Below are 72,089 nucleotides of genomic sequence, written 5' to 3' on the forward strand. Positions count from 1 at the left end.
GTAGCGGTTGATGTTGATGCTTCATTTTCAATTCTGGATTTCATTTCAAACTCATATGCCTTTAGGTCTTCAAATACATCATGTAGTTTTATCTTGTCTAGGCAGTTTGATTCTCTCATCACCATCGTCTTTATATCCCATGCACTAGGAAGAGATCTCAACGCTTTGATGATTGTTTCCTTGTTGTCATATTTCTTTCCGAGAACCGACAGTTCATTTACCACATTTGTGAAACGATCACTAAACTCCTTCATGGTTTCACCTAGCCTCATTTTGATGTTTTCAAATTTCTGAGTAGCCACCATTATCTTGTTTTCGTTGGTTCTTTCATTTCCTTCATGGAGTTGAATCACCGTTTCCCATGCCTCCTTTGCAGTTTTGTATTCTCTGACCTTACTGAAAGTGTTTCTATCCAGAGACTTGAAGATGTGATTCCTGCAGTGATTATCCAGATTGTTTCTCCTTTTATCATCGGTTGTCCATTCCTTTCTGTCTTTCTCAATCTTAATCGGTCCTTCAGACAGAATGAATGTCATCTCATCATTCATGGTGATTAGGTGCAAGTGCATGCATATATTCCAGTTGGGAAAATCGTCTCCTTCTAGCATTGGAGGTTTCTCGCCGAAAGTCATGCTTGCTTACTATGTGTTTCTTGTGTATTGAAACTGACTGCTCTGATACCAATTGTTAGGATCTAGATCGACGATGGCGGACCGGTGTCCGACCGAATAATACTCTCTGACAACACTAAACGGTTGGCGTTAATCCAATTAAGAATTCACACCGGTTTCAATACTACACAAGCTATCACAAACCCTTGAACCGAGTTCAAGTGCGGAAGTGGTTTGTTTCAGATTGAAGCAACACACACATAGGATGAGTAACGTTGGGATTTTGAGAATATCGGTTTGCAGATTAGGAAGGCGGTTAGAATAGTAGGAGTCAGTTAGAAAGATGTGAGTCGGTTAAAAAATGGAACCGACAGAAAGTAAAGCACGAGACAGGTTTTTATGGATGTTCGGAGATAAAGCTCCTACGTCACCCCTTCTTCTCAAATCACGAGAAGAATATTCACTAAGGTATAAACAGCCACAATACACGATAGAGTCTTATTTACTGCTCGATAATCACTCTTACAATTCTCACTATAATATAAATATACTTCACAAGCACACTCAAGCTTTGAATCTTAGAGAGATAATGACTTTGATCACTTAGATAATTTGTCTTTGCTTTGGAGCAGACTGGCTTTGAGTTGTCTTTGCTTGATTATGGAAACTGTCAGTTGGACAGTTGCCTGCACCTGCGAGATTGCTCCTTTGACTTATACCAAAATGTTAACTGTTTCTTCATGCAATCTTCTACAGCCTGTAGCATATCATTAGACTTGTACCAAAATGGAAATATCACAGTTTGATCTTTTGATGTCATCTTCTGCATATACACAAAGTGTCTGTTTGCACCAATTTGTACACTGTTCTCAATTTGATATTACTGACTTCTTTCTTTAAATAGTTTTCTCGTTGGATTTGTTCTTTGGATTTGGATTGAATACTTCATTCCAACTGATCATGTTAGCCGGTTGTTCAGTTGAACCGGACAACTTCCGGTTTTGGATTTGTTACTTGCTTCTCCTAGCCGGCTTGATTTCTTGGCCGGTTGTGATTCTTGACCGGTTGAAATTCTTTACCGTTTATGCACAATAAGTTTATTTTGTTAAGTTCTATTTATCCAGTCGATTTTATCTAACAGAAGTAATTAAGTCCACATCCATAAAAAAATTAAAATAGGGAAAGGATAAAAAAACATTTAAAACTGACAAAAACTACTTACACCAGATTTTGGTTCCTCAAGAACAACATTTTTTCTAGAATAGCCAGTCATCTCCAAAAATACAGGGAACAACTTCTTTGAGAAATGCCAACAAAGCATCAAAAAAATTTAAGAAAAATTTAAGCTCTGAAATTATTTCATTTCCTTTGAGTTGTACACTATCTTGCCCACCAAAATACACTTGCAATATTCAAGTGACCCTGCAAATAATTGAAAAGGTATCGTCAAAGAAAAATAATATTGGCATTTCTCATGCATGATTCAGCCCATCATCAGCAACCTCATTTAGGGCAATGACAGATACAACAATGGATAAAACAAACATAACAAAATATAATTTCTTGTTTGGATCACATAAAAACAACAATTCATTTTTTTAATGCTAAAGTTTGTATTAATGGAGTTTCAGCTTTCTTGTTTGGATCACATAAAAACAACAATTCATTTTTTTAATGCTAAAGTTTGTATTAATGGAGTTTCAGCTGATGTTGGACTGAATGTTGATGACAATATAGTTGTTTCAGAGAGTGAAAAGAAACAATAGATAGACTGAATGCTTGAGGAATATAAGGTCCTTCTTAAGAGAGATATTTTTAAGGAGATCCTTAACTACACATGTAATGAAGATGTAGCTATTAATCGAATCGAGAATGCTCTTGACATTAAATCAAAACAGTAGAGAGAAATTAAAAAACTCGATAGAAGTGTCAAAGACAGATCTTAGCAGCAAGAGGGTTAAGATTAACATCAACCTCAGCTCTTATAACTTGTCTTGACCTCTTCATTGTTCTTGTTTTTTCTTTGTATATTCATCTTGTCATAACTTTTGACTAATTTGGTCACAACTTGGATTGTTTTGGTTCTGGATTTTGTCCAAGGTATTAGTGATCTTTCATGTATCAATGAAAAAGAGTCATTTTTCAAAAAATATTAAATTTTGTATTACAAGATTGAGCTTGACTTCACTAACTTATTTGCTAAGTAAAGCCAACACATATTATTTACTCACTTCAATAGAAACTTTCTTAGACAGAAACTTCAACCGAAATTATGAGTAAAATTGGAGAGCAATAAATAAATTAGGAAAAATGTAAGATGCATGGAATATATTCAAAGACACTTACCTATTTCTTGAGAAGGATATTAATCCCAAATGTCAAATCTCCAATGGGCCATTTTCCTAATGTTTCAGAGTAAGTAAATCTAAGAGTCTCTGACAAAGTTAAGATAGTCTCCATCCATGTATCGGGTGCTTGAATAAGTCTATTTGAAATTCGATCAAATCCTAGATGAGCATTATTCTGTTCTCTACCTCTTCCATCTTTATCTTCAAAATCTCTATTCGTTAGCAATTTTCGGTTTAAACTATAATGCAAAAGAGTAGTTACACCAGCTACAGTGGTCATTGTTGCAGTTGTCATGAGTTTGTTATCCCAAAACCTGTAAATTAACAAGAAGCTATTATAATAGAATAGAATTTCAAACCAACCATACAATGTATAGATGAAAGAATCCAATTTGTTCTTCAAACGCATATAATTGTATAGATCAATGCTTTTAAGAAACAAAAGTAACACGCAATAGCAATCATTCAGCTTTGATTTATGTGGACTGTTAGATAAAATTAGATCAGTTAAATAAAACTTAACAAAAACAAATCCCTTGTGTAGGAACATGGAAAGAATTCAACCGATCAAAGAACTCAACCGGTTAAGAAACTCAACCGGTCAAGCAATCAAACCGACCAAAAACCTGACCGAACAAGAAAGACAAGATCGGTCAAATCAGAAGGCCAGAATCATTGAACAGTCGGTCAATCAGAAGCTATGGAAAAACCGGAAGTCATCCGGTTAACATGAACAACCGACCAGTATAAAAAGACACTTCAGGTATCTGTTGAGGATGATACCGAAGGGACAGACTTTAGTATTGTCACTTTCATACAAGTCTGAGGACAGTCTGCAAACTGCAGAAGATTGTCCGGCAGGATCTTACTACTTCAAGATAAATCAGAAACGCAATCTTCCAGGTACAGGCAATTGTCCAACCGACAGTTGCCATATTCAGTAAAAGACAAACCTAGCCGGTTTGACCTACACACTAGAAGACTAGACCGCCAGGTCTGAAGAGTTGACCGCCAGGTCTGAATCACTGAACCTATGCTCAACCAATCAGATTCAAGGAAATGAAATGTGACCGTTGGCACATTTCACCTATAAAAGAAGGAGCTGAACATGAATAAATGCGGTTACAAGTTCTAAGAGTTTTCTACAGCCTAAGTCAAAAATCATATTTTATCTCTCTAAAGAGCTTAAGCGTTTATTTGAAGAGTAATTACAATTTCGGTTAAAATTGTACGGGTGTTATCGAGCAGAAAATAAGTCTCGATCGGATTGTGTTTGTGTATTCCTTAGTGAATATCCTTCTCGCGGTTTTGAGAGGAAGGGGTGACGTAGGAGTTTCATCTCCGAACATCCATAAAAACCTGTCCAACCGATTCAACATCACCTAAACCGAATTACTAAGCTGCAAAACCGACCCAGCAATCCCCAAACCTATCTTATTTAAATCCGGTTCTGCCTATCTCGTGTTTGCTGCTTCAACTTGAAACAAACTACTTCCGCGCTTGAACTCGGTTCAAGGGTTAGTGATAGTTTGTGTAGTATTGAAACCCCGATGTTAATCTCTAACCAGATTAATCACCACCCTTTGATTGAGACGTGCTAACCGGCCAACCCCGGTCCCCCAGCCGCGACCTAGATCATAACAATTGGTATCAGAGCCAGGTAGTTTCAATACTCAAGCAAGCATGTCGTTCAATAGGCCCCCAATGCTAGAAGGTGACGACTTTGCTAACTGGAAGGCACGCATGCACCTGCATTTAATCACCATGGATGACGAGATGCAGTTCAATCTAGCTGAAGGACCGATAATAATTGATAAAGACAGAAAGGATTGGACAACTGAAGATAGGAGAATAAATAATCTGGATAATCATGCCAAAAACCACATCTCCAACGGTTTGGACAGAAATACGTATTGCAAGGTCAGAGATTACAAAAAAGCAAAGGAAACATGGGAAGCAGTGATTCAAATTCATGAGGGAAATGAAAGAACCAAGGAAAACAAGATAATGGTGGCTACCCAGAAGTTTGAAAACATCAAGATGAGACCGGGAGAAACAATGAGAGAATACAATGACCGGTTCACATGTGTGATAGACGAGCTAGCAACTCTTGGCAAGAAGTATGACAACAAGGAAGTCATCATGAAAGCATTAAGATCTCTTCCAAGTGCATGGGACATAAAGGCAATGGTGATGAGGGAATCAAACTGCCTAAGCAAGATGAAGCTACACGATGTATTCGAAGATCTTAAGGCATATGAGTTTGAAATGAGATCTAGGACTGAAGAAGAAGTCTCAGCCTCAACCTCAACCAGAGCATTGGTCACATCCACAGAACCGGTTGCTCCTGCACCGATCAGAACCGCTGAACAGTTCATCGAGGATGCCATGGCAATGCTTGCACAGAAATTCGGCAGATTCATGAAGAGAAGCCAACCAACAAACAACAACTATAACTACGGTGATAAATCCAATGTTAGATGTTATAACTGCAATTGTTTGGGACATTTCAAGTGGGAATGCAGAAAACCGAAGAGAGATGACCGGAAACCGGACAATCAGAATCACCGAAATAACTATCAACAAACCGGTGAAGAAAGTGAAGTTCAGAAAGCACTGATAGACGATGATGGAAGAAGCTTATGGGCTCACAGTGACAGTGATGATGAACTCACATGCTTTATGGCAAACGAGGAACAGGTATTTGACTCTCCCTGTGACGAATTTACTAAAGATGAGTTATTTAATGCACTAAATGATATGTTAGAAGAGTATAAAAACCTATTAACATTATTACCTACTCAACTCAACTTTAGAGCCGACCCCATAGTACCTACCTTGACCGAACCAAAGACCATACAACCTGATGAAACCATGGAAACCGAGGCAACAATTGAACTATCCTCTAAGACCGAACAACTCAAGGAGTCAGTTCAAGAGTTGACCGAAGAGGAAAATGCCCGAATCCAGTATCGAATGGCCGCATAGAAAAGATCTACTGAAATGGTAAACAGAATGTGTAGTTATAAAAGACACCCTAAGTGCATGTTTGGTCTAGGATACAAAAACAATAGATCCAACAACCGGAAACACTTCGACAAAATGAGGCTTACAAAGGATAATCTTCCCTTTGTAAGCTTTGTTAGAAGTTCCTTAACCGTTGAAGAAGAATTAAGTGCCTCATATCTGAAAGACAAACTAATCTATGTAGGTCTAACTAATTCTAAAAAATGGTTTCACCCTGAGAAAAGAAAAGTCAACCGGCCCAAAAGTAAGAAAGCCGAACCACATAGGTTAAACCCAAGACCATCTCCGAATAAGGCACTCTTAGGAGAGCAGAAAGACTCCAAACCGAGTGCAGGAAAATTAGTTAGAACTATAACCGGGAAAGTCATCCGACTTGTCAAAATCTGGATACCCAATGGACTAATCGCCTATGGACCCAAGTAATGTGAGTACCAAATAGTTGTAAATATGTACATTTTACAGGATATGAAGAAACGACTAGGAAACTCTAAATGGTACCTGGATAGCGGTTGCTCCAGACACATGACCGGAAACAATAATCTTCTAACCGACATTAGAATAGAAACCGGTGCATTGATCACTTTCGGTGACAACTCAAAAGGTAGAACTGTGGGCAATGGTAAGATTGTCCATGGTAACTTAACAATTGATAACGTACTCTTAGTTGAAAACCTACATTTTAACCAGTTAAGCATTAGTCAAATGTGTGATGCTGGATATTCTGTAGAATTTCTTAAACATGCATGCTTAGTTAAAAATTCTCAAGGTATCATACTACTAACCGGAAATAGACTAGGGAATATTTACAAGGTAGATTGAAAAAATAAAGTAGAATACCCTATTTGCATGGTGGCAAAAACCGATCAAACCTGGCTGTGGCATAAAAGACTAAACCACTTAAACATGAAAACCTTAAACTATATCCGTGGTAAAAAGCTAGTTGAAGGAATTCCTGATATAGTATTTAATAAGGATAAGGTCTGTTCAGCATGTCAAATGGGTAAACAAACTAAGTCAACCTTTAAAAGTAAAGGACACATTCAATCTAACCGATGCTTAGATCTTCTTCACATGGACTTATTTGGACCGATTAGGGTCGTCAGCCTAGGAGGTATGCTTTACACTATGGTAGTTGTTGATGATTATTCTAGGTATACATGGGTAATATTCTTACCATCCAAACGTGAAACCACATCAACTTTAATCACACTGCTTAAACGTTTGCAAAATGAAAAATCAACACGCATTAATAGCATTAGGAGTGATAGAGGAACCGAATTTACAAATAGTACTCTAAATGCATTCCTTGATGAATCTGGTATTAGACACGAGTTGTCTAGTGCTAGGACTCATCAACAGAACGGCCTGACCGAGAGAAGAATCCGAACTCTCAAGGAAGCCGCATGGTTCATGATAGCCGATTCGGGTATTGCCCAGAAATTCTGGGCTGAGGCTATCAATACCGCATGTCACACACAAAACCGGTCTCTGATCAACAAGTTTCACAACAAAACACCTTATAAGGTATACTTTGATAGGGTTCCTAACCTTAGGTATCTTAAGATTTTCGGTTGTAAATGCTACATTCACATAAATGGCAAAACCTATCTATCTACTATTGATGCAAAATCCGATATTAGGATCATGTTAGGTTACTCAGCAAGTAGTAAAGCATATAGAGTGTATAACACTAGAACTTTAACCGTGGAGGAATCACTTCATGTTGTTTTCGATGAATCGGTTGAAAGCAACATTGCATCATGCTTTGATCTACACAACAAATTGGAAAATAACAATATTCATTCTGATAGTGAAGATGAGGTTCCGGTTTTTAGACGGTTTGTCCATGACCAAATGGGTAATGATGAAACCCAGCCGGATCAAGCTGTTCCACAACAGGAAGCTGACACTTCGGTTCAAACCGAGGAAATCGGTCGGTCTAACACTCTTGTTCAGCCTACCGACACGTCTAGCCTTGATCAAGTAATCGGTTATTTGGTAGACGCTCCTGAACCGAATCTCAAAAGAAACACAAATCATCCTCCTGAGCTAATTATAGGTGATCCTTCAGAACCCGTTCGAACTAGGCGACAAATCCTGGAGGAATACTTCAACTCCGCTTTCATATCCCAGATTGAGCCGAAACGAGTGGATGAAGCATTGTCAGATCCGGATTGGATCTTGGGAATGCAAGAAGAGCTAAACCAGTTTGAGAGTAATAAGGTTTGGTACCTAGTCCCTAGACCGAAAGATCAACCGGTCATAGGAACAAGATGGGTATTTAGAAATAAACTCAATGAAGACGGTTTGGTCATGAGGAATAAAGCCAGATTAGTGGCACAAGGATACAAACAGGAAGAAGGCATTGATTTTGAAGAATTATTTGCCCCTGTAGCTAGGATTGAAGCCATTAGGATTTTTCTGGCCTTTGCTGCATTCAAAAATTTTATGGTTTTTCAAATGGATGTTAAAAGTGCATTTTTGAATGGTGACCTACGTGAAGAAGTATATGTTGAACAACCACACGGTTTCAAAAATGCTGAACTGTCCAACCATGTATACCGCCTAAACAAAGCATTGTACAGTTTAAAGCAACCTCATAGAGCTTGGTATGATACACTAACCGCATTTTGTTAAAACATGATTTCACCATTGGTTCGGTGGACAAAACACTATTTAAATTTGAGAAACAGGAACACATCCTACTTGTTCAAATATATGTAGATGATATCATTTTCGGTTCAAACGATCCTAAGCTATGTGATAAATTCTCAACCTTGATGACTAACAAATTTGAAATGAGTGTGATGAAAGAACTAAGCTTCTTCCTAGGCCTTCAAGTCAAGCAACTCGAAGAAGAAACCTTCATAAGCCAACCCAAGTACACTAAGGAACTTCTAAAGAAATTTGGGATGGACACGTGCTCCTCAGCTGCTACTCCAATGAGCTCATCGGTCAAACTGGACAAGGATGATGACGGTCAAGTAGTGGACCTGACAGCTTACCGAGGAATCATCGGCTCTCTCCTATACCTGACAGCAAGTAGACCGGATATACTATTTGCAGTCGGTGTGTGTGGAAGATTCCAGGCTAACCCAAAACAGTCTCACTATACTGCCGCAAAATGAATCTTGAAATACCCAAAGGGAACCCCTGAAGTCGGTTTGTGGTATCTAAAGGACTTATCTTTTAACCTCACAAGTTATTCAGATGCAGATTATGCAGGTTGTAAGGTTGACAGAAAAAGCACCAGCGGAACATGTCAATTCCTAGGTGATCGACTTGTTTCATGGCACAGCAAGAAACAGACATCAATTGCCACGTCAACTACAGAAGCTGAATACCTGGCAGCCGGAAGTTGCTGTTCACAACTTCTTTGGATCCAACAACAACTGAAGGATTTCGGTATCACAGCCGAAGAGTCTCCAATTTTCTGTGATAATACAAGTTCCATAACAATCACTTACATTCCGGTTCTACTCTCTAGAACCAAGCACATTGACATAAAGCACCACTTCATTCGGGAACATGTCATGCTGAAGTATATCCGGCTGGAATACGTATCAACAGAATAACAAGTAGCTGATATCTTCACAAAGCCTCTACAGGAAGCTAAGTTTTTTCAATTCAGACTCACACTCGGTTTGACCGATATTAATCAACTTATCTCTAAAAATGTTTAAAAGGGAAATCGGTTCGGACAGACAAAACCGGTAGTTCCTCCTACATTGTCGGATTCCAAATTCACCAAGGTATCTATGGAAGAACCGCTTTGTCTATCAGTTAGAGTAAACCGACCGGTTACTTAGTGCATGCACCAATTAACCGCATCGGAACAAATGACTGAAAATCGACCGGTTTAGAAATAGTTTACTTCGGATTATTTGGCCTCCAAACAAAAGTGGAATAATTATCTGTGTTTAAACTTATCTGTTCTGAAAAACTACCTTTTCAAAGTAAAATGGTCATACCTCAAAAGACGTGAAGATACGATATCTTTCACCGTCCAAGTCTATGACTCACATCCTAGGTTGTAGACACGCTTATTTCATGCAAAATGCCTTACCCTATAGTTAATAGACATCATTACCTGCGACACACTGGATAATACTATCATTCTTCTACTAATATATAAGTTAGGCAAACCATAGACAAAACAATCACAGGCTCTACTTATCCTCTTACTAAGACAAAATGTCTCAGTTTCCAAACATCCTTCAAGTGGATTTTGATTCAGCTCAAGGCACTGAGCATTATGAAGTCTTCAAGATGATTAAGTCACTTGAAGACAACGGTCTCAAACATTTTCTAGATGACAAACACGTAATCTTTCCCGAAACAGTCCTATAATTTTTCTACAATACCAGGGTTTTTCGAGGTACTCCTCACTTCGACACCCACATTCAGTCCAAGGTGGGAGGGACTGTGTTTGATTTCACAGAAAGTGATTTCGATAGATGCTTCGACCTTCCAAAGCAAGGGCTCACCGATCTAAACGTTCCGGCTGAACTAAAGGCCGAAATCTCCTTAAGCTTTGCTCGGTCAAACCGCCCGGTCAATGACCACGGTGCCAAGTCATCGCTGAGAGCTGAGTACCAACTTCTCAACAATGTCATCGGTCGAGGCATCCTAGGAAAGGATGTAACCAATACCTACTGTGCGGCAGTTTTTAACATGATGTCTGCCATAACCACGGGTACGCCATTCAACTGGTCAAGGGTGTTGTTCGATGTCCTGATCTGGATGATCGGCATTCGCCAAACCGGCCTCATCCCCCAAATAAGCTGCCTACTTTTGGAACTTGGGGTTCCACTCTATCCGGGAGAAGGGTTGAACCAGACCTAGGTCATCACCAAAGAGGTCATCGACTCATTCTATGAGCGGTTTGAGAAGGCATGGAAGAGGAGGAACTGCCACCTCAACTCATCCGGCAACTAAGTCACTCCTTCCTACAATCGGTCATTTTGCTGTACGCACCGGTTGTATCAGTGTCCCACTCTATCATGATCATCTCGGTTTAGTCTATGATATTTTCGGTTTTAATTATTTACCTTTCGGTTTCTTGTACTGTCTTTCATTAATGATAAGTAACTTCCAACTTCCAACCACATGAGTAATTACTATCTAACAAACTTAGTTACTTTCTAACTAGATTCCCTACCTCGAGCTCCGCAACCGGTCAAAAGTAACTCCTTTCCAAGGAGTTTTGGAAACATAAATATTCCCTTCATAAATGAGACAAAACTAAATTCCAGCATTAAATGTTTCTATTTTCCCTCCAATTTCATATCTATATAAGGAACCCCACCTTATCAACTCAACACACCCTAAAATCAAAACTTCTTGAACTCTCTCTATCTTGGCAAAATCTCAAAACATGTCAAGCCGAACACTAAGGAACTATTTGAGCATCGATTTCGATTCTTGCATGGAATATGATGATCTGGAAACAAAGGAACTCATGTTTGAATCACTAATCGACACCGGTCTTCGTGATTTTCTCGAAGAATCCAGACCCATACTCATTCCGGACGTAACCGACTTCTTAAACAATGCCTCTATTAGAGGAGAGATTTCATTGTTTCCACAGTGAGAGGCCACTTCGTTTTTCTGAACGAAAACGAACTCGCTCAAATGTTCAATTTACCCACTAAAGGGTTTTCTGATTTCCCAACCAGGGTTGGAAGCGCAGCAACCGAATACTCTGTACTATTCTCCCGAACCGAGGTGCCAGTGGAGAACCACGGTCTAAAAACCCGCCATGCCCACCACATCCAACTCCTTTATGAGATTGTCAACCGATCCATCATCTGCCAATCTCCGAACCAACACTACTCCAAGAGAGTGTTCGACATGATGACCTACATTGTCAGCAATACACCCATAAATTGGTCATCGGTCATCTTCCAAAACCTGAGGACTATGGTGGAGACCAAGAAAGGTCTCGGTTACGCTCCTCACTTAAGTCGGCTCTTTCTTAAGTATCATCCAGAATTTGGACCAGGTACACCGGCATCCCCATCGAATGTTCTCGATATGGATGGGGTGGAGGACAAGTTCTCTAGAATAGTCATTACATAAGTTGTATTTCTATTTCTTATGTATTCTAAACCGATCAATGTATCGGTTTCTATCATGTATCTTTTCTTTCAATGACTATCTAATTTTTAAGCTTGTTAACCGGGTCAAAAATCGCAATATTAGAATATCTCTGACTAACCGGTTAATATCGATAAATCACTTCATTGAAAAAAATCCGGTCAAACTCGAAAACCGCATCTTCATCGCGGTTAATAAACCACTTCATTTAATAAACGGTTACAAGAAGAACCACTTCATCGCCGGTTAAATAACCGCAATGAAAAACACGCTCAAAAATTGCCGCTCAAAACCTTTGGAGGGAAAATTCCCGCCCATTGATTCCCGCTCATTAATTCCCGCCCATGGATTCCCGCTCAAAGTCTTTGGAGGGAAAGTTCCCGCCTAACCATGATGGGACGGTTCGCTACGGTTGGAATTCCAAACCGCGACTATAAATAGGGTCCTTAGTCATTTTCTTTCATTCTCACGCGAATCGACTTTCTCTCTCTAGCTTTCAGCTTTCTCAACTCTCTCAAACCTTTACTATCTTGATCTCTCGGTTCTATTATCTAAAATGGGTCGCGATTCAGTGTTGTTCAAACACATCATCCAAGTCGATTTCGAGGAAATTCGGGCAAACGGTTCGGCTCAGGAAAAGCAGGTGTTAACCCGGATCTTCGAGTCCGGTCTCGAACACTTTCTGGGCGGTCCATTCGTATTATACCAGGATGTGGTCAACGAATTTTTCCTAACCGCATTCATCACCGAAGGATCAATCATCGCAACCATAGGCAGTCAGCGGCTCGAATTGACGGAGAAGTCAGTCGCTGAAATATTGCATCTGCCATCCGAAGGGAGCGACTTCTCGGTGGACTTAAATGAGGAGACCTTCCATGCAGCTTGCCAGGTTCTTTCGGATACAGCGGTTCCTATCGTGGTATCCGGTAAGAAATCATCTCTTCAACCGGAGTATAGACCGCTGTGTGATATCTTCACAAAATCGGTTCAAGCAAGAGGGGGGAACTTTGACAGTCTCACCTGGGCAAAGATTGAGATGTTTGCCGGTTTGGTCAACGGCATCAAAATCAACTGGGCTAAGGTAGTTTTCACAAACCTATGTTAAATGGTGGATCCGACATCCACTCGATCATGGGGATACGCCATCCCACTTGGTAAAATAATGCGTCATTTCAACATTAACACTGACCCTGGTGTTCTCCTTGCCCCCAGCAAAGTTATAAAGTCTCATCAATTCAAGGACAAGAAAGGCAAAAGGAAGGCCTCCGGTTCTACGAGCGGCCGAAAGAAGAAGGCAACTTCGGTCAAAGAAAAATTCGGAAGCAAGAAAGATAGACAACCAACCGGATTGGCTAATCCGATGTCCGACACCCCTAACACTAAAGACTCGGCATCCAGCTCTGGCCGAACCGCTTCACAAAATACCGGAGGAGATCAGTCTGGTAAGGGGAAAGGACCGATAGTCGAGGAACAATCGGTCCGACATGATGATGATGATGCCGGCTCGGACAGACTTTGGGAGGAAGAATCCGCGGATGAAACAACATTGCAAACGACCGAGGAGCTCGTCAGCAGAATTATGGACGAGATACATCAGCAGGCTCACGCGACATCCGACGTGTACTATCAATGGGTCCTACACCGACATCAGATACTCTAAAAAAACATGCTACCGGATCTCACCGTTAGCCAGAAATTCGAAAGGTTGGTTGAGATGGAGGAGAAGGTCATCAGCCTCACAAAGGCTCAAGATGTCACGACCACCCTAGGACGAAGCACGATGGTCGAACCGCATGCTTGGTTACAAAGGCTCACCGAACACATTCAACGCCTCCAAGAAAAACATATTTTGGGGACATCGGACTCTCAACATGAACTCTTGGTGTTAGAATTGCTTGTGGTCAAGGAAAGGGCACTGACCGAGGAAATGGCACGGCTTGAAGCGGAGCCCGACCACCAAGAAACATCAAACTTATCCAGATCCCCTCTTGAGGATGTTGGCGGTCAGAATCCAATCGATAAAGAGCAATCCTCTCCTCCACCAGATCAGAATGTCAACATAACTGAAGTTAGGACAGGTACACCTATCACCGACCAGCGAGCATCTGTTCAAACTGGGGATTCGGAACCGACCATAACAGAAGAAAGGGTAAAGGCCCTCATTGAAGAATTTGTCAATGACGCGGTTCAGCCATGGAAGAAGAAAATCAAAGAAACCGCGGCTAAAGCCATTGAGATGGCCGAGACAACAAAGGATGATCTAAAATCCGCGGTCGACCAGATCACGTCTGTTGAAACAAATTACGGTAATATGGATCAACTGTACGGCGGTCATCTTGACCGAACCAAGGCATTGGAGGAGATAACTCCGAAGCTGGTGACCGACCTCGTTTCGGTCAACTAAAGGGTCGCTATGATGGAACGGTCTCAAGAAATGACCGATCAAAGGTTGACGAAGGTCGATGAGGATCTGGCTTGATCCGGTGCCCAAGCCAGCTCTACACTTGAGAGGGTAACGACCATTGAAGAAAAGAATGCCAAGCTTGAAGCCGATCTCAAAGCGGTCACCGAACAGGTGACAGAGTTAATAGCGGTTAAGCTGGCTGCCTACAAGGCACTTGAGGAAAAGAATGCCAACACGGCCCAAAAGATCCAAGATGCTCTGGACGAACAGACCCGGATTCAGAAGGAAGCGGTAGCGGCAGATACGAACATAGCCGAACATATGAAAAATATAGAGAACAGTGCACCAGCCATAGTAGAGGCCATAGCGGCTCAACAAGCCAAAGATGCTACCCGGCTAAGGGTCTAATAGGAAACGTATAAGGCTCACAAGAAGTCCAAGGCGGTTGCTTCCCCTTCCGTTCCGGTTACACGAAAGAGGAAGGCTGCTGAGAAAAGGGCGGAAATCACGACACTGTTGGACAGAGTCACCAATATAGTTGTTGAACCTCAATTTAACCCGGTTTTGCAAGCCGAGGAAGACCTCGAGGAAGATGTAGAGTCGCAGCTCAGAAGACAGCGATGTTTGAATGCGGTTCCAATTAGATCGTTCGGTCAACCGATCTCTCCTCTCACCGGCACCTCAGGCGTTCGAGGATCCTCATCCAGGCCGGTTCAAGCGGTCAAGGGAAAGGCCACCGATGAACCGCTGAAAAAATTTATGCCGCCTAGATCGAAGAAATAGGGGCTTCATTTACCTTCTTTACTTATGTTTATTTCGGTTTATATATATAGTATTTTTGCCTTAGCATATTTCTTATATATATAAAGTGATTTTTGGAAACCGGCCTACATTTGCATTCTTACATGATTTTGAATATTTTAAATAAAATAATCAAAAAGGGAGAAATTGATAAGATAAAATATATCGATAAAATATAAAAATTTTCCAAAGTTTTCTCAAAATTTTCCAAAATTTTTCGAAAAATTCTCTCAAGTCAGTTTCCAAAAATCCGGCCAAATATACTCTTAAAAACAAAACCGGTCTATATTTGCATTCTTACATGATTTTGAATATTTTAAATAAAATAATCAAAAAGGGAGAAATTGTTAGATAAAATTAGATCTGTTATATAAAACTTAACAAAAACAAATCTCTTGTGCAGGAACAGGTAAAGAATTCAATCGGTCAAAGAACTCAACCGGTTAAGAAACTCAACTGGTCAAGCAATCAAACCGACCAAAAACCTGACCGAACAAGAAAGACAAGATCGGTCAAATCAGAAGGCCAGAATCATTGAACAGTCGGTCAATCAGAAGCTATGAAAAAACTGGAAGTCATCCGGTTAACATAAACAACCGACCAGTATAAAAAGAAACTTCGGGTATCTGTTGAGGATGATACCGAAGGGACAAACTTTAGTATTGTCACTTTCATACAATTCTGAGGACAGTCTACAGACTGCAGAAGATCCACCGACAGGATCTTTCTACTTCAGGATAAATCAGAAACGCAACCTTCCAAGTACAGGCAACTGTCCAACCGATAGTTTCCATATTGAGTAAAAGACAAACCTAGCCGGTTTGACCTACACACTAGAAGACTAGACCACCAGGTCTGAAGACTAGACCGTCAGGTCTGAAGACTAGAACGCCAGGTCTGAAGAGTTGACTGCTAGGTCTGAATTACTGAACCTCTACTCAACCAATCAGATTAAGGGAAATAAAATGTGACCGTTGGCACATTTCACCTATAAAAGAAGGAGCTGAAGAGGAATAAATGCGGTTACAAGTTCTAAGAGTTTTCTACAGCCTAAGTCAAAAAATCGTATTTTATCTCTCTAAAGAGCTTAAGCGTTTATTTGAAGAGTAATTACAATTTCGGTTAAAATTATACGGGTGTTATCGAGCAGAAAATAAGTCTCGATCGGATTGTGTTTGTGTATTCCTTAGTGAATATCCTTCTCACGGTTTCGAGAGAAAGGGGTGACGTAGGAGTTTCATCTCCGAACATCCATAAAAACCTGTCTTGTTATTTACTTTCCGCCGGCTTTACATTCTAACCGATCTGCACTAACCCACTAATACCGCTCCAACCGATTCAACATCACTTCATCCGAATTACTAAGCTGCAAAACCGACCCAGCAATCCCCAAACCTATCTTATTTAAATACGGTTCTGCCTATCTCGTGTGTGTGCTGCTTCAACCTGAAACAAACCACTTCCGCGCTTGAACTCGGTTCAAGGGTTTGTGACAGTTTGTGTAGTATTGAAACCCCGGTGTTAATCTCTAACCGGATTAATCACCACCCTTTGAGTGAGACGCGCTAACCGGCCAACCCCGGTCCCCCAGCCGCGACCTAGATCCTAACATGGACAAACTAAAATGGGGAGAAAACTAAAAATCGAACCTATCTTAGTTCAAATTCAGGATATTCAAATAATCATCACGAGAAAAAAAAAAGAAATAACACAAATCATCATCAACATTATCGTTTCTCGACAAAATGGTCGAATCCAATCATAAGATAGAGCATGAATGAAATTAGTATAACGAAGAAGAAGAGATATTAGAAGAATCCTAGAGAGGAGTGTAATTGAAAGAAGTGAAAACTCTATCCTCTTCTACCCAATCCTCTCTGAAGTGACCCGCGTTAGCTTACCTTCCCAAGCTTATGACCCGAAAAAAAATATAAAAGTGGTTATAAATATTAAAGGTGGATAAAACCTTTCTTTTTTAAGATTTTTACCAACACTTCATATACAGGTCATTAAATGTATGTTTTGTTATAGTGTAAGCATGTCCATAACTTTGTCAAAATCACTATTCATGTTCAGATATATTTATGTGCTTCAGAGTTTATTCTTCTTCTTTTTAGTGGGACTAATAGCTCTTCCTCTATTGGATGTGCCAAATTGTTTTTACCTACACAGATATTTCATTTTCACAAAATAGTTAACTTCTCCATTTATAGATTAATCTCGCACAGAATTCTTGACCGTTTAAATATGGAGGAGTTAAACCTATAACTAGCTCTACTAGTGACAAAATCGATAGTGTGGAGGATAATTCAGATATTCGAAATCTTGAATTGGAATCATTAAACCTAATATTAGGCCGATACAAGCATATAATCCATTTAATGGTTGCGTTAGATATTTTGAGTGAAACTGTTCGAATTCTCCGGTTCAATTCGATTGGTTCATGAGTATCATGGCATTATTCATATGCCCTGTATTATATTATCATAATTGTTAGTCGATCGGTTTAAAGTAAAGAACTTACATATAAAATTCTTCATGCTTGCTAAAACTAGTGGACTTCCCACTCTTTTCATTTAATAAGATTATTTATCTAAATATGTTAAGTCATGCCATCACACATCCAATTATATGGTAGTTATAAATTAAAAGGTTGGATTCAATAAAGGAAGTATACATATTATTGAAGATTTAGTTTTAAGTATCAAGTTTAATTGCAGGTCAAATTTATTTTTGAATAAATAAGATATTGAGGGAGGTGTAGTAACTGAATAAGGAAGAGGTGAGATTCTTTTATTTATTATTTCTAGTAATTCTTAGTTCACTTTCTATTTTTTAGTATCCTTATTTTGGATGTATAGATCCAATTTTAATAAACATAGTATGAGATGGAATATTTAGTAATATTTTGTGAGCTATCAGTTTTACATTGTGTGAAATTGTAAGTGTTGAAACATAAATATTTTAAACAAAAAAATATATTTTTATCATTAGTCTAATGGTGTATGTTTAGGTAGATTGCTATAAAAAATGAAGAAAAAATATTACTCTCAGGAAGAATGTCTTAATTTGAGGGAAGTTAAGGTATGTAATTCATTGATTTTTCTTATATTTGATTTATATTGATATTTGAATATAATGTTATCTTAATATTTGTAGTCACTACCAAAATTGAACCATCCGAATATCGTAAAACTTACCGAAGTCATTATAGAGAAAGACATATTGGTAAAATTTTTGAAAAAACACTGGTTTCTTAAATACAAGACAAAAAAAAAGTCAACTCATAAGTGTTTGTTGAATTATTAGTGTATTAAATTATTTTTATTTCCTTTTTTTAGTTTCATTCTTAAACGTCAAAGAAAATGAATAGATTATTCAAATCGTCAAAGATCTTGAAAGTGTGACAGAAAGTAGTAAAGTTTTTTTTCCATCTTAAGAGATTAATTATTTTAAATTTAATGTATTTTATTTAAATAAATAGAATATTAGTAGTAAGTTAATTAATTATATTATTATATTTAAATTTTTAAGTTTTTTTTATTATCTTTGAAATGTTGGTGTTTTTATTTAATTATTTAATTTATAAAAACAAAATTATAATAACATCTAAAAAAAATATAGAAATAAAGATAAAGAAATAAAATTTTTAAAAAAATGTTAAAAAATAGTTTAAAAATAAAATAGGCTTTTGCTGACGTTTTAATTAATGTTATCTTTTAAATAAGCTTAAACGTCTCTGACTTTCCTTAAATTAGTTGTACCGATGTTGCACACCCTTACTAAGTGTTGGCAAAAGTCCAGAAAATAAATTTTTTTTTTTGCCAAACTTTTACTATCTATGACCACCTTTATAATTTTTATTTATTAATATTTTAAAATTTCTTATAAACAAATGATTATTAAACATTTTATTTTAATATTTTGTATGTTTTATTTTTAATTTTTAATTTTTAAATATTTTTTACAATATAGTCGGTTAATCATTAAATTAAATTATATACTAATTTTAATCTTAAAGCTCAAATTTATTTATATTTAGATTGAATTAAATATAAATTTATTACTAATATTAAAATAGTGAAATAAAATTAAAACTAGATGAAATAAAATAAATAAAAATTATAGATAAATAATATAATAAATTATTAAGAAATTTATTTGTAATTTGCAGGTTCAGAATCAAACCATTATTTTAATTATTTTTTTTTTAAAAAATGGTTAAAACCATTTAATTAAAATCTCAAAAATGGGAGGGTCGAAAATTAAAGTTAGATAAACTCTATATATGATTAAGGATGACAATCAAAAGAGCCTAAAAAAACTAATTAGTAGCATTCATACATTCTAAAAAATATAGAGATTACAAACAGAAAAACAACATTCAAACATAATCATCCCAGCCTAGGATTTTTGCATGCCATCTATCTTCATTGAGAGGCCTTCTTCCCCTTCCTCTTCCTTTTCCTCTTCCTCTAACGATAAAAAGAGATTGATTGTATTGAAAAGGATGATGAGTATTGTTGTTTCTCATTTTGAATTCTCTCTTTGTACGAGCCTATTCTGATTTGATATAGAGAATTGTTTCTAAGAATTTCAATGTTTTTACCTTTGTTATCTTCAACTTGAATTTTTGTATTCTTGTCTTCCTTATCTTCAACTTTAGTTTCCGACTCCACATCGGTTTTGGAATCTTCTTTATCGTCTTTAGAATTCTCTATTTCAGATTTAAAATTCTAGGTGTTTTCATCTTGAGTTTCCTCAACAACAACTTGATGTTCATCTTTCATTTCAGGTCTAATCCTTTGCATTACAGAAATTTTATTTTCCTCTTCACCTTAATTCTTACTTTCTTTCTTTCGCTGCTTTACTTTTTCTCACAATCCTTCTTGCTTTCCTATACAAATGTTTGATCTTTGAGTTTAGTCTCCCCTGTTTCCTTCTTTTTCTTTATTATTTCTTGACATCTCTGCCCTTCTTCTTTAGCTTATCACATTTATTGTGCAGAAAAGTGTTATAGAAAGCACACCTTTTTGTTTTCCATTCATAAGAGATCTCCATGATATTGCACTTTCTTTTTCTGTCAACAACTGTCATTTTCATTGCAGGACACTCCTAGGATACACTTCAATGTTAATTCTAGCAAAGGATAAGTGCTCTCCTCCTTCAGTTATTGGGTCCATATATAATAGTTTCCCAATTATACATGCGAAGTGACTAATCACTTCAGCATTGTTCATGTGGGATGGAATCTTCTAGAGCTTGAACCAAATCTGGGCAGTTTCCTTTGGTCTGCTCTGTAGATTCATCTCTTCTTACCACTTTTCCAGCTTCATGCAATTTGATCCTATATAAATATGCACATTCTCCAAGATATCTTTTAAATTTGAGCCCTTTTTGAACAGTAGGAAGTAGAGGTCATGTATATTTGCAAAACATATTTAAGCCCCTTTTCTCCCCATAATTTAATTAGAGCCTCTTTGGTAGTTGGGAATGATACTTTGTTTTCCCAATGAAGTTTCCAACCACCACAAACTCCCAATCTTCAATACATTTCTTATCTAATTTAGAAGGTAGTTTAAATTCAAAAGGAGAGTTGAGTACCTCTACCTTTGTTTGGATATCCCCCAAGTAGATTTTTCCTTTGTAGGCATGATCTTCATGATTTCCTTTTTTCTTTATTCTTCCATACCTAGTTAACTGTCTAAGTTGAATTACTCCTGATAGTGTAGGACTTGGTTTTGGGAGCCTTCATCAACTCCTTCATTGCTTCAACTGACCATTTAACTATCTCCTCATATTCTATTTTCTTTAGTAAATTTTAGCCCTAGAGATAATGAATATTGAGTTGGACTATTATTAGTTGAGCTTTTTCTTTACTGATTGTGATTTCTTCCTTCTTAGAATGCATTAGGAGTTTGGTAATCTGGTTTTTAAGACCAAATAGGTTGACTTTTTCATTATAACCAAGCTTCCAAATTCTTTCTTTCTTCCCTTGTTTTCCTGCAGCATTTTCTTCAGAATTTTTAACAGAAATTGGTTCCTTACCTTTGCTACATTCCTGTTTTTCATGGATTATTTCTTCAGCAATCCTATCAATTTTTTTTCAGCTACCTCCCTTAAACCTTCCATCACAAATTCTTTGACTTCCTTATACTTTTTGCTTTTCTTTCTTCCCATTTGAATGAAAAACAGAACAAAGCAATAAAACAACAAAGAAGAGAAATTACAGAATATGGTACACCAGAAACCCTAGCCATACAAAACAGGATAAACTAGAAACCCTAACCTTCCAACCAAGCTTTGTAGATGAATGACCGACCTAGCAATTAGAGTTGATACTGTGTCTTTCATGCCGATTGTATCGATTGTGCCGATTGTGTCGATTGTGCGCACGTACAAACGACACTAAGCAACTAACAACGTGAACACAATAAGAGAATAACGTGCAAATCATGCCGATCATGTCATTTGTGCTGATCATACCGATCGTGTTATTCATGCTAATCGTGTTATTTGTGTATTCGTGATGAGAGAATTTTCTACTGAAATTTTCGCCGAAAACCTAAAATCTCTCGAGCTTTTCTCTCTCGTATTTTAATTATGGTTGTTTATCTCATTATTGGATTTTTTGTTTTTTTTTGCCTTTGTTTAATTTTTATTTTATTAAAGGTTCACTACCATTTAGACTTATGAAGTACACTAACATTTTCTTTACTTTCTCATATAGAGAAACACTTAATTTAATTTTTCTTTGTAAATCTAACCCAACCCAATAATAATAATAACGTCCATGTTTACGTACAGAGAAAAATGTAGAAAAAAAACTAGAGATAGAGAGAAAATGAAACTAGATGTCCAACAATAATGACTATGTAATGTTTGATTAATAAGGTATATCATATATTTCATTAGGTTAACTTTTAACATTTAATAAATAAATAAATAAAAATATGAATACATAACAATTACAATATTTTAATAATAAAAAAAATTCAAACCTATTTCATTTTTACTCTCATCTTTAACTAATAAGTTGTAAAAAAATGTAAGATTGTATTAGGGTTTCCAAATTAATGCATCGGTTCTAGAATAATTCCAGTACCCTTTCTTGGTCCTATTGTGCACATGGGCCAGTTCTGTTTTTTGTTTAATAATTCTCTTTTCCTTTCCCTTTATGTTTTTCAAACCGAATTTTGCTATTTCTAAAAGTTGTTGTAACAAGATTATAAACGACTACTCTTGGGTAATTCAGCCGCTATAAATGATAATGTCCACCCCACTTTTTGACCATGAATGAAAGCTTTGTGAAAGTTCTTACTCTTAATTATCTTTTCGGTCTTGAACCTCTATCTTGGACTACTAGGTGTATTCTAGTAGTATTCTCTTCTCACCTTTGCCTCTTCTCTCTTTAACCTCGAATTCTCTTCTCATATTACTTCTGTTGCGCTTGATTATAGAATTCCATACTCGGTCCCATCAATCAAGAACTCGTTTCTTGAAGTAAAGAACTCATAAAGCTAAGTTATAGTTTCAAGCTTAACATATTGGTATCAGAGCTGGGCGATTCTCGGAATGGTAGAAACCCGCCAGCAGACAGAAATGGAGCCGCTAAAGTTCTTAATCTAGGGTTTGTCCCAACAATCAGCGGCCACACAGGCCATTTTGCACCAACACGTGACTAAATCGGCTACTACGCATGCTGCCCTTGAATAGAAGTTGACCGAACTAAGAAATAACATGGATGGAAGATTTAATATCGCTGAAGAAAGACTTGCAGTGATTGAAAGTGGTGCGTCGGGTAAGGGCCAAGATCCCCGCACCAGCCCTTGTGATGATGATGAGCCTTCTTGCCACAGTCCTCCATATCGTCCCCATCACCCTGGCCAGAACTGTGACCAACACTATGTTCCTCCCACTCATCTAACCAAGGTCGACTTTCCTTGGTTTGATGGACCCAATGTTAAGGGATGGCTGATATCCGTCGAGCAATTCTTCAGGGTGTACAAGACGAAGGATGCCACTAAACTAGAAATCGCCCCAATTCACTTTTTTGGCGAAGCAAGAATGTGGTATGGATCTTATCTCCAGAACCGCAATCATTTGGAAGCCTTATCTTGGGACGTGTTCAAGAGAGACCTTATGACGCAATTAGGGCCCTCTATACACGACACTCCAATGAGAAAGATGATGAATTTGAAACATGTTGGTTTGGTTTAAGAATATAATATGCTGTACATGTCGATCTCTCAAAAATTATATCATATGCCAAGGGACTACGTTATAGATTGCTATTTGTCTGGTTTGAGGGAGGAAATTGCGAACTGCATCCGGCTGCGATTTCCTGGGTCCCTAAACGAAGCCATGGCCATGGCTAAGGTCCAAGAAGCAACGTACATGTCCATAATGAGGAGAGGGCATTTCTACAGCGCTGAAGCATCGTTGCTGCCCAAGCCATCCAATATAAACACAGCCTGGCCGAGCACCGACCGAAATACTGACATCAAAAATTCATCATATGGGTCCTCTTCAAGTGCAAATTAGGGCCACATTAAGCAATTAGACCCAGTCTCAATGGATGAAAAGAGAAAGAAGGGCCTATGCTACACTTGCAATGAAAAATGACAACCAAACCATAGGTGCAAATCCAAATTGTTCATGGTCTCGGCTAAACATCAAGAAGACCAAGAACCCATTTAAGAATATGTCTTTGATGATCCACTTTTGTTGTTTGGGGCAGGAGAAGAACCAACCATATCCTTACATGCATTGACCGATTCTAAAACTTTTCAAACGCTCCAGATTCTTGGCAAAGTCGGGATCCTGCCGGTGGTGATTCTAATTGATACAGGCAGCACCCACAATTTTATCAATAGTAGAATTTTTGAGAAAATAGGCCACAAAAGCATGGCAACCCAGGCGCAATCGGTTAGAGTGGTTGATGGATCCAATATTTTATGCTTTAGCATTTGCAAAGACTTGAAATGGTCGATGGAAGGCAATGACTATCAAACAGAAATGAAGGTAATTTCTATGGACGGATATGATATTGTGCTAGGCATTGAATGGCTAATTACTTTAGGTCCTTTATCCTGGAACTTCGAAAACTTGACTCTTTCTTATGAGAAGCAAGGCAGAACCACTGTCCTAAAGGGTATTCCTTGGTCGCAGATCACTCTGATGCATGACAACCATCTGGAAAAGACATTGGAAGAATGTAGTGTTGCTGTCAAAGTGCAAATAAAAAGTCAGTATGAAGGCCAAATTGTTTCTCTCGCGACAATGACCTTGGAAGATATTCCTGAAGATCTCCAACAACTATTTTAAGTGTTCAATGCTCTATTCCAGCAACCCGAAAACCGAACACAAGTTAGGAGAATAATTAGAAGCTATGGCTCTTTTGCTTCCCCTGTGATGCTGGTTCGGAAAAAAGACTTGACCTGAGTTTTTGAAGACACTATAGAGTATAGTCGGAGCTGGAAGAAGTTTTTTTATATATCTGCTCCAAGTCTTGGCGACATTGCAGCAATAATGGTCAGCTCTAAACAACGTAAAACTCGACCTTGAGTGCACATAAATTTCTTACATGGGCGGAGTGGCGAGTGACCCGACAGCGCAAAAGACTACAAGGACCCGACCAGCTCCACTATTGAAACGATGCTGCCGAAAGTTTTTTAAGAATTGCGTTCCTGTGCTGCGACCCATGCTGAACTTGCTGAAGTCCGACCGAAGCAATAGTCTTCTTTGAAGGTTTTGAGGATGTGCATTAGAGGCTGACCAGACCACGGTCTTTTCGTCGAGGGCGACGAATTTTGAAGGGGTAGATAATGTTAGGGTTTCCAAATTAATGCATCGGTCTTAGAATAATTCCAACACCCTTTCTCCGTCCTATTGTGCACATGGTCCAGTTCTATTTTTTGTTTAATAATTATGTTTTCCTTTCCCTTTATATTTTTCAAACCGAATTCTGTTATTTTAAAAGTTGTTGTAACAAGATTGTAACCGATTACTTTTGGGTAATTCAGCCGCTATAAATGTTCATGCCCACCCCCACTTTTTGGACATGAATGAAAGATTTGTGAAAGTTCTTACTCTTAATTATCTTCTCAGTCTTGAACCTTTATCTTGGACTACTAGGTGTATTCTAGTAGTATTCTCTTTTCACCTTTGTTTCTTCTCTCTTTAACCTCGAATTCTCTTCTCATATTATTTCCGTTGCGCTTGATTATAGAATTCGATACTCGGTCTCATCAATCAAGAACTCGTTTCTTGGAGTAAAGAACTCAGAAGGCTAATTTATTGTTTCAAGCTTAACAGATTGTTAAATATTTGATCAGTTATAATATTTTTACAAACTAGTAAAATTATTTAATATCTAAATTCTCAATTTTAATTATATATATTATTTATAAATTAATTTTTTTACATATAAATTTTTATTTTAATTAATAAGAATTAATTCTTATAAAAATATAATTTGTGTAAATTTTATTAAAATTAAATATTAGAAAAACATACTAACTATAAAAATAAAATAATATATACACGCGCAAAATTCGAAAAAATATCACATGTAAAAGGTGAGAATTTATGTTTATTTAAAAGATGCGAATAAATTAAATAAAATAAATATTTTTTTCATAATCAATTTTTTTTAGTGCACATAAGTTCTTATCTACATCGGAACAATAATCATTACTAATCTAGTTGAGGAGAGATGAAATAGAACCAGGTATATTAATGAAAACTGAAAATGGGACATTCACACGATGAGAGAACTATATAGAGGATGAAGTTAAGTAGAGAGATGGTGATAAAGTGCAAATCCAATTGGCAACTCTCTTCATCTCCACATAAACTCAACTTCTCGCCTTCTAGGTTTATCTTCGCTGTCCGATCTTCCGCCGATGCCGAAACTGAATCCTTCACAGATCCTGACAGTTTCGACAACAAACTCTCTCAAATCAGGTTGTATTACCGCAGAGGATCTGGAAAGAATGATATTCGCAAGAGCCGAAAATGTTATAAATCTTCTTCTACAATGTCATTACAATCAATGGATGTTGTTCGAAAGGAGATTATCTCGTTAGCTCATATATAGTTACCGAGTTTTTCTGAAGATACCATTTTCCATTAACTGGAATTTAATTTTTGTGTATGGAGTTGTGTTAAAGAAACAAATTAATTATTCTATTTTTGTTTTTGTTAATAACTTGTGACAGGTACTCATCCATTGTGAAAAGGGACAAGAATTTCATCTTTTCACCTAAAAACTAAAAAATGTATTCATTGTCAGGATCTATGTAGTACATATAGATAGAACTTTCATATTAGGATTTATATGACAAACTTTATGATAGATTGTGATCAATCATAAATAGTTACTAAGTCTTTTTTGATTATACAATTTTTCTTTAACTGAATTTTAATTTCAGTTTATGGAAATGAGTTAGAGAAATAGCAGCATGATTAATTGATATTCTATTTTTGTTGTATTAATAATTTGTTACAAGTACTCATCATTTGTGAACAAAAACAAGAACTTCAATTTGATTTTCAACTTTATGGGTAAGAAGTTACTGTGGTGGTCTATCCTTTTAGCCATTCAAGTTCATCCCACTTATTTGGTTTGATAGAATATTTGTGAATGTCTCTAGATCCCAATAAACGTAGTTCATCCTTTTTTGACCTAATAATGTATCCATTCTCAGGATCTATATAGTATTACAGTAATTACTTATAGATATAACATTCATATTAGGACTTATAAGACAACCTTTTTTGAAAGATTGTGATCAATCATATATAGTTATCTAGTTTTTTCTAATGATACCATTTAACTTTAACATAATTTTTTAATTTCTGTTTATGGAATTTTAAGGTACTTCTTTTAAGAAGAATAAAAAGTTGTTTTATTTATTGCCAGGAAAATACATGATCAATATATAGTAAGTGATTTGGTAGGAAAGTAACTCACTTCCATTGCCAAATATAGAAGAAGATGTGCGTCAACAAGCACGTGCTCTTGCAACAATTTATTCACATATAGTTGTATGCTCATAACAATCACTACACTCATTTATAATATTGTGAATATAGCTGTATGCTCATAACAATCACTACACTCATATATAATATTATTCTTTCAAATAAATTTTTTCCTCTTGTTTATATTTGTGTTTTTTGTTATAGATGGTTAGGCGATGGATACAATATCTTAGACACGATAAAACAGTGAAGTTAATGGTGTAGAACAATAATAACCCAGCTTCAGCTTGAGGTTAATACGTGAACAATTATTACTTTACTACAAAAATACATTTAGTTCTTTTTTTTTGAAATCTCTATCTCGGGACAAACAAGACAAAGGATTTCACAAGAGTTGATCTAGTGAAGTGTCTTGAAATGATAAAGGTATTTTTGTTTATTCATTTGTTAACTACAAATGTATATCAATTTTGTTTGGTTGTTACATTTAATTTCACTTAAATATTTCCCTTACATTTCTTTTTCCTATTATTACTATTTAGGTTGAACATGAACTTTCTCCTGAATAAAAAATGGAATGTGGGTAAAAAGAAAACAAAAATAGAGTTGTTTCTTGTTTTATTTACCTTTCTTTAACGAAAAAAATCATAATTATTAAGATCTATCCATCTAAGTATGTGTGTGATTTTTAAATTTGGAGCTTTTTAAAATTGCATTACAGTAGTTTTTATTGTGGATCCACAATCTGGTGATATCATAGACTATTATGGATGGATTCACAACTTGGTGATTGTTGTGTTGGAAATAATCTATTATTATGAAATATGTAATATGTTAGTTAATATTTTGTTTATTTGACTATAATATGATTTTGTGAAATAATATTATTGAATTTTTTTATTTCTTTTATTATTATTTAAAATGTAAATAATGAGTAGAAATGATCTTCTAAATGTCATTTTAAATTATTATTTATTTATTTTTAAATATAAAATTAAAAAATTAAAAAAATCAAAAAACCAAAAAATCAAAATAAAACTAAATTGTTAAAAATTAAATATTTTTTTTTACGATTAAATTAATGTTACCGACACTTAAATAAGCTTTGTTATAACTTGCGCCGACCCTACTTATGGCGACGCAAGAATAAGGGTCGGTAATATTTTTGGCGACGCTTTTAAGGGTTGGCAGAAGTCTTTTTATGAGTCGTCTAGTGAATGAGGCAAGACGATGTGAGCTCTTAATGGTGCAACTTGGATATTGATTATGGAATGAAATACTCCTCTCTTTACCACTTATCATTTTATTACTTTCCCTATAAATAGTCTTTAGGCTAGTATATATGTAAATAGAAGCATCATCTTTACCACTTATATATATTAGTGCAGCAAATTAAAAGTAATTCTTTGGTCTAAAATTATATTAATTACGTCACAAAAAGACACCTCTTTTAGTTTGGACATCTCAATGCAATTTTTTTGTTATAAAAAAGTTTTTGTATCATTTCTATTTCAGATCAGTTTAAATTGTGATATGATAATCCTTCTCCTTGGTTTTTCTGTATATATATTTAGTAGAAACAATTTACATTATTTACTTTTATTGTTCTTTTAACTTCTTAAATTGGACTTGAATTTGAAGAACTAGATGTTAGTAAACAACAAACAAACCAATTGTATATTCCTATTTTTTGAAGGTTTTCTTTTCTAGTATATATAAAATTATTATTTTTTAATTGTATATTTACTTTTAGATATCTTTTAGTTTAGTTATCCTTTTACAAAAAAAGTTTAAATATTTATTTTCCTGACTTGTACATGTCTATGACGGGAATTACTTACAGAGATTTTTGACATGTTTAACGCGTTTTCACGTTTTTGACACATTTAACACGTTTTTTTACGTTTTGACACGTTTACCACATTTTTGACACGTTTTACACGTTTTTCACGTTTTGGCACGCTTAACAAGTTTTTCACATATTTAACACGTTTTTGACACGTTTTCACGTTTTTGACACATTTAACACATTTTTTTACATTTTTGACACGTTTACCACATTTTTGACACGTTTAACACGTTTTGACACGTTTAACAAGTTTTTCACATTTTAACATGTTTTTGACACATTTAACACATTTTTTTACGTTTTTGACACGTTTAACATGTTTTCATGTTTTTTAACACATTTAACATTTTTTTACGTTTTTGACACGTTTACCACATTTTTGACACGTTTTTCACGTTTTGGCATGTTTAACCAGTTTTTCACATGTTTGGAACGTTTAACACGTTTTTGACACGTTTTCATATTTTTAACACGTTTAACACAATATTGACACGTTTCACATGTTTTTTATGTTTTTGACACGTTTGACACATTTTTAATCAATTTAACACGTTTAACACGTTTTAACACGTTTAACACGTTTTCACGTTTTGGCACGTTTAACAAGTTTTTCACTTATTTGACACATTTAACACATTTTTGATACGTTTAACACGTTTTTACGTTTTTGATAGGTTTAACACGTTTTAAACCTATCAAAACGTGTGAAAAACATGTTAAACATATTAAAAATGTCAAAAACATGTTAAATGTGCCAAAATCTGAAAAACGTGTGAAAAAACGTGAAAACATGTGAAAACGCAAAAAATGTGTTAAAACGTGTAAAAACGTGTTAAAACGTGTGAAAAACGTGAAAAAACGTGTGATAACATGTGAAAAACGTGTAAAAAAACATGAAAGATGTGTGAAAAACGTGAAAAACTTGTTAAAACGTGTGAAAAACGTGAAAAACGTGTTAAAACGTGTAAAAAAACGTGAAAACGTGTTAAAACGTGTAAAACGTGAAAACGTGTTAAAATGTGAAAAACGTGAAAAACGTGAAAAACGTGTGAAAACATGAAAAGCGTGTTAAAATGTGTGAAAAATGTGAAAACGTGTAAAAAAACGTGTTAAAACGTGTGAAAAACGTGAAAACGTGTTAAAACGTGTGAAAAACGTGTGAAAATGTGAAAAACATGTGAAAACGTGAAAAACGTAAAAAACGTGAAAAACGTGTGAAAACGTGAAAAACGTGTTAAAACGTGTGAAAAACGTGTGAAAATGTGAAAAAATGTCAAAAACGTATTAAACGTTCCAAAACGTGAAAACATATTTTAAAAGTTAACATTTTAAACCGATATTTTATTTTACAAACATTGGAATTAGAATTGAATTACAATTCTATCATTTTCAAAAACATAGTAATTGGAATTGAATTACAATTCTATCATTTTTCCAAACATAGGAATTGAATTGTAATTCAATGCCAATTTTCATGGAATTGGAATTAGAATTCCAATGTCAATTCCAATTCCAATTCCCCTTCATCAAACACACCCTTAGTTTAGTTATCCTTTTAGAAAAGGTTTAAATATTTATTTTCCTGACTTTTACATGTCTATGACGGGAATTACTTACAGACATTTCCCAATTAACCTTTGTTTATATAACTACATCAAATAATTACACTTCTGTCAACACATAAACTTTGTTTTCAAAGCATGAATATTTGTAAGTACTGCAATAGTAAGTTTACTTGGAATATACTTATGTTTGAAATTTGATACTGATTTTATTTTATTTACTTGTTTCTTAAAACTCTAATCTTTCAAGCTGTAATCATTTTTTTATTATCTATAATTCTTTTCTTAATGGTCTAGTTTGGTGGTTATAAATATCAAGTGTGGAAAATTATATGAACGTAAGATGTGCGAAAAACTGACTATGGGAAATGATTTATCATGGACCGCAATAATTTTTGGGTACACTAATCTCTTTCTACACTCTACTAAGTGTTTAATTTGAGAAGGTTTATATTTCTTTTTCAATCGTACTAAGCATAAGCATAGTTCATTTTCATGTTTATTAAAAATGAAATTATAAATTATGCAGAGTATTCTTATATATATTCTAATAAATTAGAATTAATTATTTGAATGTCACCTCCAGACATAATAAGTTGTATTTTATTTTAAACAGTAAATATTGTTAGTAATTAATTTTTTGAGCTATTATAGTGACATGTTGAATCTTGGAACACATCTAATTCTATGTTTAAATTTATCAGTTCATCATTAATTTATTGAATAGTGATAAGTATAGGATGTGATAATTTAGACTAAATGTCAATAGGATAGGTTTAATTCTATGTTTAAATTTATCAGTTCATCATTTTTTTGTTTGATTTGTTTTTAATTTTATTTTACAAGTTATAATTCTATATTTGTGTTAGAGTGAAGATAAGTTAGCAAAATTATGGTGTATTTTTATACTTAAAAACAAATTTTCAAAATCGCGGTTTAATTAATTAGTTATACTATTATTTTCTAGTTATTTAACATATTCATTCTTAATTAAAATAATTCCATATATAGGTTCATAGTGTACGTAGATTAGACCTCCATGTTGGGAATAAAGCGGAATAATCACCAAACTTGTGATAATAAACTATTCCCCACTTGATTGGATCTTGAAGAGCGAGAAATAACAAACATAAAAGAAAATATAAATGAAACAAGAACACCAAGAATTTAACGTGGAAAACTGCTAGGGTCTAAAATCAAGGCCTCGGTCCTAGAATAAATTCCAGCAACCTTTCTCGACACCCGGTCTCGGTCCTATGGTGCACATGGGCCAGATTTCTGTTTTGTTGTTTTATTATTTTGTTTTGCTTTCCTTTTCTACTTTACAAACCGAATTCTGTTATTTTCTAGTTATTGTTGTAACCGAATATTTTGGGGCAAGACATCACCTATATAAGGCTGATCTTTCTTCCCCAAGGACGCATGAATGGAATAATGAAGATATGAACTTCGGCCCTATTCATCTATTATTATTTACTATGGACTGTTTGGTATAGACCAACAGTAATTCTCTTCGCACTTTTGATTCTTCTATCCCCTCCCCTCCAAATTCTCTATCGAAAACCTTCCGCTTCCCTTTGATTGTAGAATTTCCACCGGTCTTATAGATCAAAAACTTGATTCTTGAATCCAAAACACACTTTACGAAACAAGTCGTAACATTCTTGGTATCAGAGCAAGACGATTCTCAAATGAAAGAAACCAGATAGCAGCAAAGATGGATGATCTTAGAACCCTACTCGAAGGGCTGACCCAACAATATGCATCCATGAATACTGGCCTGCAGCAACAACATATGACCGAACAGGCTGCCTTGCACAATGCCTTTCAGCAAAATATGGACAGAAGGTATGCTGCTGGAAAAAGCTTGACAGCCATTGAAAAAGGTGCGTTTAATAATGGCCAAAATCCCTGCACCCGACCCTATAATATTACTTCTTGCTACCTTCCTCCAACCCGGCTCACAAATATTGATATTCCTGAATTTGATGGGACTGATTTGGAGGGCTGGCTCTTATTTGCCGAGCAAATATTTAGGGAGAGCAAGACGAATGATGCCACAAAGCTGGACATTGTCCACACTCACTTCTCAAAAGAGGCAAGAACGTGGCATGAATCATATTTGCGGAATCGCAACCATATGGAAGCATTGACGTGGCATAAATTCAAGAAAGATCTCTTGTTGCGATTCGGTCGCAGGCCCTTGTACAGCGTCAAACCGCCGCTGCTGCCCAAGCCTTACATTGTTAACACGGTCTGGCCGAGCACAAACCGGACGACCGATCCCAAGGAAGACCGGCGCTACACTTGCAATGATAATTGGGAGTCCAATTATAGGTGCAAATTCAGATTGTTCATGGCCCCGTTTAATCATCAAGAAGTCCAAGAACGCGTTCAAGAACACATCCAAGAATCAGATTTTTATGACCCACCTTTTGTGTTTGAGACAAGGGACGAACGTGTCATTATCTTGCACACTTTCTCGGTCCAGCAAGGTGTCCCTCGGTCGCGGGTCAACATAATACAAGGCAGCCAGCTATAAAAGGCCTTGGAAAATCATAATGTTGCTGTCACATTACAAATAAAGAGCAAAAATGAATGCCAAACTGTTTCACTTGTTTTGTAAGACGCTCCTGAAAATTTCCAAAAAATAATCAAAGGGCTCACCCAGCATCCCAACAACCGAACACCAGCCAGGAAGGTAGTCGAAAGACATGGTTATGTTGTTGCGCATGTGTTGCTGGTCTGGATAAAGGACTGGACTTGGATGTTTGAAGACATTCTAGAGTATGCCCGGAAGAAAGATGACCCTTTTGCTGCACTTGGCGTGCTGGGCCGAAGGAAGGACTGGCCGTGGAGCAGGAAGACCGAAGGCTTCTAAGAAATGTGGTCCTAGACTACCGAATTCTTTGAAATATTGAGCATGCGCATTAGAGGCTCGGCAGACTCGACAGACCACGGTCTTTTTCGTCTAGGGCGACGAATTTTGAAGGGGGAGATAATGATAGGGTCTAAAATCAAGGCCTCGGTCCTATAATAAATTCCAGCAACCTTTCTCGACACCCGGTCTCGGTCCTATGATGTACATGGGTCAGATTTATGTTTTGTTGTTTTATTATTTTGTTTTGCTTTCCTTTTCTACTTTACAAACTGAATTCTGTTATTTTCTAGTTATTATTTTAACCAAATATTTTGGGGCAAGACATCACCTATATAAGGCTGATCTTTCTTCCCCAAGGACGCATGAATGGAATAATGAAGATATGAACTTCGGCCCTATTCATCTATTATTATTTACTATGGACTGTTTGTATAGACCAACAGTAATTCTCTTCGCACCTTTGATTCTTCTATCCCCTCCCCCCCAAATTCTCTATCAAAAACCTTCTGCTGCCCTTTGATTGTAGAATTTCCACCGGTCTTATAGATCAAGAACATGATTCTTGAATCCAAAACACACTTTACGAAACAAGTCGTAACAAAAACCTCCTCAAATCAAGGAGTAAAACCACGGGACTTTCATCCAAAAGAAGCTTAACTATAATCAAATGTTAAACACGAAACAAATGAAGATAAGAGCTAAACAAAGAATAGATCTCACTATCTCTCTACAAGTGTATGCTAGATGACTTTCAGATATGTTTTGATAAGCCACTTCCTCAATCTTTTATAATAGAACATGGACAGCTCAAAAGTCTTTTTCCAATAAGACAACCCTGCCCCTATTTAATACAAAAGGACTCTTGAGCTTCTAGACTTCTGGGCTTCTGGGTTTCTGAACTTCCGGGCTTCTAGCTTCTGGACCTCTTAAACGTACTGGGCTTTTTATTTCATCGTTGGGAGCCCAATCAAAATAACCCAACAAACTCCCCCATCAAAACTATGGAAGGGTTGTTGTCAAACCCGTAGTTAAACAACAAAACTCGAACTTGCCTTTCGGTTGTGCTTTGGTCGGCATATTAGCGCCATTATCATCTGTATGCACTTTCTCTAAAACCAACAACTTTTCATCTAGAACATCACGTATCCAATGATACCTCACATCAATGTGCTTCGATCTAGAGTGAAATGTTGAGTTTTAGCAAGGTAAATTACACTTTGACTATCACAATAAAGCACGTATTTATCCTGCATAAAACCAAGTTCAGATAATAATTTCTTAACCCAAATTAATTCTTTACAAGCTTCAGTTGCTGCAATAAGTTCAGGTTCAGCGGTTGACAACGCAACACATTTTTAAAGTCTGGATTTCCAGGCAACAACTCCCCCTGTAAAATTAAACAAATAACCAGAAGTAGATTTTCCCGAATCAACATCAACTTCCATATTAGAGTCGTTATAACCAACTAAATCCGGACTCTCATTCCCAAGGCAAAGTCTCAAACTTGATGTACCTCGAAGATATCTCAATATCCATTTGACAGCTTCCCAATGTTCTTTTCCTGGATTGGAAAGGAACCTACTCACAGTGCCAACGGCATGAGCAATATCTGGTCTTGTGCTAACCATGGCATACATAAGACTTCCAATAGCAGAACCATAAGGGATATTCTTCATATCTTTTTTCCCATCATCGTTAGAAGGACAAAGTTCCAAACTCAATTTAAAATGTGCTGCAAGAGGTGTGGAAACACTATTGGCCTTCTCCATATTGAATCTCTGCAGCACTTTTTCAATATATCGTTTTTGAGACAACCATAATTTCTTTGTCTTTCTATCACGACTGATTCTAATTCCAAGAATCTGGTTTACTAGTCCAAGATCCTTCATCGCAAAGGACTCCCGTAAGTCTTGTTTTAACCTATTAATTCTCACAGGACTTTGACCAACAATAAGCATGTCATCAACATAAAGTAAGAGAATAATAAATTCATTAGGAGAGAATTTTTGCACAAACACACAATGGTCAGAAGTAGTCTTCTTATAGCCGTGTTCCTTCATGAACAACTCAAACTTCTTGTACCATTGTCGAGGAGCTTGTTTCAAGCCATACAAGCTTTTCTTCAATCTGCAAACATAATTTTCTTTACCTTTGACCTTAAACCCATCAGGTTGATTCATGTAAATCTCTTCTTCCAATTCATTGTGAAGAAAAGCCGTCTTCACATCCATTTGTTCAACTTTTAAATCAAGACTAGCTGTCAAAGTCATTTTAATAATAGGAGAAAAATTTTCATCAAAATCAATACCCTTTTTTGACTAAACCCTTTGACAACCAAACGAGCTTTGTGTCGTGGAGCTGAGGTATGCTCATCTTGCTTCGGTCTATACACCCACCTATTTTTCAAAGCTTTAGTTCCTTTTGGTAATTCTACCAACTCAAATGTATGATTGTCATGTAAAGATTTCATCTCATCTTTCATAGCATCAACCCATTCTTTGTTATCTTTAGACTCTTCATATGACTCTAGCTCCCCCCATCCGTCACCAACGTATATTCATCAGGAGAATATCGCGTTGAAGGTTGTCAATCTCTCATAGATCGTCTAAGTGGAATTGTAGGTAATTCACCTTGCTCGATACTATCAATCTCCATGTGAACGTCATGTTCACCCTCAACATCATCCTCTTGCACTCGATTTTCTGTTGAAATATGTGAATCAGATAAATGAACTTTATCTAAATTTATCGACTCACCTTTTCCCTTCAACTCATCGTCTTTAGCCTGATCACTTTTCTTAGTAGTCTCATCTTCAAAGAAGATAACGTCACGACTTCTGACAAGCTTCTTTGCAACTGGATCATACATTCTGTAGCCGAACTCATCTTGCCATAACCCAAGAAAACGCACTCACGGATTTTCGCATCCAACTTAGATCTTTCATCCTTTGGAATGTGAACAAAGCACCTACATCCAAATACTCGTAGGTGATCATAAGAAACATGTTTATTTGTCCATACCTTATTTAGAACTTCACCGTCCAAAGCGACTGTAGGACTCAAATTAATAACATGTACCACCGTGTGCAATGCTTCACCCCAAAACGTTGGGAGCAACTTTGTTTCTGAAAGCAAGCACCTAATCCTCTCAACAATTGTCATGTTCATCCTTTCTGCAAGGCCATTCAATTCAGGAGTCTTTGGAGGTGTCTTCTGGTGTCTGATCCTATATTGTTTACAGTATGCATCAAATGGACCACAATACTCACCACCATTATCACTACGAATGCACTTGATCTTCTTTCTAGTCTACCTTTCAATAAGAGCATGAAATTCCTTAAACTTGTTTAAAACTTTATCTTTAGTTTTCAAAACATAGATCCAAAACTTCCTGGAATGATCATCTTACAAAGTAAAGAGCACCACTATTAGTTCGTACCTTTAAAGGTCCACACACATCTGAATGCACAAACTCTAAGAGATGTGACTTTCTTGAGGGAGGATTATGCTTGAACGATACTCGAGTTTTCTTTCCCACAAGACAATGATAACAATTCTCCAAATCTGTCTCACTCAAACCTGGAATAGTATTTTTCTTAACTAGCAAATTCAACCCCTTTTCACTAATGTGACCAAGTCTCTGGTGCCATAATTTTGAAGCTTCTTTACTTCGTACAACATTCACATTATCTTTATTTATTAAAGTTTGCATTAAATATAAATTTGAAAACTTATCTCCTCGAGCTACAACGAGGTTACCTTTCGAAAGTTTCCATTTTCCAGAACCAAAAGAGCTTGAGAAACCATCATCATCAAGCTTTCTGGTTGAAATCAAATTCAACCTCATGTCCTGAGCATGTTGAACATATTTAAGCAGCAACTTCGACCCATTGCTAGATTCTAGGCAAACATCTCCAATACCAATAACTTTACTTACGACGTTATTACCCATCTTCAATACTCCAAAATTATTAAAAGTATAAGATTTAAAATAATCTTTTGTTAGATAAATTTGACTAATAAATAAGAACTTAACAAAACAAACTTATTGTGCAGGAACGGTCAAGGAATCTAACCGATCAAGTAATCCAACCGGCTAGAAGAAGCAAAGGACGTATCTAAAACTTAAAGCTATCCAGTTGAACTGAACAACCGGTAGACGTAATCAGATGAAATGAAGAATACAATCCAAATCCAACGAGAAGACTACTTAGAGAAAGAAGTCAAGGACATCAGATTGAGAACAGTTTACAAATTGGTGCAAACAAATACTTTGAGTATATGCAGAAGATTACATCAAAGGATCAGAGTGTGACAATTGCCTATTCATACAAGTCTGATGATACGCTGCAGGCTACAGAAGATTGCCTAAAGAAAAGTTACCATTTTGGTATAAGTCAAAGGAGCAAATTTCTAAGTGCAGGCAACTGTCCAACCGACAGTTGCTATAATCAAGCAAAGACAAATGTAGCGGTCTGCTCCATGCCTTGGAAGCCTAAACCGCATTTAATGCTATGCTGATCCTCTACTCAACCAATCAGATTCAAGGATTACCCTGAAGGTATCCGTTGAAGAAATGTGACCATTGGCACATTTCATCTATAAAAAGAGAAGCTGAAGAGGTGTGACAAAAAGTTGTGAGCAAACAAATTACAAAGTTACAAAGTGATCAAAAGTCCTTATCTCTCTAAGATTAAAAAGCTTAAGTGTGTATTTGTGAAGTGTATTACAATTACTGTGAGAGTTGTAAGAGTGATTATCGAGCAGTAAATAAGACTCGATCGTGTATTGTGTGTGAGTATTTCTTAGTGAATATCCTTCTCGTTGCTTGAGAAGAAGGGGTGACGTAGGAGTTTTATCTCCGAACATCCATAAAAACTTGTCTTGTGTTTTAATTCTTGTCGGTTCCATATCTTAACCGACTCATACTATTCTAACCGCCCTACTAATCATCAAACCGATATTATCCAAATCTCATTCTCTGTGTGTGTTGCTTTAATCTGAAACAAACCACTTCTGCACTTGAACTCGGTTCAAGGGTTTGTGGCAGCTTGTGTAGTATTGAAACAGGTGTTAATTCTTAACCGGATTAGCGACAACCGTTGAGTGTTGTCAGAGATTATCCTTTAGCCGGACCCTGGTCCACTATCGGCGATCTAGATCCTAACATCTTTCTTTGGCGTAACATGTATGGTAGCTCCTGTGTCAAACACCCAAATTGACTCATCGCATACAAGGTTAATTTTATTCTCGTCGTGAAACTCCGTCAAGCCTGTACGAGTAGTAAAGAACTATAGAGAGCTGTGGTATCATAAGTAGTTGCTGAGACGCGATCTTCATAATCATCTTTCTTTTGCTTAGATCCGTCGCTTCATATTTGAGCTTATAACAGTTCTTCTTCATGTGTCCACTTTTGCCACAATGGTAACATTCAGTTGACTTGTATTTTGAGTTAGAAATGTTCCGACCCTTATGTCTCGACTTATCTTTCTCGACTCTACTATCCTGTCTTCCTCGGTTTTCAACAACAAACACATTTGACTGTGATGAAGAGCCTTGAGATTTTCGTCTCAATTCTTCATTTAAGACACCACTTTTGGCCATCTCCAATGTCACTACACCATTAGAAACAGAGTTACAAAGAGAAACTTTAAAAGTCTCCCATAAATCAGGTAGATTAGTCAATAACCAAAGCCCTTGAACATCATCTTCAAAATTTATACCCATTCCTGACATCTGATCAAGAACGCCTTGAAATTCAAGTGATCATCCATAGAAGCACTATCACTATATCTCAAATGAATAATCTTTTGGAGCAAAAATAATTTGTTACTTCCTATCTTTGAAGCATACAAATTCTCAAGCTTATCCCACAAAGTAGGTGCATTTGTCTCATGTTGTATGTGGTTATAAACATTCTCTTCAACAAATTGTCGAATGAAACCACATACCTGTTCATGCTCAAAAATCCATTCCTCATCAGATTTGAAGATAGGTTTTCATTACCAAAAATAGGTAAATGCAAAGACTTCACAAATAGAAGATCTTTCATTTTACCCTTCCAGATATGATAGTTTGAACCATTCAACAAAATCATTTTGTTTGTGTTAATCTCCATAAACCAATCAAAAATAAACACGCTTATAACCAAGGTCTAACACCACTATGTTGGGAATAAAGCGGAATAATCACCAAACTTGTGATAATAAACTATTCCCCACTTGATTGGATCTTTAGGAGCGAGAAACAACAAACATAAAAGGAAATATAAATGAAACAAGAACACCAAGAATTTAACGTGGAAAACCTCCTCAAATCAAGGAGTAAAAACCACGGGACTTTTGTCCAAAAGAAGCTTCACTATAATCAAATGTTAAATACGAAACAAATGAAGATAAGAGCTAAACAAAGAATAGATCTCACTATCTCTCTACAAGTGTATGCTAGATGAATTTTAGATATGTTTTGATAAACCACTTTCTCACCCTATTATGATAGAACATGGACAACTCAAAAGTCTTTTTCCAATAAGACAACCCTGTCCCTATTTAATACAAAAGGACTCTTGAGCTTCTGGACTTCTGGGTTTCTGAACTTTTGGGCTTCTAGGTTCTAGACTTCTAGCTTCTAAATTTTTAAACGTATTGAACTTTTTATTTAATAGTTAGGAGCCCAATCAAAATAATCCAACACTCCACTCCCTCAAATCCAAGTTCGCGGGTTATGACACCAGAGGTAAAAGAGCCCAATTATGTTTACATCATTTATGTTATCTTAATTTCCTTTCATAGTCATTGTTATTTTGTCAAAAAAAAAAACTATCTCCTTTAAAGTATATAATCAATAGGATCAGATCATATATAATTTGATACTCTAATTTAGGTGTAATTCGGTATTAGACCGTGCTTATCGAAAAGAATATATATTTGCTTCAAAAAATAAATCAATTTAGTATACATATTACATAAACTTTAGACAAAAATTAAAGTTAAAGACTAGGTAATATAATTATTATTTTTTTTAGCTTAGCTTAGTAAAACTCTATTTAGATCTGTGTTTTATGTAAATTAAAATTTCTTGTTAAGTTTAAAAAGAGATAGTTAAGTAATAATAATAATAATAATAATAAAATATAATTAATTAAATAAAGAAGGATTGTTCGAATCTCACTTAAACACTTAAATTGTAGTTATTATTACGGACTTTAATTAGGCTAATTAACTTTCAACATTATAAAAAGAAAATATCTTAAAAAGAATGAGAGCTTAAAAAGAATATGTGAAGATTATTTGTATGGGTTGGTGATGCATAAGAAAGATAATCATATTTTTAAGTGCATGTTGTGTGTTATTGAATTTTTTTTCTTATAATAAATATATATTATTAGCTTGGCATTAAACCTTCCTAACGCACTAATTGGATGCTTTTTTTTTTATTTGGGTTAAACAACTTTGGTAATGGTTCAGCATTTTATTTATTTATTTATGTATATATATTTTTTATTTACCTACACAATAATTTAATTAATAAACATAAATTTTATGTTTTATCTATTTATTTTATTTATTTTTTTATTTTTTTATTTTAGGGCTATCATTTAAATTTATTTTGAAATTCAAATGACTACGTTATTTTTTCAAAATAATTGTTTATTGAATATTTTGATTTTTTTTTAAATAATTATTTGTGATTAATGAATAAAATATTTATCCCAAATAATTATTTAATTTAATTTTGATCTTTGTTCTAATTAATTTACGAATAATGAGTACAATATTTATTATAAATAATTATTTAATTTATTTCAGGCTTTTATTTTTATTATTTTAAATTTATGAATATAACAATTATTCAAAATAATCAATTTAAATTTTCATAAATTAGTATATGAATAAAAATTTTAATTCTTGGGCTTAAAATTATAGTTAAGTAATAATAATAATAATAATTAAATAAAATAGGATTGATTTGAATCTCACTTGAAATACCTTAAATCGAAGAAGTATAGTGGGAATATTATATGTTTTCCACGTAAAAAATAATCTTAGAAACAATATTTGTAAGAATCATTTTTGTAAGTACATGTTATGTTGAACAATTTTTTTTAATATTATATATATATATATATATATATATATATATATATATATATATATATATATATATATATATATTCTAAGATATTGAAGAAGGACCACAATTGAAATTTAGTGAAATTGATGTTTATATATAATAATTATAAACATTATTTTTTGTTCTGGTTCATATTTGTTTGTTAGTGTATATTAATTAAAACTAAGGTTAATTAAGTTTAATTAAAGAAGGTTTGTTTATTAATTTTTAGTTAGTTATTTTATTTGTAGGAAAATGCTAGAACTCAACTATAAACAACATTTACTATAAACAACATTTACGTATTATATGTAATATAAAAACATTGAATGTATCAAATATGAAACAAAGAAGTCTCAATAAATAAATTTTATAAAAATTGATATAAAATTAGGTTTTAAAAAAATACACTAGTAAAAAACTTTTATTAATGGCGAAATAATACGGAGATATTTAAAACCGTAGTTAATACCTTATTTTTAACTTTAGTATATAAAACCGCATTTTAAATATCTTATTTTTAACTATAGTATATAAAATTGTTTACAAAAGTCTTATATTTAACTGTGGTATATAAAAATTGTTGTTAAAAGTCTTATTTTTAACTACGATTTTTTATACCCTAGTTAAAGTCTTATCTTTAACTGCATTTTTTTATACCATAGTTAAAAGTCTTATGTTTAACTGCTGTATATATATCTACGTTTTAACAGTATAAACGTTTATTATTTTAAAAATTGATTGAGATAAATTTTACAAGAGTTGTGTATACAAAATTATAAAAGTTGAATTATACGGAATTAATAAATGTATTTGTGTAATATAATAAATATATATATAAATTATATAGATTTAGTAGAGTAATATATAATATAATATAATATAATATAATATAATATAATATAATATAATATAATATTATAAATATAATTAAATTATTTATAATTATAAATATGAAATTATAAATTAGATTTTTTTTATTAATTAAAATTTTATTTTATAAATAAATTAGTAATGAATTAATCTATTTTTTAATAGTCTATTTGGTGAGTTTATTTAATATAAAATATTTTTCTTAATAAATATTTTTTTAGAATTAATTATAAATTAAATCTACGTAAAACTATGAAACATTAATATTTTATACATTCAACCAATATAGAGAGTCAAATCTAAATTTAACCGATATATATTCATACTTAAATTTAAGATATATATATATATATATATATCATTTTATAAAAGTAGGTTAGTTATTTATTTAGAATTTTTGTTATATTATTTCTTAAATTTATATTCTCATTAAATTCATGAAATAATGTAATAAATATATATATATATATATATATATATATATATATATATATATATATATATATATATATATATATATATTAATAAAAAGTGATTATAACATGTAGTGACAAATATATATATAAATATATATATATATATATATATATATTATTTAATAGATAGACTAATTCATCACTAATTATTTTATAAAATAAAATTTAAATTAATAACAAAAGTCTAATTTATAAGTTTATATTTATAACAAATGTCATATACAAATTAATTTATCATTTGCATCACAATTATATAAAGATTTTTAATATTTTTTTATTTAAAATTAGTTAATATAATTATCACAATCATATACAATTTTTTTAATTTTTTTATTTAAGATTTAGTTCATGTGTTTATAAATAATTTAATCACATTTACAAATATTATATCTAAATTTCAAATAATATATATATATATATATATATATATATATAATATTTATTTTAATTGAAGATAAAATTTTAATAAAATTTATATTTAAACTATGTGTTTTATAAAATAATATATATATATATATATATTAAGATAAACAATTTATCATTTTTGTATAAATTTTTCTATAATTTGGTATTCACTATTATCTTTTTAAGTGAAATTAATTCTAAAAATATGAATAACAAATTATTTTTTATCTCATTTAGATTCTTAAAATATGTTTAATGAAGATTTATATATATATATATATATATATATATATATATATATATATATATATATATATATATTCAGACTTTAACTGTAATTAAATTAGTTATAACCACTCTTATATTCAGGTCTGCCCCTCACGAGCGTAATCGGGCTCTAGCCGTAGGGCCCGGCTCCTTAATAGATACATAGTATATAATATATAATTATATAACTTACTAATGTATTAATTGTATATAATTAGCCAGGATGCATCATGTTGTACTATAATATATATATATAATATATATATATATATATATATATTTATGTTTAACTTATAACATATCTAATTTATTAATTTTTATTATTTTCAACATAAATATTAATATACTATATAATATATTTATTCATAATTAAAAAACAATCTTTACCATCCTAATTTATTAATTTCTAAGAAATAAACAGACTCAATAATATATAATTTATCAATCCTAAATAAAAAACCTATAACTTATTCATTCCTAATAAATTTATTTACCTAACATTAAACTATATATAATTTATACAACTTAATTAAAAAATTATGTCCTAAATAATAATAATTATCGTCATAATTTGAAAATTTAATTTGAAAATTTAATTTTTTTTCTTACTAGACGTTAAATCTCCATATATGTTGTCATATAGTATAAGTTGAATCATATCAAACGTACCTAAGAAAAAAAAAATGAATTGTTTAAGCACAACGAAACAAAGCATGAAATCGTTTTTTAAATAGTCCATGATTTATAGGATGTCCCACAAAGAAAACGGAGGACCACATCATGTCGACGTATTTTTACGTGGCGACATCCTATAAATCGATGTCATGATTTGTTTCATTGTGCTTAAACAATTCATAATTTCTTAATATATCATAGACTATTTTAAAAAATGTGTTATATATTAGTTTTTATAAAAATGTTTTTAGCCCGGGTAGATTTAAAATCATGGCTTTGCCCCTGCATATATTTATTATTATAAAATATATATATATACTCATTATATATTATTTTAAATTTAAATATTAACCTATTATATCATTATATCGATTAAATTTTTAAGTTTCATAATTTTATATAAATTTAGTTTATAAATAATACTAAAAATAATATTAAATCTTATTAATATCTCTCATAATTAATCACTAATTAAATATTAAATTAAATAATATACTAATTCATCACAAATTAATTCACAAAATAAAATTTTATTTAATAACAAAAGTCTAATTTATAAATTTATAATTATATAGATAACAAATGTCATAATAATTTGTTGTACATCACAATTATATAAATATTTTTAATTTCGTATTATTTAAGATTAGTTAATATAATTGTAAACATTTACAAATAGTATATCTAAATTTTAAATAATATAACATTAATATATATATATATATATATATATAATATTTATACATTTTAATTGAAGATAAACTCTCTATCATTTTAATCAAAATTTATATCTAAATTACTCTTATAAAATTATATATATATAAACTTACTATTATTTTTGTGTAAATTTTTATAATTTGGTATGTACTATTATTTATTAAGTCAAATTAAATTCTAAAATTATGGAGGATTAGTATTTTTATCTCATTTACATTCCTAAAATATGTTTAATGAAGATTTGAATTTGATCATTTCAATGAATTTTTGTTATTGATTAATGTAGATAAATTGACTATTTTCTTATTGATTAATGGAGATAAATTGTTATCAATTATTTATTTATCATCTTTATTATATTTGTTTTTGAATTTAGTTTGAACTTAAAGTATTTAAAATTGTAATTTGTTTAATTACTAATAATATTTATGTATTTTAATTTATAAATGATAATATACAATAAAAATAATTTTGGGTTTTAATTAATGAAAATTTTAAAAAATCAATCAAAAATTAATTAAGAAAGTGTGTGAAAGTAATTTTTTTATTTTATTTTTAATTAATGTTTAGGTAAATATATAGATAACTTGTACTGTTAATAATTTGTATTTTTTATAATATTTGTACTTATAAGTAGATAAATAAAATAATATTTATAATTTTAAAATATGAATAAAAAATATAAGAATTTAATTAAAAAATAAAATGCATTTAATATCTTTGAATTATATAATATGTAAATTTATAAATATAATTGAGTTTAATATTATGTAATTTTTAATTATATAAAATAATAAAAATATTAAGGAATTAAGGGTTATTCTATTTCACTAGTTACTCCATTTTCTTCTCCACCCTTCCTCTTTATGTTTTATGTGGAGCTTCAACTTACTCTTGTCAAGTAACACTATCTACCTTCCCTATTCTCTTTTGCCATTATCTATATTCTCTATTATCTTTCTCACGCTTCACCTTGCTCCCGATATATTTGAATAAGATTTCTGCATATATTTACCTTGCTCCCTGGTACATTTGATGAAGATTTCTGCATATAGGTTTGTAAAGATGCATTTATTAAGTTGTGTTATTGTGTATTAATAGAAGCATGACAAGAAATTGGGTTATTGAATATAATTAATTTTATTTATAAATTTTAGGTTCGATTATAATGTGGTTGTCATTGATATAAATTTGAAAGAACTGATGAATGTTCAATAGCTAAATTTATTTCTTCATTTTTTTACATGATTTTATTTCAGTGATCTCTTTTGGCGTCCAATTTAAGACAGGAACAAATAGATGGAACAATAATTTTAATTGTCAAAATCTCTTTAACGACGGAACTATTAAAGACGGTTGACTACGGTAATTTTACCTCCGTAATTGTCTTTTAACAGCGGTATATTATGTAATAATGGCGGTAAAAACCGTCCTTAAATATTACTTTTTTTTACTAGTGATTAGTAAAGAAAATTACAAACAATACCTAATAATTACAGAAAAAAAAGTAAACTTATTAAAAAAAAAAGGTTATTAGACATGTTTGAAATATATATTAGATTAAAAATTAAATTAATTTTTTTAGTTGGTAGTGTCAATAAGATGATTAATGAAAGAATGGTTAATAATATGGTATAAAAAATCTATCTTAAAGTGAATTTATAGCATGAATTATGTAAATAATTAAAAGTTTTCTTTTTATCAGATTATATATGATCTAATAAAATATGCTTAGAAGTATATAATCTTTCTTTATAAACAAAATAATAATAATAAATAATGAAGCAAAATAATATTAAAAAAAATAAGTCAAAATCTCATTGTATTTAAAAAAATGAAATACTTAACTATGACTTTTGTAATTTGTACTATTATAATTTGTTATAGTTATTTATGTATTACTTAGCTTTCAATATTATCTCAATACTTTAATTTAAGTAAACTTAATGAAATAGTAGTAATATGATATATTCAAATTAGAATTTAAAATAAATTATAATTTAACTTAATACTAAAAATGATAAAATTTATTTAGGTATACTATGTAATATAATAACTTCTAACTTTAGTAATATTTAAAATTATTAATGTGATATTTTTCATAAAATTGTGATTTAATTTTATTTGGATTTAAGATAATAAAAATAAAATGTGAATTTATTTTTCCTGAATCTAGCTAGTACATTTGTTAATTACCTATATAAACAATACACTATGCTCCTTACAAATAAACATCCTATAGATTTATCTTTGTAAAAATGTTCACATCAATATCTTCTCTGATCTCTATGTTGTTTTTTGTTATCACGTTGATACAACTTGGTGATACAAGACAAATTCCAAGCCAATCAAAGCCTGAACTATTTGGCATAAAATCCGAGACATCCTCATCGTCTAATCCAACCTTTTTTGGACATGCCCCCAGCCCCAAATCTCCACATGCTCCAAAAACACACTTTTGGAATAAAAAACACTCACCACCTCCCCCATCTGATCTAGATCCAACATTCCCAGGACAATCCGATGATCCCTCCCTAACAGACCCATCTTTTCCGGGAACGACAAACCCCGATCCCTCCCTAACAGACCCATCTTTTCCGGGAACGACAAACCCCGATCCCTCCCTAACAGACCCATCTTTTCCGGGAATGACAAACCCCGATCCCTCCCTACCACCACCAACTTTTTCGGGAATGACAAATCCCGATCCCTCGCTACCACCACCAACCTTTTCGGGAATGACAAACCCCGATCCCTCCCTACCAGCCCCAACTTCTCCGGGAATGACAAATCCCGATGTCCCAATCGATGGAGACTTGCCACAACCCGAGTCTCCTTCTCTACCAAATCCAACCTTTTCAGGACTACAAACACCTAATTCTCCCTTATTTCCATCCCCAATTGGCTCGGGACTACCGAATCCCGGGTCACCCTCACTACCAGTCCCATCGTTCGAAACTAATTAGTATCATTTGTTGAATTTTATATTCCGATTCCTCCAAAAGATAATAATAATTTGAAGGGTCGATGGATTAAATATCATGATCATTTTAATAAAATGAATAATAACATATTTCCTTATTATTGTGTTATAAAAATAATATCTATATTATTATTAGCTACCATGTATGAAGCATCTTTTGTTTGTGTACTTAATATCAAATTAGGCAGAAATTATCCAAATAAGATAAAAAAAAACTATGAAAAAAATTGGTCGTTTTATTAACAAATAAAAGAACATCATATTTATGTGTAAGGAAGATATATACTGCATATTTTGTCTTAAAGTTGGAATATTAATGATTTATAATTATTTGGATTTACATAAAATTTAGTTATAATTACTGATAATTTGAAAGTAGATTTATGCTAATTATTTATTTTTTAAAATTAAAGGAGAACTATCATGATACCCCACAGGGATTATGAATGTGGTCACAAGGGATTAAACACATAATCTGCTAACACTCTTAACCATTTAACCAAATGCAAAATTTATCGTCTGACAGCTCGAACCCAAGACCTCTAAAAGAGACTGGAGATATCCACCTCTTATTACCGATAAGTTAGAAGAGAGGATGATACAGGCTCATTACATAGTATAATTTCATTTAATTAATTAGTGATTAACTAAGTGTGACAAAAACAAAATAAAATATTAGATATAACAATACAAACTTACTTATTTGGACTCTTAGACTATTAGATTTTGAGATCGCATCGTGAAGCACACAATCATGCATATGATGTTGACCCTCGCACCTAGGTAATATATATATATATATATATTAGATTTTGGCTTGTTAACTAAAATTGGATGTAATTTCAAAATTGTATGCAGAACCGCATTAAATTGACAACTCACGGTTTATGTACTACGGTAAAAAGTAAAGAATTTGTCGTATTTTTTGTGATGGGCCAAGATTTATATAAACATTGCTACAACCTTCTTTATTGATGTGTTTTAGTCGGCATCCAACCTCCAATATCTCCTACCATACCACACAATACTCTAAAGGTTTTCATATACATTCGAAATTCACTAATGCATATTACTTCACACTCTATTGTCAATCTAGTCATCCCTATAGTTCGAGATAATTTTTTTTTATACCACAAATCATTTCTCCATTGTAGGAACAAATGAATACATAATATTGAGAAATTAAAAAGACCAACATGTTAAACTCTTATTTATTGAAGCAATAATATTGTTTTTTTAATTTTGGTGTTGTTCAGTGATAGGAGGGACAATACATTTTAAGACAAAATCATCATCCTTTAGTTATTTTTAAATAACATCATATTTAGTAAGAATAATGGTAAGATACTCAAATAGATATTAAACTCGAACTAGCAAACACAATTTATAGATATACATTCAAATAAACATCAATTCATATTGCTAGTGTTAATGAAGAATTCTATGATGTTTTTGAAGATAACATACTATATGATATTTCTAAATACTACTCTATGGAAATTATAAAAAGACAAGGTTTGATCATATTTTCCATTCTTTGTAAAATTGTAAGTTTAAATTCTTATAAGAGAGAAGGGAGAGAATGATTTCGGTATTATCTTAATAAAGTTAGATAAATAATTCTTTTATTTGTGTTGTTTTTGTTGTTCATCCCATTATAAGTCTGAAAATCTTACAATTATTTTGGCATTGTTTGACACCTAGAACCCAACACGAGGAAGACTAATAATTGTGTATGTTTGTTTGGGTAGTTGAAATGTTAGTGAAATAAGAGAAGGCAATGCATGTTACTTCACACTCTATTGTCAATGTAGTCATCCATATTATTCGAGATAAAAAAATTTTATACCACGAATAATTTCTCCATTGTAGGAACAAATGACTACATAATATTGAAAAATTAAAAAGACCAACATGTTAACCTCTTATTTGTTGAAGCAATAATATTTTTTTTAATTTCCGTGTTGTTGTTCAGTGATAGGAGGGAGAGCCAAATGAGGATGAACTGATGATGCATAAGAAAATTAATAATCTTCATTGATGAGAAAAATGTTCATTATAATAATAATCTAAAAAATGCTGGTCTTGTGTTCAAACAAAATCAACTATAAATTAAGGTAAATTATTTTAACTTCTAAATAAGAACAATACATTTTAAGACAAAATCATCACCCTTTAATAATTTTTAAATAACATCATATTTAGTGAGAATAATGGTAAGATATTCAAATAGATATTAAACTCCAACTAGCAAACGCAGTTATATATATATATATTCAAATAAATGAAAATCAAGTTATAGTAATTTGATTTATTTATTTGTGTTCTTTTAGTTGTTCATCCCATTATAAGTCTGAAAATCTTACAATTATTTGGCATTGTTTGACACCTAGAACCCAAGACGAGGAAGACTAACAATTGTGTATGTTTATTTGTAACGGCTATGTATGTTTGGGTAGTTGAGATGTTAGTGAAATAAGAGAAGGCAATGGTGGTCGATCGTTTATGTGTTGATATTTTTTTTTATTGATGGTGACCATTAAAGGTAGCTAATTTTATTAATTTTTGAAGATCAATTAGTAATCTTAAACCAATAATTCTTGTAAATATTGTTTACATCCTTGTAATACTGATCAGATTGATGTTATTTTTATTGACCCAACAAGAGATTATTTGTTTCTTACAATGACATTTTAGTTTATAACTTATATATGAAATTGATTTTAGTCTTTCCAAACTGTCCTTCAAATTGAATCCATTAAGTTGAGATTAATTTGTTGAGTCAATATTATTGATATGATGTTACAATTAAATTCACATAACATTGCAGCCTATTAGTAGGAAGTATTTCCAAAATGTGTAATGTATGTAGGGGCTGGACAAGGCAACATATACATTTACATGGAGCTTCATCTTCACAGTCCCAATTTTTTAATATATAATAGTATTATTATTAATTTTATATTATATTATTATTACTTTTTTTCTCTTTTCATATTAAATATATATTATAATATATATATATATATATAACTTTTTATCTTTATTTTTCCATATTATAATATATTAACCATTTATATCTCATTTTATATTATATATAAATATTAATTATATTTCACTGCCCTTTCTATGTTTGTAACATACTAATTTTATAACCATAAATCTGTGCGGCTGTTATTTTCTATCCATATTTTTTTTCTTAACTTATTTCTTCTATCCATTTTTAAGTTTATATTTTTTTACTTAAAATTATTATATTCATATTATTTATATATATTATGAATGTTTTATATATGAGATATTGTTGTTATAATATATTTAAATCAAATATATATTTTGTTAATTATAAAATTTATAATTATTAATTCTAAAATATTAAAAATTAAAAACAAATTATTTACAATTTTAGACTATAGAGTTTTAGTATCTATTCCATTCCAAAAATAGAAATTTCAAAACAATTGGGATTTTTTTGTAATCCGAACCCTTTTTTAATAATATTAAGGAGAATTATATCTAGAAAAATTCAAAGTAAAATAAGAAATTGAAAGATTTCGTTGAAATTATTCGTTTGGAAATTTCCCGAAAAGTTAATCATATGTTCTTCTCTACATCGAAATAAAACATCCTCGATTTTTTTCTTTTTGTCAAATAACTGAAATGAGCGGAGCAGTGAAATACTTAGATATCGAAAAGAACACCATCGAAGGTACCAAATTAAAAAAAAAAATTCGGGCTGGCCAGAATATATGGCCTTTGATCATCAAAACGAGGAATGGATAACGGTACATAAAGGGGCTGCCACGTTTATACACATGTAATCAATTGTTTGTATATTTAAAATTAACTTTTTATTAATAAATACTTATTTAATTGATTTTTAAAATTACATGTAATGAATAATATAATATTTAATAATTGAAGTTTACAAATTTAATTTAAAATATTATATTTCTCTATTTATAATATATTTTAAAAAATAGTAAATATTAAAATACTAAAAACATTTGTAATTGATTGCCGACATATTTTGCCGACACGTATTTTTCAATTACCTGCACAAATATGTGTCGGTAAATCACTAGTAAAAAAAGGGTAAATAGCTAGCAAACATGGCGATTGTTGTTTAGAAAAATCGCTACTACTGTTCATAATAGCGATTGGAATCAAATCCAATCGCAACTACTTATGTAATGGCGATTGGTCCTTTAACCAATCGCTACTAGCTTGAATGAAAAACAATTGGTTATAAAACCAACCGCTACTAGAGTTTTTGAAGATTAACCGCGATTGGAAAAGAAACCAATCGCTATGATTTTATAAGTGGCGATTGGATAACTAACCAATCGTCATTTTTTAAGTATATAAAACGATTGAATCAAGACCAATCGCTATAACATGGAATTCCCTTAAATAGTTTAAATTGAATGTATACCTATCAATACCAATAGTACTAAATGATTTTAAGATTGTCTTGAAAAAATTATGATTTTAATAGGTGTATAACAATCTGATTTTTTTTTTTGTCGAATGATTAAAACACAATATATAAAAACATTAAAAATTTTAGAACAGATAATGATTTAGAATTTTGTAAAATTTCTCAAACTAGCATATGAGAACATATTAGATATCCTTTCATAATAATAGCATTTAGACCATTAGTTTGTATGTGTTAATAATATATATCATTTAAATCAATCAATTTGGGTTAATTATTATATTTTGGTTTTATAGTTGTGATCTTGTTTGTATTGTATTTTTATCATTTTTTACTAATCTATATTTAAAAAATAAATTATTTTAAATTTGTTATTTAAGTTACACAAATTATTACTTATTATTGTAATGAGAATTTTTTCAACATTATTTATTTTGTCAATACTTAAAAGTCTATTCCATATAAAACTATTACATTAAATTTATTTTTTTTCAACATTATCATAAAAATTATTTTTATAAATTTTTATTGATAATATTAAAAAAAATATTTAAATTAATGACCATGGGACTCGAACCCATTAAATTAATCTAATATATCAGCTATTGAACAAAAATCTAATCTCAATATTACATTTCAGCGATCGAATAAAAACCAATCGCCATTTTTAAGTCATATCAGCGATTTAATAAAAACCAATCGCGGTTTCCTTTTTAAACCCTATCCCTCGTTAGCTGAAGGAAGAATGAAGATCGAAAAGGAATCTTCTCAAATCGATTCTACCTCTTCCTTCTCCTTTTCGAAAATTTGAATCCAGTCGGAGTTGTGTTTGCTGAGTTTAGACGGCGTTGAATCCAAGGCGACCGAAGAAATCTCGCTCCTATTTGAATCACTGAACTCAATTTCTTGAAGAATTCTCCCGATTCTCTTCTTCTTCCTTCTTATGTTAGGTACGGATTTCCTCTCTGTTATTGCTAAATTGATTAAAATCTGTCCAAATTCTAACTATATGTAATGGATCTGATGCTGCGATGTATTTAGATGAAACTCGTATCTTACTTCTCTATGAGACTATGAACGCCTTCTTGATGATTATATAACTGAAATATGTTTATAATTACTATTTCTCTACTTTATTCCTCAGTTTTATATATAGATGCGTATTCCTTTCTCATAAGTTTATTGCCATATCACATGTTATATGTGATATGTATGTATCTATGGTGTGGCGTTTTATGACATTATAATACATGCCAGAAGCCATAATGACAACATATCAATAGATTTTCATTCTTCAATGTTCTTACAACTACTGTTATGCTCATCTGAAAATATGTGTCAATGAAGTCAATTGTTACAGATTCAAGTAAAAGATGAAAGGTTTTACATTTTCAATAATTGTGAACAATTAATTTCTTCATGTTTGGATTTGTGAAATATTTGATAATTTGTAGATCTAGCGTCTCTATGGTTTATTTTATGAATGTTTTGATGATTGTGAGACCTTTCATCAAGTACTTATTCAGATAGGGGATTATTAACCTTTTGAAGAGGTTTGGTGGGTTTTACCATATACTTTTATTGGTTACCTTACTTTTCTTGAAAACCACTACTTTACCGACAAATTTCAGGTTCTTCTTTCATATTTTGTACTAAATATAATATTTTGAATCTAACATTACATTTTAATTGCAGAAACGAAGTGCTACCAGCAGATAAAACAAAAAGAAATCAAAATATGGACATCGTTCTGGAATCAAATCATTTACACAGATACGACGAGAAATGGTAAGACTTATTTTTCAACTTTGTTTTCAAATTAATTGAAATTTAACTTACATTCTCAGGAAGTTCAAGAAGGATCGGTTCCATCCTATGAAGATTTGTTTTTAGCGACTAGGACCAAAAAAGATAAAACTGTTGATCCATAGATTCTAGAGAAAGTGGTAAGTATATATATAAAATATGTTTACTTTACATTTTATCTATTATTGGTATTAACATATTTTGTTATAGGATGGATTAAGAAAGTTGCGAGCTAAACGTCCCGACATTTCTGATGTCGATTTGGCTGAAGAAGTTTTTGGTCCTCAAGAGAAGGGAAAAATTATAGGAATGGGATCGGTTTTAGCTTCCAGAGTTAGAGGGCCTGCAATGTCAAAAAAAGACCTATGTCGAGAGAATGTAACAATTCAAAGAAAATTCGATGATATAGAAAGATGAATGGAAGAGAGGATGAGGATGGAAAGGGCTCAAATGAATGCTGAAATGGAAGAGAGATTGAGGATAGAGAAAGCTGAAATGGAAGAGAGGTTGAGGATAGAGAAAGCTGAAACTGAAGAGAGGTTGAGGATAGGGAGAGCCGAGATGATGAGTTTTATGTCGCAGTTTATACCCGACGGTACATCGATAGATCCTACATTATTTGCCCAATTTACTAATTTTGGCGGTCAATCATCGGGTCAAGGATCATCAACCGCAATTCCACCGGTTCAACAAGACGACGATAATTCTGGGGAAGACGCGAATTAAGTAAGAATTTGTGTTAGTTAATGTTGGTGTAATACTACTTTGATTTTAAATATTGGTGTTAAGAAACTTCTTTTGTTATGATTTTGGTTAATATTGGTTATGATGATTTTGGTTAATATTGTTTATGATAATTTTGGTTAATATTGGTTCAATTGTGTATTTGTTGTGTTACAGTAGTAGTTATATTTTCGGTTTTACAGGTATTTGTAATATAATTATTAAATGTAATATTATTATTTATATAGTAGGTTGCGATTGGTTTTATCCAATCGCCATAAGAGTATAGGTAAGTTGCGATTGGTCTTCTACCAATTGTCAGAAACTGTAAGGAAGTTGCGATTGGTCTTCTACCAATCGCTAGAGACTGTATGGAAGTTGCGATTGGTCTTCTACCAATCGCCAGAGACTCTATGGAAGTTGCGATTGGTCTTCTACCAATCGCCAGAGACTGTATGGAAGTTGCGATTGGTGTTCAACCAATCGCCATTGAGTATAGGTAAATTTCGATTGGTTTTAATCCAATCGCCATAAGATTATAGCGATTGGTATTATACTAATTGCCGCTTCCAATTAAGACAACGACGAGGAAACCTCTACCGATTGATGGCGATTGTGTTATAACCAATCGCTATATATCTACAGCGACTGGTTTAGAGGCTAATAGCGATTGGGATACCAATCGCTATAAACTCTTTTTTTACTAGTGAATCTTTAACGGCGCATATTTATACCGGCACAAGTCTATGTGTCGGAATAGTCGACCTTTGTCGACTCCACTTTTACTGACAGTATTTATGTGACGGTAAAATAATTAGTGGCAAATATATACGCCGAAACTTGTTTTATGTGTTGGTAAAAGTTTTTTTTGTAGTATGGAAAGATAATAATTTTTTAAATGCATCGTTCTAAGGAACTATTTTTTTTCTTTCATTAAATACATATATACTTTCAAATATTTGCTAAGAAATCGAAGACGAACAATTGAAACTTAGTGAAATTGATGTTTATATTTAATAATTATAAAATTTATTTTGTTCATATTTATCTCTTAGTGTATATTAACTAAAACTATGACTAATTAATAATTATGTATTTTTTTTGTACGATAATGCCAACAATTAACCGAAAACAATGCTTACGTATAAGATGTAATAAAGAAAAAACAATTGAATGAGCGAAATATAAAACAAACAAGTCCAAATAATTAAATTTTACAAAAATTGATATAAAAGGTTTTAAAAAAGAATAAATGTAGTAAAGAAAATAACAAACAATTCTAATGACAGGACTAGTAAGATTTAGGGTAGGTGGGATTCTAATATTGCCTGATTCTAATTAACAGAACACTGTTTCAGTTCCTCATCCCTCTTTAAAGATGAGAAAAAAGAGAGTGGTCTTCTTGTCTACTTTTTACGAGATTCAAGAAGAGGGTAAGCTTTGTAGTTCTCTAACAAAGCATAACCAATACAAAGAAAACTTTTTTTTCTTAAAACACTACTCGAGGTCGAGTCTACCATATAAATTCCTTGTCACACAATACTCTAAAAGTTTTCATATACATTCGAAATTCACTAATGCATGTTTTTTTTGTATGTGAAAGATGACGTGGCGTCAATATAATAAAATACATAAAAAGACAAAGAACTTATTTGATTATAATTAAGTTCTTAAAGATTTGATTTGTCTTTTAAGAGATTTGATATTCGTCAATATATAGATCGAAAATTGAAGTTGAAAAAGAAGGTGGAGTGTTTATTTAATGTTGCGTATTGTGGAAGATAGTTGATGCAACATATAAAGGGTTTTATAATTAAAGTGGGTAACTTTAAAGTTTATTTGCAAGAGTATGGTTTTTATTAAGGGCCGGATTTGAATTTGCATGAAACCTTGTGAGTAGGTTTTATTTTGGAAATCTCTAGTAAAGTGCTAGTGTGAAGTTCTCACATGGGTGTTGATTTGTTAAATTATTTCTATAGAGGATTTTGATAAATTAATGTGGAGAACAAATGATAAATCTTCATTCTTGAAGAAAATTAGTTAGAGGTTTCATATAACCGATTGTTGAATGAGATTCTTTATCATGAAAAATGGGTAACATGAGAGGCTCGATTAATTAATAGGTGTAGGATATTCACATTCTCTTTAAGATAAACTATAGATGATCATTTAATGTTTGGTGATAATAATTGAAGATAGTTAGTGAATCTTGAAAATATATTATTGAATTGCTAGTCGATTTGAATTCAAAAACTAGTAGATTGCTAGTTGATTTGTTCAAGAAGAAGTATGAGGTTCATGTTGCTTGAGTGTGCAGCGTTCAAGACAAGATGGGTGACAAATAGCTATTCATATTTTGAGCTTGAGAAAAGAGATGTCGAGATAACCTAATTTATTTTTTATGAAGTAGACAATAACAGTTTATCTTGTGTCTTTTCGTTTTCGATTGATATTTTATTTTGAGAAAGTAGACAATAAATGTTCGTCTTAGGTGTCGTCAGTTTTTGATAGATAACTGATTTTGAAATAGTAGATGGTGAAAGTTCGTATTGGGTCTAATCGGTATTTTGTTTTTAGTCGATTGTTGGACATAAAAAATAAGACATTCAGTTTGTGGCAAACAAGGGTAAAATTTATTTTGACATAATAAAGAATTGTTAATTCTAGTTTCCGCATATGTCAACGAGTATGAACAAAGATTGATAAAAATTGTTGAATGTCTCTCGTCGTTGAAATAACATGGTTATCAAAATTTACTCTATGTTATAAACTCTATGAGTTTATATTCTAAGGGCTTTTGATTGGATGTGCAGGTATAATGATTTATCTCGTGAATGGCTCGAGTAATGAAATTGATGTGTGACTCATAAACTTTTGATAGCGCGATATAAGTGAGGGTGGAGATTGTTATTCTTCTAAGGGCTCTTGAGTAGAAGTGGAGGTATAAAAAGTTAGATTATGAATGGCTCGAACAAAGGTGAATATTGAAGTGTTGAACCCATTTATTTCTTGATGACTTGACTTTTGTCAAAGTGAAGATTAATGGATAAGACTAGTGTATTATATTAGATTTTATATATTGTAATGTGATTTAAACCTTTATTAGCTTAAGAGTAGTAGTTTAATCTTTTTGGTTTTTGATGTACTCCTATAAATAAAGACATTGTAACATAAGGTTACTTGAACCATTATTCCATGGATAATATATAGAATGGACGACTCCCCAACGATGTAGCATTTGTTGACCAAACCTCATTATATCTTGTGTTCTTTATTATTTTTTATTCATTTATTTTTTTATCATGAATTTAGAATATATATTTTTTCTCAACATAAAGTTGTAGCAGAGAGGATGGGGCTACATAGAGAAGAGATGGATGAGTGGATGAGTGGATGAGTGGATGAGGGGATGAGGAGATGTGGGAGTAGAGAGTGAAATGTGAAAACGAGAATGATTTATTTGATTCCTCTTTATGTGATTTGGATGAATGATTTGTATAAAGGATTATTTGAGTGTTTATTAATTAAATCCTCCAACCAAACACCCATATTTAATCAAGTTTCTATTTCTGAAGAAAAATCAACTAACTAACACTACAACAAAAAGAAATTTTACGGCGACGCTTAAAAAGATTTATGCCAACTCTTAAAATTGTCGCCAAAAATGTTACTGAAGTTTATTTTTTAAGGGTCGGTACAAGCATTGCCGAAAGACAGAAGTTTTAACAACGTTTTTTAAGCGTTGGTAACATTAATTTCAAACGTCGCCACAAGTGTATTATATTTTTAAATTATTTTTTTAACAATTGTTTTAAAATTTTATTTCTTTATTTTTATTTCTAATTTTCTTTTAGATCTTATTTTAATTTTTTTATAATCTAAATATAAACACAAACATTTCAAATATAATAAAAAAAGACTTAAATAATTAAATAAATTTAAGAACATTAGTTAATTAATTCACTAATATTCTATTTATTTAAATAAAATACATTAAATTTCAATTAATTATCTCCCACAAAATATCAGTCTCTTAAAACTTTACTATTTTATCCCTTGATGATTTGAATAAATTATTTCTATAACATATCAACTTGGGCAATCTTTACACTTGAGCACACATACTCGAAAATCTCTCTACTAGAATAATTTCACATAATAATGGTGTAGAGTTATGTTCTAGGACTTTAATTTACCAATTCTGGCAGAATATTCACTGGCTCTTGTTCACCTTTAAGCCTTTTCTTTTTCCAGAGTATGCAACAAAATCTAACACCAATTGCCAAAAAGATCAATACTTCTGACTCTAATAAAAGAATTTCCTGCTCAAATCCTGCATTTTTTAGCATCATACAAAGATAGTTTTTGGAAATAATCTATTTTTTCTTATAAAATATTGACAATCCTGGAAATTACCCGTGTAGATGTCATCATGTTTGAGTTCTGGTAAAGAACATCTTGATGCAAGTTTTTGACCCAGTAACCAACCAACATAGGAAGAAGCTATTAGAAAACTAACTCAATTCAATGAATTAATATATTTATATCAAGTTTTGAGAATTCATTACTTTTGTTATGGCACAAGTGAACTATCCATCTGTGCAATTAAATAAAAAATCTTTCAAGAACTCTGAGTTAAATAACTAAAAAGTTTTTAGTAAAAACACATCTAAGAGAGGTAAGTAATCTCACTTGAGGAACTAATGAAAGCTGAGGAACTAATGAAAGCTAGAAGATCCTGTAAACCACAAGAAAATGCATAAAAATGCAGCAAGTCACTTTTAGAGATTAAGGATGAGAGCTGACTTGATTTTGTCATTTTGAAAGAAAAAAAAATTGCTTGAGATATTTCAAAATGTTCCCAATTGGAACTACCAATTATTTTGTATCTTAAATCAAAATGTTTTTTTTCCAAAATTTTACCAAGATAACTTTTAGACAAATAAATGAAATCAAAAGATTCAAGAAACAAAGTGAACACAACAATTGTAGGTTTCATGCTGATATGTAATTATATTCTCCAATTCATTGGCTAATCTTATCTTGCATCACCGTCTAAGATAAATAAACACTAAATAAACATCATAACCCGAGTAATCAAGTTACAGACTTACCTGGATTACATAATCATGTTTGTCTGATTTAGGGAACCTTTTGAGAATCCTCTCAAAAGGAAAAAATGAACAAAATAACCCATTTAGTGAACCAAAAGAGATCCAACTTGTATATGATAAATTAAATATTATATCTCTAATAAAAACACCAATAATTCAATATAATTAAAAAACATTAATTAACTTACAACTAATGATCTGTTTGTTAACAAATAATAGTCATCATCTTAAAATATTGTCTCAATCTATTTGCAAGAATATTTAATTCTCAAAAATATAACATAATGAAACAGGAAAGTAAAAAAGTACAACATTGCAACATTTAATACTATTCAAACCATTTAAAGTATGTTGCTCAATTGTTCCATTGTATCTGAATAAACCATACAAACTCTGAATAAACCATACAAAATAGAAAAAAATAAGGTGATGCCACTGAAATAAAATTTTAAAGATTGAGCTGCTTGGAGTAACAAACCATTTTAAGTTGCAGAAACATATCATTCATCGTCTTCATTCAACACAACTTTAACTTTTGGTTGTACCATCGAAAACTTGTCTAGTTGATGATCATATACATTAGGTACCAATACCAATCGAAAACTTGTCTAGTTCATGACCATATACATTTTGTGGTACCTGATCAGAGGAAATAGTAGTGAGACAACAATAAGCAATCTAAAGCAAGAGACAATAGTATGCAATCTACATAAAAAAATTATTTACTAAAAACTTGTGCAAACAAAATAATACGGGTAGGTAGAAACATATGTAGGGATTGGGACAAGAGATATACACTAACATGATTTTATAAACGAAAAGAGAGATATTGAGAACTATAAAAGGGGAATATTTATTTTTTTTCCCAATTTATGATCGATGTGAAATGTGTAGTGAGATAACATGTCCATGATCATTAATCAACATTATAGTTGGTATAAAAAAAAGTAAAAAAAAATGAAAGTTAAGCATAACTGTAACCACCACTTGTTGGTATTTATTTATATTAGTAAGTTGAAGACACCTTTATTTTAAAAAATGCTACAAATGCTCTATTGTCAACATGAATTATTTTTGAGGCATGGCACTCGAAAAATTTAAATAATAATAAAGTTAACAAACTAATTATTCAACAAACACTTATCATTCAGTACTTTTTTTATTCAAGAGATCGAGATTTTTTTAAGAATGTTACCAATACGTCGTTCACTCTAATGACTTCAGTAAGTTTTACGATATTCAGATGTTTTATTTTATTAATGACTACAAATATTAAGAGAACATTATATTCAAACATCAATATAAATCAGAAGTAAGAACAAATCGGTGAATTACATACACTAACTTCCCTCAAATTAAGTCATTCTTCTTAGGAGTAGTATTTTTTTATAGCAACTTACATAAACATAAACAATGTGAATAATAATAAAAATAAATTTATGTGTTTAAAGATATTAATGTTTCAACACTAGAATTTCACACCAAATTAACTTATAACTCGTTAGACATTACAAAATGTTCCATCACCAATTACTTTTATTAAATTGTATATGTAAACCCACCCAAAATAAGCGTACTAAAAAATTGAAAGTGAACTAAGACCTGGAGAAAATAGATAAAACAATCTCACCTGTCCATTATTCAGCTCACGTAGAATATATGTTAAAAGAGTAGATGTACCTTCACCAAGAGAATGTTCTACAATATGTGAGAAACCATGAGAAGAAAAAGAAGCTTTAATATCCATAAAAAACTAGCCTAATACTTTAGCATAACAAAATTTTAAAGATGACTAAAAGAAAGTCATCACCTGATTCTGCGTAATATGCAACATTAGGCCCCATTTGGAAACACTTTATGTAATATGTTCTGTATTTGGATTAGATACGGAAATGTTTGGAAACATAATTTATTTTTGTTTCCGTGTCAGATTCAGTTCCCAAATGAAGGCGACAAAAAGATCATTATTCATTGAAGGGTAAGGCAAAATAAATAAATAAAAATTAATTTACTACCTTAAACTTATAGTTTCTTTTTTGGGAAAAACCTTAAACTTATAGTTGGGATATTTGTAAAGTTCTTTGATAAGAAGAGGAGTTGCAAGCTTTGCAATCTACCGTGCAGCTGCAACCATTCCATAGTGTGCACACTGTGATGGAATGGCAAAACTTCCCCAGTTGCAGTAGTTAAAGTGTCCTTGATACTGTGAGTTTCACGGATAAGCAAAATGATTGATTTTGGTTTATGGTCAACAAGTATTGTAAAAGCAGGTTTCAGAATTTGCAACATATAGAACCTATGTAATAAGTCCAAAATAACATAAATTTGTAAGTATGTCCAAATCCATAAAAAATTTAAAATAGGGAAAGGATAAAAAAACATTTAAAACTGACAAAAACTACTTACACCAGATTTTGGTTCCTCAAGAACAACATTTTCTCTAGAATAGCCAGTCATCTCCAAAAATACAGGGAACGACTTCTTTGAGAAATGCCAACAAAGCATCAAAAAATTCAAGAAACGTTTAAGCTCTGAAATTATTTCTTTCCTTTGAGCTGTACACTATCTTGCCCACCAAAATACACTTGAAATATTCAAGTGACCCTGCAAACAATTGAAAAAGTATCGTCAAAGAAAAATAATATTGGCATTTCTCATGCATGAGTCAACCCATCATCAGCAACCTCATTTAGGGAAATGACAGATACAACAATGGATAATACAAACATAACAAAATATAATTTCTTGTTTGGATCACATAAAAACAACAATTCATTTTCTTAATGCTAAAGTTTGTATTGATGGAGTTTCAGCTGATGTTGGACTGAATGTTAATGACAATTTAGTTGTTTCAGATAGTGAAAAGAAACAATAGATAGACTGAATGCTTGAGGAATATAAGATCCTTCTTAGGAGAGATATTTTTAAGGAGATCCTTAACTACACATGTAACATGAAGATGTAGCTATTAATCGAATCAAGAATGCTCTTGACATTAAATCAAAACAGTAGAGATAAACTAAAAAACTCGATAGAAGTGTATCTTAGAAGCAAGAGGGTTAAGATTAACATCAACCTCAGCTCTTATAACTTGTCTTGACCTCTTCATTGTTCTTGTTTTTTCTTTGTATATTCATCTTGTCATAACTTTTGACTAATTTGGTCACAACTTGGATTGTTTTGGTTCTGGATTTTGCCCAAGGTATTAGTGATCTTTCATGTATCAATGAAAAAGAGTCATTTTTCAAAAAATGTTAAATTTTGTATTACAAGATTGAGCTTGATTTCACTAACTTATTTGTTGAGTAAAGCCAAAACATTTTATTTACTCACTTCAATAGAAACTTTCTTAGACAGAAACTTCAACCTAAATTATGAGTAAAATTGGAGAGCAATAAGTAAATTAGGAAAAATGTAAGCTGCATGGAATATATTCAAAGACACTTACCTACTTCTTGAGAAGGAAATTAATCATAAATGCCAAATCTCCAATGGGCCACTTTCCTTATGTTTCAGAGTAAGTAAATCTAAGAGTCTTTGACAAAGTTAAGATAGTCTCCATCCATGTATCGGGTGCTTGAATAAGTCTATTTGAAATTCGATCAAATCCTAGATGAGTATTATTCAGTTCTCTGCCTCTTCCATCTTTATCTTCAAAATCTCTATTCGTTAGCAATATTCGGTTTAAACTATAATGTAAAAGAGTAGATGCACCAGCCACAGTGGTCATTGTTGCAGTTGCCATGAGTTTGTTATCCCAAAACCTGTAAATTAACAAGAAGCTATTATAATAGAGTAGAATAGAATTTCAAACCAACCATACAATGTATAGATGAAAGAATCCAATTTGTTCTTCAAACGCATACAATTGTATAGATCAATGCTTTTAAGAAACAAAAGTAACACGCAATAGCAATCATTCAGCTTTGATTGTTGTGGACAAACTAAAATGGGGAGAAAACTAAAAACCGAACCTATCTTAGTTCAAATTCAGGATATTCAAAAAATTATCACGAGAAAAAAAAACACAAATCATCATTTACATTATCGTTTCTCAACAAATTGGTCGAATCCAATCATAAGATAGAGCACGAATGAAATTAGTATAACGAAGAAGAAGAGATATTAGAAGAATCCTAGAGAGGAGTGGAAATTAACGAAGTGAGAACCCTATCCTCTTCTACCCAATCCTCTCTGAAGTGACCCGCGTTAGCTTACCTTCCCAAGCTTATGACCCCAAAATAATATAAAAGTGGTTATAAATATTAAAGGTGGATAAAACCTTTCTTTTTTTTAGACTTTTACCAACGCTTCCTATACTTCATATACGGTTCATTAAATGCATGTTTTGTTATAGTGTAAGCATGTCCTTAACTTTGTCAAAATAACGATTCATGTTCAGATATATTTATGTGCTTCAGAGTTTATTCTTCTTCTATTTAGTGGGACTAATAGCTCCTCCTCTATTGGATGTGCCAAATTGTTTTTACCTACACAGATATTTCATTTTCACAAAATAGTTAACTTCTCCATTTATAGATTAATCTTGCACAGATTTCTAGTTGGTCAAGTTTAAATATGGAGGAGTTAAACCTATAACTAGCTCTACTAGTGACAGAATCGATAGTGTTGAGGATAATTCAGATATTCGAAATCTTGAGTTGGAATCATTAAACCTAATATTAGGCCGATACAAGCATATACTCCATTTAATGGTTGCGTTAGATATTTTGAGTGAAACTGTTCGAATTCTCCGGTTCAATTCGATTGGTTCATGAGTATCATGGCATTATTCATATGCCCTGTATTATATTATCATAATTGTTAGTCGATCGGTCTAAAGTAAAGAACTTGAATATAAATTTGTTCATGCTTTCTAAAACTACTGCACTTCCCACTCTTTTCATTTAACAAATTTTTCACAAGTTAGCCGAGATGATAATATATTGGATGGCTTCCAATTCGATTATTTGTCTAAATATGTTAAGTCATGCCATCACACATCCAATTATATGGTAGGTACAAATTAAAAGGTTGGATTCAATTAAGGAAGTATACATATTATTGATGATTTAGTTTTAAGTATCAAGTTTAATTGCAGGTCATATTTTTTTTTTTGAATAAATAAGATATTGAGGGAGGTTTAGTAACTGAATAAGGAAGAGGTGAGATTCTTTTATTTATTATTTCTAGTAATTCTTAGTTCACTTTCTATTTTTTAGTATCCTTATTTTGGATGTATAGATCCAATTTTAATAAACATAGTATGAGATGGAATATTTAGTAATAATTTGTGAGCTATCAGTTTTACATTGTGTGAAATTGTAAGGGTTGAAACATAAATATTTTAAACAAAAAAAATATATTTTTATTATTAGTCTGATGGTGTATGTTTGTGTAGATTGCTATCAAAAAAATGAAGAAAAAATATTACACTTAGGAAGAATGTCTTACTTAATTTGAGGGAAGTTAAGGTATGTAATTCATTGATTTTTCTTATATTTGATTTATATTGATATTTGAATATAATTTTATCTTAATATTTGTAGTCACTACCAAAATTGAATCATCCGAATATCGTAAAACTTACTGAAGTCATTATAGAGAAAGACATATTGGTAAAAATTTTGAAAAAAACACTGGTTTCTTAAATATAAGACAAAAAAAATAAGTCAACTCATAAGTGTTTGTTAAATTATTAGTGTATTAAATTATTTTTATTTCTGTTTTTTTAGTTTCATTCTTAAACGGCAAAGAAAATGAATAGATTATTCAAATCATCAAATATCTTGAAAGTGTGATAGAAAGTAATAAAAAAAATTTCCTATCTCAAGAGACTAATTATTTTAAATTTAATGTATTTTATTTAAATAAATAAAATATTAGTAGTAAGTTAATTAATTAATATTATTATATTTAAGTTTTTAAGTTTTTTTATTATCTTTGAAATGTTGGTCTTTTTATTTAATTATTTAATTTATAAAAACAAAATTATAATAACATCTAAAAAAAATATAAAAATAAAGATAAAGAAATAAAATTTTAAAAGAAATGTTAAAAAATAGTTTAAAAATAAAATAGGCTTTTGGTGACGTCTTAATTAATGTTATCTCTTAAATAAGCTTAAACGTCTCTGACTTTCCTTAAATTAGTTGTACTGATGTTGCACACTTATTAAGTGTTGGCAAAAGTCCAGAAAATAAAATTTTTTTGCCAACCTTTTACTATCTATGACCACCTTTATAATTTTTTATTTATCAATATTTTAAAATAACTTATAAACAAATGATTATTAAACATTTTGTTTTAATATTTTGTATGTTTTATTTTTATTTTTTAATTTTTAAATATTTTTTACAATATAGTCGGTTAATAATTAAATTAAATTATATACTCATTTTGATCTTAAAGCTCAATTTTATTTATATTTAGATTGAATTAAATATAAATTTATTAGTAATATTAAAATAGTTAAATAAAATTAAAACTATAAGAAATAAAATAAATAAAAGTTATAGATAAATAATGTAATAAATTATTAAGTAATTTATTTGTAATTTGCAGGTTCAGAATCAAACCATTATTTTAATTATTGTTTTTTTAAAAAAAGGTTAAAACCATTTAATTAAAATCCCAAAAATGGGAGGGTCGGAATCAAAGTTAGATAAACCCTATATATGATTAAGGAGGACAATCAAAAGACCCTAAAAAAACTGATTAGTAGCATTCATACATTCTAAAAAAATAGAGATTACAAACAGAAAAGACAACATTCAAAAATAATCATCCCAGCCTGGGATTTTCACATGTCATCTATCTTCATTGAGATGCCTTCTTCCCCTTCCTCTTCCTTTTCCTGTTCCTCTAACGATAAAAGGAGATTGATTGTATTGAAAAGGATGATGAGTATTGTTGTTTCTCATTTTGAATTCTCTCTTTGTACGAGCCCATTCTTATTTGATAAGGAGAATTGTTTATAAGAATTTCAAGGTTTTTACCTTTGTTATCTTCAACTTGAATTTATGTATTCTTGTCTTCCTTATCTTCAACATCAGCTTCAGACTCCACATCGGTTTTAGAATCTTCTTTATCGTCTTTAGAATTCTCTATTTCAGATTTGATATTCTAGGTGTTTTCATCTTGAGTTTCCTCAACAATAACTTGATGTTCATCTTTAATTTTAGGCCTAATCCTTTGCATTACAGAAATTTTATTTTCCTCTTCACCTTAATTCTCTTTACTTTCTTTCTTTCGTTGCTTTCCTTTTTCTCAGAATCCTTCTTGCTTTCTTCTACAAATGTTTGATCTTTGAGTTTAGTCTCCCCTGTTTCCTTCTTTTTCTTTTCTATTTCTTGACTTTTCTGCTCTTCTTCTTTAGCTTATCACATTTATTGTGCAGAAAAGTGTTACAGAAAGAACACCTTTTTGTTTTCCATTCATAAGAGATCTCTATGACATTGCACTTTCTTTTTCTGTCAACAACTGTCATTTTCATTGGCAGGACACTCCTACGATGCACTTCAATATTAATTCTAGCAAATGATAAGTGCTCTCCTCCTTCAGTTATTGGGTCCATATATAATAGTTTTCCAATTGTACCTGCAAAGTGACTAATCACTTAAGCATTGTACATGTGGGCTGGAATCTTCCAAAGCTTGAACCAAATTTGGGCAGTTTCCTTTGGTCTGCTCTATAGATTCATCACTTCTTACCACTTTTCCAGCTTCATGCAATTTGATCCTATGTAATTATGCACATTCTCCAAGATATATTTTAGATTTGAGCCCTTTTTGAACGGTAGGAAGTAGAGGTCATGTATATTTGCAAAAAAAATTGAACCCATTTTCTCCCCACTATTTAATTAGAGCCTCTTTGGTAGTTGGGAATGATACTCAAAAAGAGAGTTGAGTACCTCTACCTGTGTTTGGATATCCCCCAAGTAGATTTTTCCTTTGTAGGCATGATCTTCAGATTTCTTTTTTATTTATTCTTCCATACCTCGTTAACTTTCCAAGTTGAATTACTCTTGATAGTGTAGGTCTTGGTTTTGGGAGCCTTCATCAACTCCTTCATTGCTTCAACTGACCATTTAACTATCTCCTCATATTCTGTTTTCTTCAGTAAATTTCAGCCCTAGAGATAATGAATATTGAGTTGGACTATTATTTGCCGAACTTTTTCTTTACTGATTGTGATTTCTTCCTTCTTAGCATGCATTAGGAGTTTGGTAATCTGGTTTTTAAGACCAAATAGCTTGGCTCTTTTATTATAACCAAGTTTCTAAATTCCTTCTTTCTTCCCCTGTTTTCTTGCAGCATTTTCTTCAGAATTTTTAACAGTAATTGGTTCCTTACCTTTTGCTACATTCCTATTTTTCATTGATAATTTCTTCAGCAATCCTATCAATTTTTTTTCAGCTACCTCCCTTAAACCTTCTATCACAAATTATTTGACTTCCTTATACTTATTGTTTTTCTTTCTTCTCATTTTAATGAAAAACAGAACAAAGCAACAAAACAACAAAGAAGAGCAATTACAGAATATGGTACACCAGAAACCCTAACCATACAAAACAGGATAAACCAGAAACCCTAACCTTCCAACCAATCTTTGTAGATGAATGACCGACCTATCAATTAGAGCTGATACTGTGTCGTTCGTTCCGATTGTGTCAATTGTGCCGATTGTGCGCATGTTTGACAAACGACACTAAGCAACTAACAACGTGAACACAATAAGAGAATAACGTGCAAATTGCTCCGATTGTACCGATCGTGTTATTCGTGCTAATCGTGTTATTTGTGTATTCGTGATGAGAGAATTTTCCACTGGAATTTTCGCTGAAAACTTAAAATCTTCGAGCTTTTCTCTCTCGTATTTTAATTATGGTTATTTATCTCATTATTGGATTTTTTTTTACCTTTGTTTAATTTTTATTTTATTAAAGGTCCACTACCATTTAGACTTATGAAGTACATTAATATTTTCTTTACTTTCTCATATAGAGAAACCCTTAATTTAATTTTTCTTTGTAAATCTAACCCAACCCAATAATAACAGTAACCTCCATGTTTACGTACAGAGAAAATTTAGAAAAAAAACTAGAGATAGAGAGAAAATGAAACTAGATGTCCAACAATAATGACTATCCAATGTTTGATTAATAAGGTATATCATATATTTCATTAGGTTAACTTTTAACATTTAATAAATAAATAAATAAAAATATGAATACATAACAATTACAATATTTTAATAATAAAAAAAATTCAAACCTGTAAAAAAATGTAAGATTGTGTTAGGGTCTCTAAATTAATGCATCGGTCCTAAAATAATTCCAGCACCATTTCTCGGTCCTATTGTGCACATGGGCCAGTTCTATTTTTTGTTTAATAATTCTATTTTCCTTTCCCTTTATGTTTTTCAAACCGAATTCTGTTATTTCTAAAAGTTGTCGTAACAAAATTGTAACCGACTACTCTTGGGTAATTCAGCCGCTATAAATGTTGATGCCCACCCCACTTTTTGACCATGAATGAAAGCTTTGTGAAAGTTCTTACTCTTAATTGTCTTCTCGGTCTTGAACCTATATCTTGGACTACTAGGTGTATTCTAGTAGTATTCTCTTCTCACCTTTTGTTTCTTCTCTCTTTAACCTCGAATTCTCTTCTCATATTACTTCTGTTGCGCTTGATTATAGAATTCCATACTCGGTCCCATCAATCAAGAACTCGTTTCTTGAAGTAAAGAACTCAGAAAGCTAAGTTATAGTTTCAAGCTTAACATATTGGTATCAGAGCTGGGCGATTCTCGGAATGGTAGAAACCCGCAAGCAGACAGAAATTGAGGCGCTAAAGTTCCTAATCGAGGGTTTGTCCCAACAATCAGCGGCCACACAGACTATTTTGCACCAACACATGACTGAATCGGCTTCTATGTATGTTGCCCTTAAACAGAAGTTGACCGAACTAAGCAATAACATGGACAGAAGATTTAATATCGCTGAAGAAAGACTTGCAGCGATTGAAAGTGGTGCGTCGGGTAAGGGCCAAGATCCACGCACCGGCCCCTGTGATGATGATGAGCCTTCTTGCCACAGTCCTCCATATCGTCCCCATCACCCTGGCCAGAACCGCGACCAATACTATGTTCCTCCCACTCAGCTAACCAAGGTCGACTTTCCTCGGTTTGATGGACCCAATGTTGAGGGCTGGCTGATATCCGCCGAGAAATTCTTCAGGGTGGACAAGACGAAGGATGCCACTAAACTAGAAATCTCCCCAATTCACTTTTTTGGCGAAGTAAGAATGTGGTATGGATCTTATCTCCAGAACCACAATCATATGGAAGCCTTATCTTGGGACGTGTTCAAGAGAAACCTTATGACGCAATTAGGGCCCTCTATACACGACACTCCAATGAGAAAGCTGATGAATTTGAAACAGGTTGGTTCGGTTTAAGAATATAATATGCGGTACATGTCGATCTCTCAAAAATTATATCATATGCCAAGGGACTACGTTATAGATTGCTACTTGTCTGGTTTGAGGGAGGAGATTGCGAACTGCATCCGGCTGCGATTTCCTGGGTCCTTAAACAAAGCCATGGTCATGGCTAAGGTCCAAGAAGCAACGTACATGTCCCTAATGAGCAGCAAGCATTTGTACAGCGCTGAAGCACCGTTGCTGCCCAAGCCATCCAATATAAACACAGCTTAGCCGAGCACCGACCGGAATAGCGACATCAAAAATTCATCATAGGGGTCCTCTTCAAGTGTAAATTAGGGCCACATTAAGCAATTAGAACCCAGTCTCAATGGATGAAAAAAGAAAGAAGGGCCTATGCTACACTTGCAATGAAAAATGATAACCAACCCATAGGTGCAAATCCAAATTGTTCATGGTCTCGGCTAATCATCAAGAAGACCAAGAACCCATTTAAGAATCTGTCTTTGATGATCCACTTTTGTTGCTTGGGGAAGGAGAAGAACCAGCCATATCCTTACATGCATTGACCGGTTCTAAAACTTTTCAAACGCTCTAGATTCTTGGCAAAGTCGGGAACCTGTCGGTGGTGATCCTGATTGATACAGGCAGCACCCACAATTTTATCAATAACAGGATTTTGGAGAAAATAGGCCACAAAAGCATGGCAACCCAGGCGCAATCGGTTAGAGTGGCTGATGGATCCAATGTTTTATGCTCTAGAATTTGCAAAGACTTGAAATGGTCGATGGAAGGCAATGTCTATCAAATAGAAATGAAGGTAATTTTTATGCACGAATATGATATTGTGCTGGGCATTGAATAGCTGATTACTTTAGGTCCCTCATCCTGGAACTTCGAAAAGTTGATCTTTTTTTATGAGAAGCAAGACAGAACCGCGGTCCTAAAGGGTATTCCTCGGCAGGTCACTCTGATGCATGGCAACCAGCTGGAAAAGACTTTGGAAGAATGTAGTGTTGATGTCAAAGTGAAAATAAAAAGTCAGCATGAAGGCCAAATTGTTTCTCTCGCGGCAATGACCTTGGAAGATATTCCTGAAGATCTCCAACAACTATTTTAAGTGTTCAACGCTCTATTCCAGCAACCCGAAAACCGAACACAAGTTAGGAGAATAATTATAAGTTATGGCTCTTTTGCTTCCCCTGTGATACTGGTTCAGAAAAAAGACTTGGCTTGGGTTTTTGAAGACACTATAGAGTATAATCGGAGCTGGAAGAAGTTTTTTATATATCTGCTCCAAGTCTTGGCGACATTGCAGCAATAAAGGTCCACTCTAAACAACGTAACTCGACCTTGAGTGCACATAAATTTCTTACATGGGCAGAGTGGCGAGTGACCCGACCGCGCAAAAGACTACAAGGACCTGACCAGCTCCACTATTGAAACGATGCTGCCGAAAGTTTTTTAAGAATTACGTTCCTGT

The sequence above is a fragment of the Impatiens glandulifera genome, chromosome 1, assembly GCF_907164915.1.
Source record: "Impatiens glandulifera chromosome 1, dImpGla2.1, whole genome shotgun sequence".
NCBI classification, from domain to species: Eukaryota; Viridiplantae; Streptophyta; class Magnoliopsida; order Ericales; family Balsaminaceae; genus Impatiens; species Impatiens glandulifera.